Here is a 72,089-nt window from a genome sequence, read left to right as displayed (position 1 = left end):
ATAAAATATAACATATCATATTACAAGACTTTATGCAATATCTCATAACCTTTTAAAATATTATTTAACCAATTAAATAACAAGATAAAATATTCTCTCAAAATAAAATTATCCATATAATTTGTTAGTTTCTCAAGTGTAATTATTTAGAAAACCAATTTCTAAATATTGTAAGTGTTAATATTTATTTGTTTGATCATATCACAAATAAATAATATAAGTGTTTGTCTAGCTTGTTATTGGGTATGACTCGACTTGGATCATAACGTACTAGCCACATCAATTTATTATGTGTCTTGGGCATACAGAGTCCAACAATCTCCCACTTGCACAAGATACATAAAAGATTGGTGCAAGCATTAAATGACGCCTAACTACGGTTTACTACCCCCCCCCCCAATACGTATAACTATATTTGCCATTCAATAACATCATCCCTTTCAAGTCCCTTACTTGAACATGATTTAGATGAATCTATCATTTATCCTTTTGTTACAGATGTCATGTTAAATCCAGAGACATAGATTGATCACTCTCTGTTGATTTAACTTTAGCAGGCCTTAGACATCTTACTCTCAACGAATAAGAGGAACAAATCCCTTCTCGACTACATACGTCTCTCACAATCACCTTGTATCACACCTGAACTTAACCTTATGTACTGTCATATTACTGACAGCGAAGAAATAAGTCAAGACATAATATTTGGTGAATATCAAGACCCAATATGTATCTTAGGTCAGAGGATACTATGATATTCGCCTTTACTCAAAATTTACTTATGATCAATCACAAATGATTCCATGCAATAATATTTGAGAGCAAGCCAGTCCAATATTTGTGTGACATCTGTGCTTGTGATATCATTTTAAAACTCTGGACAATACAATATTAATAAAACAATGTGTTTTGATCCCAATGTTTGTCATTTATGTTTGGTTTTGTGCCCGTGTTGATTTTTGATCAATTTTGAACTCTATATCACTTTCTGGAGAGTTATACGCGAACTGATGCGTTAACACGATCAGTTTAACGCGACAAACACTCCGGAACATCATCATAAACTTAACATACCTTAAATAACCTTTACATAACTTAGAAATAAGTTTTGAAGGCTTTGGTATGGCAAAAACAAGTTTATTCGCTCTCAGGGACTATTTGCGTCAACTTACAAAAGTCTGCCGTTTCGTAAGGCAACGTACAGTCCAGAACTTGATCATAAGTTAAACATGCCATAAATAACCTAAACATGGCTTAGAAATAAGCTTTGATAGGTTCGGTGTGCGAAAACATGCTTACATGATCTTACAGGGACTAAAAGTGTCAAAAACGACGTAAGTTTGCATTTTCGCGCATATCTTACGTCCTGGACACATCTGGACATCCAAAATTTTTGTACACACTAAAATATTTTTATTTTAGTGATCGGCATGCAAAAATTCCATTCGTTTCGCAATTTGGATCATTTTCGCGCTCGTTACGATTTCCGTCGTAATTAGCCGAACAACGCAACCGTACGGCCAAATGAACCGACATCCGACATATTTTTGAGCATGTTTCATGTTCCCTATACTTTAGCTTCATTATTAAGCTTAAAAATGGGCTTGACGGGTGTTAGAAGTGCCAATACGCGTTGAAACAAGCTCAGGGGCCAAATCTGTCATTTTGGGAAACTTGCTGATCTGCAGCAAGGTCCTTACGGACCGTAAGGGTCCCCTTGCAGACCGTAAAGCATGCCCAGCGACCAAAAATGAGTTTTAGCAATCTGTTTGATCTTTAGGGGCAGTTATGGTTAATTCTTTGTGTGGTAACCAAGTTATCTCTTCTCCAAGGCATGCTAGCTGTCCCTAAACACATGTATGGCTAGGATTTAATGCTTAATGGCTAACCAAACCACTTGGATTGATCCTAGAGCCTCACCACAACTATAAATAGCCCATCCATTCACTTCATTCTTTGCTCATTCCTTCCTTTCTCTCATTCACATCTGCTTTGGAGCTCTCTCTCAAGCATTTGGGACTTTGTCTTCTTGTAGAAAAGATAGCAAGGACCCTTAGTGAGCATTCTTTCATTTCTTTTTATGGCTTTTTCCTTATGTAGTGCAGAAAGTCAAACGTTTGGCCAACAGTTTGACTTTCGGTTTTGACCATCAATTGGTCATGTCAAAGTTCAACTGAACTTTGAAACGTGATTGTAATCACGATAGTTGATAGTTATAATCCTTCGTGATTATAGCCGCTGATTACCACGTTAGCTAGTTGTAGTGTCGAGTCAAAGTTTCCATCAAAATGCATTTTAGCACGCATTTTGCCTCGGAACTACTTTAGGGTATCAAAACACTTTGTTTTGATACAAATCAGTAGGTTAGACATGTTTTGACATGTCTAACTCGACACTATTAGTTTGTGCTTGTTTAGGGTCGTAAGGTAAGCGGTCTAAACAATCGCTTATACTTCCGAACCCGACCCGTTTGGTCGATCTTTAGGATCCGACCAAGCTTAGTTAGTGATCATAGTCTCATAGGGAATAACCACTGAGGTTATAACCTTATGATCACATAGGATTGGTTAGTCATATGCTTGTTAGCTTGTATGCCCATAGGAAATGACCAAAATGCCCTTTTGAAGCATAAATCCGTATTTTGACTATGTGAACATAATTTTGACATGTAATCTGATTTAACAACATATTTAGGGATACTTGGGCATGTAAGACTTGGCATAGCACATAGTTAACCATCCGAGCATAGTTTTACGCTAACGACGCATTATAGTGACTTATGTCACCGTAATGGGTCAAAACGGGTCAAAAGCACTTAGGTAGGCTTTCCAATCAGAATGTAGGGTCTATTAAATCATACCATATGGGTTCAATTACTCAATTGATTTATAGAACCTCATTCTATCCTATCTCCCGATTTAGGAGCCGATTATTAACATAGTTACCTATACTAGGTGCCGGTTGATTCCGTGATACTTGGAGCTTAAATTGGTCCTATTCTCAAGACTAATTAGCAATCCCAAGTGAGTACATAGTTCCCCTCTTTTACCGTTTTCAAATGTTTTGGGGTGATACACATGTACATACATGTTACTTTCGTGCATTTCATGCTTTTATGACATAAACATGCTACTTTCACCTAGTACATATATAGTACATGCTTTCCATTGTGTTTTGCTATGTATGTTAAGCATGCTAGCACATTGATTTGTTACACATTTGTTGCATATGTTTACTTAGCATATGTAACACATTGTTTTACATGACGTTTCTGCTATGTATGTTTACTGAGCATGCTAGCACATTGTTTTTACATGAACATTTCTACTAGGCATGTTTACTTAGCATTCCTAGTACATGGTTTTCACATGCTACATTGGTTATGACATTTGGTATGTTCAATCGGGACAATAATACATTCATTAACATTGATCACGCCGCTCGGACTTATGTAATGGTACCATAGGAATTGACAACTCCCGTTTCCGACTTCCTGGGTTTGTTTGGAAGTTGGGGATGACAGAATCCGACTACATAACTTTAGATGAACCTTTAATTCGTTTAAGGGTTTGTCGCCACAGTCTCAAGGCTTGAATGTATGCGATTAACATTACTGCATAAATGTTTGTAATCATAAAGCATTGTTTTTCTGCAAAGCATAACATTTGATTTAAACTTAGGTTTATTCAAAAACATGTTTTGTACATTTTCTATGGGGTTGAGTAACTTCTAGTTATTCACCATACATGACATTTGTTTTCACATTAGACATCATTACATAGTTAAGTAGATGATTTCCTACTTGCTATGCATTTCATTGGTTATACATGATACACATGACATTATACATGGTTTATACATGAACATTTTGACTTTGAACATGACATTTTGGTTGGTTTTTGATAAGTGACTTATGTAACGGGGCTATGTGTTGTATGATAAAAGCATGGTGGATACGCCGCTGGTACTTCCTATATATAAGTGCTTTTATCGTATTATACATCATTGCGTTATATAAACCACTTGGGCAAGACATGAACATTTCATACATAAACATGACATTGTTTTACAAATTACATATTTTATCCAAATTCACTTTCACTTGGTTATTTATTAAACCATGCATTATCATTTCATCATCATTTGATTTTCATTGATTTTTCACATGGTTTTACAAAGGAAAAACATTTTATAAGATTCATGACTACACTTTATTAAACACTTCTTTCAAATACAAGTCATGAATCTGCATAAACAAAACCTATGTATCTCACAGGCATTTTTATGCTGACGTACCTATTTTTACATGTGTTTTAGGCGCTAATGCATAAGGGTGTTTGTGCTTCACTTAGGCGGACTCGGGCCTTAGTGACTTAAAAGACAGTTATTATGTAGTTTTAGTTGAACTCAAAGACAATGTAACTTTAAATTTTAATAATACATAACTTTAATTGCCATGGTTGTTGAAACAATAATTCTGTCGCCACTCACCTCCCCGGCGTTTCCGCCGCGGTTTGTTGTTTTACGCGGCCGGGGTGTGACAATTTGTATCCCACAAATATCTATGAACTTTGGCAGCAACACTTTGCTCTATATTCATTCTAAATGAATATCCACCAATCGAAGTTCATAATAGTCTTACATTCATGTTTGTTCCCACAATTATGATCGACTACGGACATTTAGAATAACTAACTTATTCACGGATTTAAACATGCTAATATGAAACGTAACTCAAAATACCATAAATGAGTTAAAATAACAATTGTTTCAATATCCAAATACAAAATTAGATCAAATCCAATCACTAGAATATCGAAGTCCTAAGGAACATGTGTGACCCTCATGTTTTTCTCTGTCAAGGAGCTTCGTGAATGGATCCGCAATGTTTTGATCGGTGTGAACTTGGCGGATACATATCTTTCCTTTTTCAACTTCATCCCTTATGTAGTTGAATCTCCGCTCGATATGTCTAGTCTTTTGGTGCGCACGAGGTTCCTTGATTTGAGCAATCGCACCCTCGTTATCACAAAAGATCTCTAGGGGATCTTGAATGGTAGGGACCACCCCTAGGTCGGCTATAAATTTCTTCAGCCATGTAGCTTCCTGGGCTTCCAATGAAGCGGCGATGTATTTTGATTCTGTAGTGGACAAAAATAATCTTGAAAAACAAAGGGATAACCATATTAAAATTTTCAGCCATGGGGTTTTATTCAAAACCTCTCTTAGAGTTCTCCATTTGGAACCTATTCAAGACTTTGTCAATGTATGCACTTTGGTTTAAACCTATCAAGCACCTTGATCTATCCCTATAGACCTTTATTCCCAGAATGTAGGCTACTTCACCAAGATCCTTAATGGAAAAACAACTTCCAAGCCAAGCTTTTACACCTTCCATGGTTGGAATGTCATTTCCAAATAGTAGAATGTCATCGACATACAGTACTAAAAAAGTGATGATGCTCCCACTAGCCTTCTTATACACACAAGCTTCATCGCCGTTCTTGATGAATCCAAAATTCTTAATTTCTTCATCAAAACGGTGATTCCAACTTCTAGATGCTTGTTTCAATCCATAGATTGATTTCTTTAACTTGCATACTTTGTTAGGATGTTTTGGATCGACAAAACCTTCAGGCTGAACCATATAGACATCTTCATCAAGATATCCATTAAGAAAATCCGTTTTGACATCCAATTATCAGATCTCATAGTCATAATATGCAGCTATGGCAAATAATATCCTGATTGACTTTAGCATCGCCATAGGCGAGAAGGTCTCATCATAATCAATCCCTTGAGTTTGAGTGAAACCTTTTGCTACAAGTCTTGCTTTATAAGCATCCAAGTTACCATGCATATCTGTTTTCTTCTTGAAAACCCACTTACTTCCAACTACTTTAGAGTTAAGTGGTGGCACAACCAATTCCCAAACTTGGTTGTCATACATGGATTGCATCTCTATGTTCATGGCTTCAAGCCATTTGTCACAATCAGATTTTGACATTGCATCATGGTATGTGGTTGGTTCATCTGAATCCACCACGTAGCATCCATCCATGAAAAATCCATATCTTTCAGGTGGACCACTAATTCTACCAGATCTGCGAACATTTTGTGCGTACTAATCAACCTCTTGATCATTTTCAACAATCTCTTGTTGACCGCTAGTATCAACCAAACGTGTATCGTCTTGTGGTTCTTGATCCTCCTCAAGTTCCACTGTTCTACCACTAGTTCCTTCCATAAGGAACTTAGCTTCCAAGAACTTACCCTTTCGAGCAACAAATACCTTTTGCTCGGTTGGGTTGTAGAAATAATATCCTATATCATCTTTAGGATATCCTACAAAGATACACTTAGTAGATCGGACTTCCAATTTATTTGGAGTGTATTGCTTAACATAAGCTTCACAACCCCAAACCCTTAAGAATGATAATGATGGAGGGTTTCCATGCTATATTTCAAAAGGTGTCTTTTCCACTTTCTTGGTTGGGGCCATATTTAATATACGGACTGCGGAGAGCAAAGCGTAACCCCAAAATGATAGAGGCAATGTGCTTCTAGCCATCATAGATCGAACCATATCTAATAGAGTTCGATTTCTCTTTTCGGACACACCATTGTGTTGTGGTGTTCCAGGTGGAGTAAGTTGTGAGATAATCCCACAACTCCTAAGATGATCTTGAAAAGCACCACTTAGGTATTCACCTCCTCTATCGGTGCGAAGGACTTTGATTGTTTTCTTGAGTTGATTTTCTACTTCACTTTTGAAGTCTTTGAACATTTCAAATGCTTCATCCTTGTGTTTTTGTTAATACACATAACCATAATGACTATAGTCGTCGGTAAAGGTAATGAAGTATCTTTCACCAGTCCTAGTCATCGGCTTAAAAGGACCACATACATCTGAATGTATGATACCTAGTAAGTCTTTAGCCCTTTCAAATGTTCCACTAAAGGGTGTCTTGGTCATTTTGCCTTGTAAACAAGATTCGCATACATCAAATGAATTATCTTCATTTGTATTCAAAAGACCATTTTTCTGAAGTGTATGCATGCGATTCTTGCTTATATGTCCAAGGCGACAATGCCAAAGATAGGAATCACTCAAATCCATTTTGAGTTTCTTGTTGGTTACTTGGTACATTAAGCTACCATATGATGCCGAAGTGCTGCCGAAGAGTCGTCATCTTGTAAAAAGTCATTATATCAATCAAATCGACAGTTTAAAGTGATTTGTGTGCTGAATTGACCTCAGTTTGTCTGTTTTCGCCGTTCAAACTGAGTAAAACTCTTCTGATCGACTCGTTCAGGTCTGAAAACGATCCTACAAGAGGTATCAGAGCTTAGGAGGAAGAGTTCATACCAATTCAGTTGCATTCTCTGTTTTCTACACCTTCTTTTTCAAATTGAAAAATTTTTCACGGTTAAAATCGGTTCAGATTCTCACATATCACGCGTAATCATGTTTTAACAAACCCTGGAAAATTTCAGAATTAAAATCGATCTAAAACTCAACCCTTTCGTTATTCCGCTTGAAATTCTGATCGAAATGATGATGTCATCGTGATTCCGCTTGGAATTAGTCCTGATTTCGCTTGAAAACGACATTCCGCTTAAGTGATTCCGCTTGAATCAACCTGATTCCGCTTCAAAACTAATTCCGCTTAGATAGTTTTTGTGATTCCGCTTCAAAGTGCTTATTTCGCTTCAAAGTTTGATTCTGCTTCAAAGGAGATTTCGCTTGAAATTGTATTGTCACACCCCGACCACGTAAAACAACAAAACGTGGCGGAAACGTCGGGGAGTGTTGTAACAGAATCATTGTTTCACGACCATGGATTAAACAAATTTCGTTTTATTGAATTAAATGAGTTACAATGTCTTAACAATAAAGAAACATAACAAAAATTAACTAGTCTTGCATCTTTTAATGTCACTAAGGTCTCCTCCAATCCTATGTGAGCATGCATCAATATCATCATCAAATATCATCAACTATTGTACCTGAAACACATGTGGAAATACGTCAGCATAAAAATGCCGGCGAGTACATAGGTTTTATGAAAAATAGGATCCATGACTTAGGTTTAAGAAAATGTTTAACCAAAAACTTGTCATGAATCCAGTTTAAGTGTTTGCTTTTATAAAACGTTTGAAAATCGATGATAGATATGTATAGTTAAAAGAATGATGTAAGGTTAAATGAATAACCAAGTAAAAATGAGTTTGTATAAAACAAACTGTTTTGTAAAACAATGTCTTGTGAAAAATATGTTATTTGTATAAAAATGTATAAATCCAAATGAATGATTTAAATAACGCTACGCCATGTAATATAATACAAGCACTTATATATAGGAAGTACCAGCGGCGTATCCACCATGCTTGTATCACATTACACACGTCTCGTTACTCAAATCACTTACCCACATAAACCACCAATGTAAATTGCCAATGTCTAAACCGTTGTCAAATGTCAATCAAGTATTGTGTAAACAAAATGTCATGTATGGCAAGTGAAATATGTAACAACCAAACCATAGGTAAGAATGCACAAACAATGTACTAAGTATGCGACGGATGGACATACATAGCATGATACCAAGTATAAGATGTCTTGTAAAACGATGTACTAAGTATGATGAACATACATAGCATGAAATGTTATGTAAAACGATGTACTAAGTATGCACACAATGGGCATACATAGCATGTGATGTAAAATGTACTAAGTATGATGAACATACATAGCATGAAATGTTATGTAAAACGATGTACTAAGTATGCACACAATGGGCATACATAGCAAAAACATAATGAAATCATGTACTAATAGTGTACTAATGAACATAGCAAGTATATGATATAAAAGCATGAAATCATGAAAGTAACAAGTAGGCACATGTGTTTCTCCCCCAAAATGTTTGAAAAACAGTAAAAGAGGGGTCTATGTACTCACTTGAGGGTGCTTAGAATTCTTAGGATAACCACCAAGCAAAGCTAGAAGATCACGGAATCAAACGGCACCTATATAGGTATCTACATTAATAAACGGACCTATCGGAGGATCGGGTAGTACAAGGGTTTGTAAACCAAATAAGTATGGGAACTTATGTAATATGGTTTAACAAAGCCTACGTACTAAAACGAAACCTATCCTAAGTGCTTTTGACCCATTACGACCCGTTTAGGTAGCTTACGCCACTTTAACGCGTCATTTGCGTAAAACGCGTTTGGAATGCCTAACTAGTCCTATGACAAGCAAGATATGCCTTAACATGTTTAATATTGTTGTTAAATCAGTTTAGATGTCAAAAATTTCGTTACATAGACTTAAAATGAATTTATGCTTAAAAAGGGCATTTTGGTAATTTACCTAAGGCATATAAACTACCTATCATATAACTAACTAAACGTCGTGACCATAAGGTATAACCTCGGAAGGTTATTCCCTATACAACTATGGTCACCTAATGTGTTTGGTCGGATCCTAAAGATCGACCAATGGGTCGGGTTCGTAAGCATAAGCAATTGATTAGATCGCTTACCTTTACGACCCTAAACAAGCACAAATCTAAAAGCGACGAGCTAAACATGCTAGAACATGTTTAGTAAAGTTAGAAAACAGGTTTGGTATTAAAACAAACGGTTTTAATACCCTAGAGTAGTTTGGTTACAAAATACGCGAGAAAACGCATTTTGGCCGAAACTACGACTCGTCACTGAGCCTAGATAACGTGGTAATCAGTAGGTATAGTTACTAGGGACTATAACCATCGTGATTATGCTCACGTTATGAAGTTCAAACGAACTTCGCATTGACCATAAACTGGTTAATGCAGAAAGTCAAACGCAGTTTGACTTTAACGCTAAAACGAATGAAAAACGCGAAAGAATACTTACAGAAGGTCCCTGCAAGATTCGAACCTGATTCACTCTCAGGTAGGAAGCATATACTTCCAATTAGAGAGTGTAGAATCAGATTCAAATGTGAGGAAGAATGAAATGGGTGAGGGGTATTTATAGATTTCCTTGAACCGTTAAGATCGTTCGTCGAAAAACGTGATTTGATCTAGACCTTACATGTGGGCACATGGTTTTCAAAAAGCATGGGAGCCCCTAATGTGGACTATATTCATTGAATACCATCCCATGGTTTTGCAAAACCATGGGTGAAAACCATTAACACTTCAAAATGGACTAGGTTCATTGAATCTGCCAGAAATTTCAAAAATGGTCCCTACACTTGTAAAACTTGATTTTTTTGGCACTTTTAAACCCCTTTAACCTCATTTCAAGGCTCTAAAATGATATTAAAGTATAGGGAACTTAAAATATGCTCAAAGACATCACGGATGTCGGTTCGTTTGGTCGTACGGTTGCGTTATTCGCTTAATTACGACGGGAGTCGTAACGAACGCAAAAACGATCCAAATTAAGCGACGAATGGAATTTATCATACCAAGCACTAAAATAAAATATTTTAATGCTTACATAAATTTTTGGAAGTCCGGAAGTATTCAGAACGTAAAGTATGCGCGGAAATGCAAACTTATGCACTTTTTGATGCTTTTAGTCCCTGAATGAGCATAAAGTTTATTTTTGCCTACCAAACACCTCAAAGCCTATTTCTAAGCTATGTAAAGAATATTTAGGGCATACTTAACTTATGATCAAGTTCCGGAAGGTCTGTTACAGTACAAATTGACATACTTTCGCAGTTTGTCGAATTTAGTCCCTGTAAGCGAATAAACTTGATTTCGGCATACCAAACCATCCAAAACTTATTTCTAAGTTATGTAATGGTTATTTAAGGTATGTTAAGCCTATTTCACTGTTCCGGAGTGTTTGTTGCATTAAACTGGTTATATTTACGCATCAGATCGCGTATAACCTTCCAGAAAGCGATTTAAAGCCCGAAATCGAACAAGAATTGATACGTGCAAAAGATACACATATTTATACAGATCCCAAGTATGAAATACAATATTTCATTGGCTTGGTATTTGTTTGATGGTGGTGGTGACACAGGTGTCACAGTCTCCCCTACTTTAGGAAATTTCGTCCCGAAATTTATTCGTAGGAGTCTATTTGTGACTTTGTGTCAAAAAGCCACCAAAGATATGCAAGGCAATACCCTGTCATTTCCTTAACGGAGACTCTTCAGAAACGGAAATGAAGGAAAGATCAGGGATATTCATTTCCCTTCGAGGGAAAATTTTCAGAAACGAAAAATGCACAGAATGAGTCATTTTCCTTAATGGGTATCCTTTAGAAACGAAAATGCACGGAATGAGTCATTTTCCTTAATGGGTATCCTTTAGAAACGAAAATGCATGGAATGGGTCATTTTCCTTAATGGGTATCCTTTAGAAACGAAAATGCACGGAATGAGTCATTTTCCATAATGGGTATCCTTTAGAAACGAAAATGCACGGAATGAGTCATTTTCCTTAATGGGTATCCTTTAGAAATGAAAATGCACGGAATGAGTCATTTTCCTTAATGGGTATTCTTCAGAAACGAAAATGAACGGAATGAGTCATTTTCCATAATTTCTTCAGAAACGAAAATGAACGGAATGAGTCATTTTCTACGATTTCTTCAGAAACAAAAATGAACGGAATGAGTCATTTTCCATAATTTCTTCAGAAACGAAAATGAACGGAATGAGTCATTTTCTACAATTTCTTCAGATACGAAAATGAACAGAATGAGTCATTTTCACAATTTCTTCAGATACGAAAATGAACGGAATGAGTCATTTTCCACAATTTCTTCAGATACGAAAATGAACAGGGTTAACTCTAGATACACGACAAAACTTGCTGTGGTTTCTGTGCACTAAATTCCATAATTATGTATGCATCCATAATTACGTAATTCCTTGCACAGTCCGCACAGTTTGTTTTGTAATGTTTTGGGGAAGAATATCAAACTTGTGATGAGGGTGACTAGACTACCATAGGGTCCTTTTAATTAGATCGACAGATGATCTTTTTAACTAGGCCACCAAGGAGTCCTTTCAGCTATATCATCACATGATATTCATAACTAGATTTTTGGATCAATCTGTTTAACTAGACCACTCAAGGGGTCTAATTATGGAATAGTACAATATAATCCAAGGGTCTTTACTATTACGTAAAAGCCCATTGAGGATTTAATATAGTACCTTTGGATATCCTACTATGAATCCCTTATACGAATGATATGGACGATTCTATGAGGATTTGGACAACAAAAACTTGGATTACACCAAAAGCATAAAAGGGAACACATAAGCACATAATCACATAGTTGCTTAACTCAGTTATTAATTTGTTATCTTTGGACGCGGATACTTAAAGTACACCAGGAATCCAATCCGTGGATTTCATTTGGCACTTTAATCATTTTCAAGAATCTATCTATGAAGATAGAAAAATCTTAATAGGAATTCGGCTTTGTCCTTATTGAATTGTAATGTACGTATTGAATCATACAGAGAATTTAATTAAGGACTCCGATGAATGTTACTCACCCACAAGGATCTAATTATGAGGATAGAAAGATCCTATATGGATTTTGGAGTTTGTGTAACGAGAGGTGTTCCGACACCCTGCACTAGGCGTGCTTACGTTGATACACAAGGTAGAAAGTTCATGAGGTTGAGGCGCTAGATATGCCAAGGCGACATATGAAGCAGAAATTGAAGGTTAAACAGTAGCAAGATTGTAACAGCTTTGCTTTGGATTGCAAAGCGGCACATGTTAACCAAATGTCCCCATCGTCCACTGTGGGTACACTTAAAACAGGGTATTTGATTCGGATGATGACGGTGGCATTGATTGCACCAAGGAGCAGTTCCCTTATACAGCTTCATCCCTGAGGCGAGTCATGGTGGTAGCTAAATCAACGGTCCTCTTGAGTACGACGCCTATTCGCTGGGTAATTGCAGCACCAGGTTTAGACATTTGAGTATTGTTGCGATGAAGAGGCATCTTGAAGACAATGGAAGGCATAGGAGGAAACAAGCAAAAGATAGTCAAAAGAGAATGACAACGCATGAAGATTGTGACCATTTGTTTGTTACCAAAGGCAAACAAATGAGATAGTGACTAATCAAAGTAAGCGGGTCAATATAATGTATCGCGAAGACATGCTCGCCTATAAGTGGACACTCACCCCAAGAGTTCCCAGGTAAGAGTGACTGGTCCGATACTGCGGATTTGTACGAACACTCTAGCCTTAGACAGAAAACTCAGGGTACAGGCACCCACTCTTCCAGTTTGCACGTGTTCACATTATTTAGACCCAAACTTTGACGAAATTTTGAAAACTTAAAGGGTTCGAAACCTTATAACAAAGGGTTCAAAACCTAGTAATCAATCATCCTAGAACAGATGATTAGTTTTCAAAGTAGATCAAATTTATGTTCTTGTTGTGGTTGTCACCTAAGGATAAGTGACGGTATTGTTTTATGACTAAACGCAAGTAAACTCGCATTAGGGTCCTAGGAAGGTTATAGTCTAGGTCAAAGCATTACTAATAACCTAATTCTCTATAACCATTGGCTCTGATACCAACTTTTCTGTCACACCCCGACTACGTAAAACAACAAAACGTGGCGGAAACGTCGGGGAGTGTTGTAACAGAATCATTGTTTCACGACCATGGATTAAACAAATTTCGTTTTATTGAATTAAATAAGTTACAATGTCTTAACAATAAAGAAACATAACAAAAATTAACTAGTCTTGCATCTTTTAATGTCACTAAGGTCTCCTCCAATCCTATGTGAGCATGCATCAATATCATCATCAAATATCATCAACTATTGTACCTGAAACACATGTGAAAACACATGTGAAAATACGTCAGCATAAAAATGCCGGCGAGTACATAGGTTTTATGAAAAATAGGATCCATGACTTAGGTTTAAGAAAATGTTTAACCAAAAACTTGTCATGAATCCAGTTTAAGTGTTTGCTTTTATAAAACGTTTGAAAATCGATGATAGATATGTATAGTTAAAAGAATGATGTAAGGTTAAATGAATAACCAAGTAAAAATGAGTTTGTATAAAACAAACTGTTTTGTAAAACAATGTCTTGTGAAAAATATGTTATTTGTATAAAAATGTATAAATCCAAATGAATGATTTAAATAACGCTACGCCATGTAATATAATACAAGCACTTATATATAGGAAGTACCAGCGGCGTATCCACCATGCTTGTATCACATTACACACGTCTCGTTACTCAAATCACTTACCCACATAAACCACCAATGTAAATTGCCCATGTCTAAACCGTTGTCAAATGTCAATCAAGTATTGTGTAAACAAAATGTCATGTATGGCAAGTGAAATATGTAACAACCAAACCATAGGTAAGAATGCACAAACAATGTACTAAGTATGCGACGGATGGACATACATAGCATGATACCAAGTATAAGATGTCTTGTAAAACGATGTACTAAGTATGATGAACATACATAGCATGAAATGTTATGTAAAACGATGTACTAAGTATGCACACAATGGGCATACATAGCATGTGATGTAAAATGTACTAAGTATGATGAACATACATAGCATGAAATGTTATGTAAAACGATGTACTAAGTATGCACACAATGAGCATACATAGCAAAAACATAATGAAATCATGTACTAATAGTGTACTAATGAACATAGCAAGTATATGATATAAAAGCATGAAATCATGAAAGTAACAAGTAGGCACATGTGTTTCTCCCCAAAATGTTTGAAAAACAGTAAACGAGGGGTCTATGTACTCACTTGAGGGTGCTTAGAAGTCTTAGGACAACCACCAAGCAAAGCTAGAAGATCACGGAATCAAACGGCACCTATATAGGTATCTACATTAATAAACGGACCTATCGGAGTATCGGGTAGTACAAGGGTTCGTAAACCAAATAAGTATGGGAACTTATGTAATATGGTTTAACAAAGCCTACGTACTAAAACGAAACCTATCCTAAGTGCTTTTGACCCATTACGACCCGTTTAGGTAGCTTACGCCACTTTAACGCGTCGTTTGCGTAAAACGCGTTTGGAATGCCTAACTAGTCCTATGACAAGCAAGATATGCCTTAACATGTTTAATATTGTTGTTAAATCAGTTTATATGTCAAAAATTTCGTTACATAGACTTAAAATGAATTTATGCGTAAAAAGGGCATTTTGGTAATTTACCTAAGGCATATAAACTACCTATCATATAACTAACTAAACGTCGTGACCATAAGGTATAACCTCGGAAGGTTATTCCCTATACAACTATGGTCACCTAATGTGTTTTGTCGGATCCTAAAGATCGACCAATGGGTCGGGTTCGTAAGCATAAGCGATTGATTAGATCGCTTACCTTTACGACCCTAAACAAGCACAAATCTAAAAGCGACGAGCTAAACATGCTAGAACATGTTTAGTAAAGTTAGAAAACAAGTTTGGTATTAAAACAAACGGTTTTAATACCCTAGAGTAGTTTGGTTACAAAATACGCGAGAAAACGCATTTTGGCCGAAACTACGACTCGTCACTGAGCCTAGATAACGTGGTAATCAGTAGGTATAGTTACTAGGGACTATAACCATCGTGATTATGCTCACGTTATGAAGTTCAAACGAACTTCGCATTGACCATAAACTGGTTAATGCAGCAAGTCAAACGCAGTTTGACTTTAACGCAAAAACGAATGAAAAACGCGAAAGAATACTTACAGAAGGTCCCCGCAAGATTCGAACCCAATTCACTCTCAGGTAGGAAGCATATACTTCCACTTAGAGAGTGTAGAATCAGATTCAAATGTGAGGAAGAATGAAATGGGTGAGGGGTATTTATAGATTTCCTTGAACCGTTAAGATCGTTCGTCGAAAAACGTGATTTGATCTAGACCTTACATGTGGGCACATGGTTTTCAAAAACCATGGGAACCCCTAATGTGGACTATGTTCATTGAATACCATCCCATGGTTTTGCAAAACCATGGGTGAAAACCATTAACACTTCAAAATGGACTAGGTTCATTGAATCTGCCAGAAATTTTAAAAATGGTCCCTACACTTGTAAAACTTGATTTTTTGGCACTTTTAAACCCCTTTAACCTCATTTAAAGGCTCTAAAATGATATTAAAGTATAGGGAACTTAAAATATGCTCAAAGACATCACGGATGTTGGTTCGTTTGGTCGTACGGTTGCGTTATTCGCTTAATTACGACGGGAGTCGTAACGAACGCAAAAACGATCCAAATTAAGCGACGAATGGAATTTATCATACCAAACACTAAAATAAAATATTTTAATGCTTACGTAAATTTTTGGAAGTCCGGAAGTATTCAGAACGTAAAGTATGCGCGAAAATGCAAACTTATGCACTTTTTGACGCTTTTAGTCCCTGAATGAGCATAAAGTTTATTTTTGCCTACCAAACACCTCAAAGCCTATTTCTAAGCTATGTAAAGAATATTTAGGGCATACTTAACTTATGATGAAGTTCCGGAAGGTCTGTTACAGTACAAATTGACATACTTTCGCAGTTTGTCGAATTTAATCCCTGTAAGCGAACAAACTTGATTTCGGCATACCAAACCATCCAAAACTTATTTCTAAGTTATGTAATGGTTATTTAAGGTATGTTAAGCCTATTTCACTGTTCCGGAGTGTTTGTTGCATTAAACTGGTTATATTTACGCATCAGATCACGTATAACCTTCAAGAAAGCGATTTAAAGCCCGAAATCGAACAAGAATTGATACGTGCAAAAGATACACATATTTATACAGATCCCAAGTATTAAATACAATATTTCATTGTCTTGGTATTTGTTTGATGGTGGTGGGACACAGGTGTCACATGTATTGTTGCTGATTTCACTTGAAAATAGTATTTCGCTTGAAATTGGCAGTTTGTGAATTTGTGAAAACCGAAACATGGAGAACGAGTTTTATAATGCCTTTGCTGGTCCAATGAATATTACTCAAAGTACATTGCTTGAAAATGAGACGGGGACATCACAAAAACCGCCTAAGCTTTTGGATATTGATGATTATAATGGTTGGTCCGAATGTTTTGGTAACTGGGTTAAAGCTTATCATTTGGATGCTTGGGAACATACCGAGGTTCAATATAAAAGACCAACAAAGAACAATAATCAGATAATGCCAATTAGAGAAATGAGTGCTGATGAGAAAAAGAAGTATAGAGATGAGAAATTGATGGTTAGTCTGTTACAGCAAGCGATTAAAGAGGACATATTGGTTCTTCTTCAACATGATGGAAGTGCATATTCGATTTGGAATGAATTAGAAGCAAAATTTCTGGGAAGTGATGGTATGCTCAAGAACAAAATGTCACTTATGAAGAAAGAATTTGATCTATTCTGTGGTTTGAAAACAGAAAATACCAAGCAGATTATTGGAAGATATTGTAACTTGGTGAAAAATATGACAAAATTAGGCATCAAAAAGGATACAGATGAGTTGATTGAGAAACTAGCTGATGCGTTACCACATGATATTTGGGGAACGTATTTGATTATGTTAAGAAATAATAGAAAAGAATATAAAAAGTTAACACTGTGTGAGTTTATTAAACATCTTGAAGCTCAAGAGATGGAGCAAAGAAAGATTGCTAGGATGAAGAACTATGATGGAGAACAAGACATCGGATTGTATTTCAAAAGTGGTGTTAGTGATAAGATCAATTTTTCTCCAAAAATTGAAACTGCTTTTAATGCAAAAGGTTCTTCTGAAAGTTCATCTCAGGGATCAAGCAGCAAAACGGGATTTTCTTCGTTTCCAACTTTTGATCCACATTTTTCTACAACAAAGAGTGGTAAAGTTCTTCAATGCAACATTGCGTTAAATCTTGAAAATGATCAGAATTATACTGAGGAAGTTGCTAAAAGTCACATGTCTTTGTTGGTAACAGTGCTTGAATCCTATGGAGGTTTAGTTGCACGGAGGATCGGGAATCCAATGCTCACGAAAGAGGATTACGATCAAATTGATGCTGAGGAGATGGAATTGATGGATATAAAATGGTGTATGGCTAGTGTGTTGACACGTGCTGAAAAAGTTAAACAAATAACAGGCAGAGATGATTTTCGCAATGCATATGTTTCAAATTTAGGTTTTGATAAGTCTAAAGTCACTTGTTTTCGTTGCAGGGAAAAGGGGCATTTCAAGAGAGAGTGCACAAATCGCGAAGGAAGCGGAGCTCAAAATCCTTTCGGAAACAACGACTACTATAAAAAGGCGATTTATCATCAAGTTACACAACAGCCACATCAACAACAACAGGCAGAAACTGCACATGGTAGAAAAGAAATTGAAGAATCAAAGAGAGCATGTCTGGTTAATCAGGGCAAGGAAAGTGAATTCAGTTGTGATAAGTACATTCCAAAGGATAGTAAAGTATGTTTGGCAGATCAAGAAGATGAAAATTGCCAGAAGGTTTCAGTTGGGACAATTATTGCCCAGACAAATAATTCATGGCCAAAGAGATTTTAAACGCTAATGCTTCTGTTGCTAATGCTTCTGATGAATATTGGGCAGAAAAATACAGAAAAATTGCAAAAGCTGAAGAAGAGAAATGGAAGAAATATGAAGAAGAAGAAGAAGAAGAACAGGAACAAGCTGAAGCTGAGAAAAAGAAAAAGACTAAAGAAGAAGTTCCAGTAAGAAATGTCAAAGAAGTTCCAGAATTTGAAATCAAAACAGATGCTGAGGCAGTCAAAGTTCCTGAGAAGTGCATGAATTGTGATTCTCTGATCAAGCAAAACAACGAGTTGCTACATAACATAAAAAGGTTGAAAGAATCATATGATACATTGAACAGAGAAATGAATAAGTACAACGATTCAAGTAGTGAACAAGCTGTAGCAATGAATACACTCAAAGGAGCATACATGAGACAGCTTGACAATGTCAACTACTACACAGAGAAGTGTGCTGAGCTTGAATTGAAGTTCGCAACACAAAGAATTGAAACTGAAAGAGTTAACAATTTATTGAAAAGTTACTCATGTTCTACTTTTGTTGTTGACAGGATTTACCCAATTGTGGAAAGATTGAAGACGTTTGAGGAAGAGAAAACTTCGGAAGAGAAGAAATCCGAGACAAAAGAAGATGATGAAGTAAAAATTTCTGGTAAGAAACCAAGTGTTGTCTACAATAGATGTCCACCCCCGGTCGAAAATGGATATTCTCCTCAAAATCCAAATTCTGAAAGAGTCAAAAAGGCAACAAACTTACAGTGCGAGTCTGGGTCGTCAGATAATTTACCAGAAAATATTGATGTTACGTTCACATCATCCGACACTGATCATGAGTCCAAGTTGATAAAAAGTGTGGTCGATCAGGAGTTGGATAAAGATGACATAGAGGAGTCAAAAACGGAGTCCAAATACGAGTCAAAGTCTGAGTCTGACACATCAAAATCAACAATCAAAAAGGACAAACGGGTTTATGATAAAGAGTTTTTGTTATCAAAATCTAATTTGAATAACGAACCGGTCAAAGTAGCATATACTTTGAAAGATTCTGACAAATTATATTTTGATGAGATTTTTCCAATAAGAAGTGTTAAAATTGAAATGATTAAAAAGGTTTTCAAAATCACAGAAATTAATATTTCTGAAATAAAAGATTTAAATCTTTCTGAAAAACCTAAACAATACACTTCAAGAGATCAACAAAGAATAAACAAGAAAATGGGTTACAATTATGGTTTTAGTTTTCAAAAGAAATCAAACCATAATGGTAATTTCAAAAAGAAAGGTCTTGGATTTAATCAACCGAAAAATTATAAAAATGAAAAGATTTATAAACAAAAACCTGTGTTTGTTTCAGGAAAAACATCAGAGGCTGAAAAGGAGCAAGCCGTCAGAAAGCAGACAAACAAAGAATTCCTTGCAAAGAAGCAAGAGGACATGAAGAAAAGTGTTGCTCAGAAGAAGACAGAGATGAGAACCTGTTTTCAATGTAAAACAGTCGGTCATATTGCCAGAAATTGTCCAAAGGCAATACAGACAAAACAGGGAGTCTCTGGTAAACTAAAAGAAAAAGTTGTTGAAGAAACTGAACTTACAATCAGAAAATTTACAGGTTTTGAAAATTCAAAATTTTAGGTTGGTGAATGTTCAAGGAATGGTTTAAAAGGAAAAGAAAATCTGAAAAATCTGAAAAATCAGAAATGGGTGGTTAAGGGTTCAGGAAGTAGTTGTAGCAATGAATCTGATTTATCAAAATCAGAGAAGCTATCTACTTGCGATGAATCTGTCTCCACAAAGACAGAGGAGCCACATGTTGTTGTTAAAGATGAGAAGAAAGTTCCGCCAGTGGATGATGTAAATTTTCCACCACTGAAGGCTGAGAATTTAAGATCTAAAATCGGTAAAGTTGAAATTTCAAATCAATTTTATTCTGGAAAGAATAAATTTGATGTTGAAAAGGCTTTCAACGGAAATGTGAAACACATTTTTGGCAAAATGGTCAATGGTAAGGCCAAAGGTGCCAAAGAATTTTATGCTTCTAAAAAGAGTGTTCACAGGTTTGTTGAAAGTAACAGTGAAGAAGAGGTAGTTTCACCCAAGGATGGTCAGGCTTGGGTGGATATATTTTTTTCAAAGAGTAAAAACCTGACTTGCCGGAGCTCCCATGTTGGTAATCGTGGAGCATGAATCGGCATCATTCTTGAAAATGTTTTTTAAAAATTTTAAAATTGAGAAGTGTGAATTGCCGGAACTCCCAGGTTGGTAAGTGTGGAGTAGGAATCGGCATCTTGAGAATTCAACCAACAAGTGGTAATTGGTTGAAAAGCATTTTTTTCAAGTGATTAGTTTTTGATCTTACAAGTGGTTAATCAAGGTCATTAAGTTGAACTTGATTTAACTATCATTATTAAGAGGCAAGAAACAATGTGATGATATTACCCCATTTTCTACAATTGGTAAAATCAACAAAACTTATTTTCCGGAAAAACCATTTTGATTAAAACAAACTTAAGTGTTTTGAAATCATAATGGGAAAATAGTTTGTTGTAAGGGGGAGTTCTGATTGTTTATGCCAAGTGGATGGAGAATTGAGGCGATTCACATCATGTTGTCATGTTCTTGTACAGTTTGTTTTAAATTTTCTTTAAATGTGTTTGAATTTTAGGGGGAGTAAAAAGTTTAAAAAATTTCAGAAAATCCAAAAACATTAGAAATTTTGAAAAAACCAAAAACATGATAAAATGAAAAATGAGTTTTTGTTGCATAAAAGAGGAAATGATAGTACATCATTGGACTATCACAACACGCTAAAGAAATGAAAGGTCAAAAATGCGATAAACAATCTCAATGCGGACGTGCCAGTAGGTTTTTGCACATTTAGTAGATTGTGACGAGATATAAATATAAAATTCAAACTTGCTTATATCGTGGGGAACATTTCTTGAATATATGGGTAACCCCCGAAATCTTGTTTGAAAGGTCCCTCTTTCTGAGATATTAGGTCTTGATACACAGTGATATCTGGGGTATTATCCTGGGACTTCTGCTGAATGGAAATTCTGACCTAGTCCCCGCATAATACTTTCCGCATTGCTTGAAATATAGCATCGCCCTCAGCATAAAAAATGATAAAACATTGAAAAATGCTAATCATGTGCTGTTGTAAAAAAGATCCTCTAAAGGGGACACACCTAAAGTCGAGCCGTCATCTCTCTGCTGAACGGAAGTTCTGACCTGAGCTCTCACGATTTCGCATCTAACCCCTTACAGATATCATCTAGGTATACTCACCTGTAAGACTGAATATTGGGATCTGGATACGGGAGTATATTCAAGTGGTGGGACATGCGAATAAGTTTAAGTTCTTAAGACATTAATCTCGTATCTCGGAACAGTTGAAATTTGTGTGAAAATTTAAGTGCACCAGTATACTGACAATCTAAGTGAATTGTTTAGAACTTAAAATGAAATCAAGTTTAACGGTGTTAGTGACTTGTCTCAAAAACTGATATGATCCTCTTGCACATACTCACAAAAATATTGTCTGTAAATATTTCTTTAGTGCATCTTTAAATTCAGAAATCCAAAAAGATTTTCGAAGTGTTTTAGCATAAACTTTTGAAAAATACAAAAAGATTTTCGACAACTGATGTAGAAAAGCTGATTTTCAAAATTCCGAGTGCTAAACTTGATGAACTGGTTTGAGAGAGAGTGTATGAAGAAATTATGTTTACAAGTGGTTTTCAGAGAATAAATCATTTTTTGAAATGTTTCTTGCAAATGGTTTCTAAATTTTAAATCTTTAAAAATGTTTCTTGCAAATGGTTTCTAAATTTTAAATCTTTAAAAAACTTATGTGTTTAGTAGAGTTTGTACAAGAAATTGACAAGTTCCAATACCTGAAGATAGTGATTTCCAGACTACGATCCCAGCAAATTGAGAGGGGGAGTCTGAAGACATCGAGAGAGAGTGTAAAAGTGCAGAAAGCCAGATTGAGTTTCTGGAAGAAAAGATAAAGATTGAGTAAGGATGTTTACAATGGAGAATACTTCGAAGAGAAGCCCAAAGACTGATAAAGACTAAAGGTTTGACAACCGAAGACTCGACACTGAAGACTCCGTCAACATCCGAGGGGGAGTTTGTTGGTGCATCCGTCTATCGACTTCATCTTGTATCGAGTCTTGTATAGAACTAGTTAGATCAGGGCACGTAAATCAAGATAGTGGAATTTAGTGGTGATTCTGCTTGAAATGACATCAGGTCATTTCAAGCGAAATCTAAATGATTCTTATTCCGCTCGAAGTAGTCCTGATGATTTCGCTTGAAATATTGTTTCTAATTCCGCTTGAAATGAACATGTCATGTTGAAGCGGAATCTCATCAACTATATATAGGTGTCTTCAAGCGAAATCAGATATAGTTTTCCGGTTCGAGCAACGAAGTGCTGCCGAAGTGTCGTCATCCTGTAAAAAATCATTATATCAATCAAATCGACAGTTTAAAGTGATTTGTGTGCTGAATTGACCTTAGTTTGTCTGTTTCCGCCGTTCAAACTGAGTAAAACTCTTCTGATCGACTCGTTCGGGTCTGAAAACGATCCTACAATTTTCTTCAAACTTATAAGTCATGAATCCTAAATCAATAAAACCTATGTATCTCACAGGCATTTTTATGCTGACGTACATGTTTTCACATGTGTTTCAGGAAATGATGCATAGGATTGATCAAGATACACTTAGGTGGACTTGGGCCTTAGTGACATTAAAAGATGCAAGACTAGTTAATTATGTTATGTTTCTTTGTTGTTAAGACATTGTAACTCTTTTAATCAATAAAGCAAAATTTCAAATCTCCATGTGTTATGAAACAATGATTCTATTACAACACTCCACGACGTTTCCGCCACGATTTGTTGTTTTACGTGGTCGGGGTGTGATAGTTCAGGTGATACTCGAAAACATCGAGATTCGTAAGGATTTAGAGAGGAGTGAAAAGATCACGTTCGAGTAGGAGACAATCACTGCTATGACTCCTATAGATTGTTGTGTTTCACATTGATCAATTAACGGGACAGAACCCCTTTTTCACTTGTTAAGCCTCACTAGGACTGACATGCACCCCACATTATTATTATGCGTGCACCCACAATAATACTGCGATTTGCATGCTCATGTCTGTTTCTCTTAACTCATGTCAAATGGTTCCTCCAACTCGAGTAGCAAACAAAGAGCATCACGAAACGTGAGTCATGAATGTTTAGGGAAATACCACCCTATCAGTCACATAACACATGCAAGTAATACATGAATTCATACTGTTGTGCTAAACGTACAATCACATGCAATATCATATGTAAGTGTTCACTAGTTATGCAGTACAATGGGTATACGAGAGACGAACCTTGCAGTCTGGAGCTGAGTGTCATGGTCGATTTCGGATCTGTTCGGTTATAGTCTGGTTTTATAAAAACGTTTTAAAACCAAGTTCACTATAACCAGTGGCTCTGATACCAAACTGTCACACCCCCAAAATACCACCTAGGGAACGTCCCTGCTAGGTGTGTGACGATCTAACAATGTGCCACTAATTACATTGAACCCATACAAGTTTATAAATAAAATCCTCAAATATTAATGAAAACACCATCATCAAGTTTAAATGAAAACCAACATGTTCAGCGGAAGCAAATAATCAACAAAGTTAAACTATTTCAAAACCAATGTATAATGTCATGAATTCAATCACGAGAATCTCTCCAGTCGACCCATGACCACTCCTGCTACTCCAGACAGCATGTTCCCAAATCCAAGATACCTAATGACCTGCGAGCATGCAACAAGTGTATCAGACAATGCTAGTGAGTTCATAGTTTTACGAAAACGTTGGTTACCAAGTGTTTAGTTAATCCATTGAACTTAATGTTGATAATACCCCAAATACAAGACGGCTCCTTATTTACATTGCCCTTTCTCCAATGCTCATATCAAAGCATTGGTCATGACCAGGTCATTAGTTCAACACCCGTCCTCCCAGGTACGGGGTGAGGTTGCCAAACCTAAGTAGCGCTACCAACTAATACCATGTTACCTCTCAGGTAACCAAACAACACGGAGGGACTTTAAAGGTGATAGGATGAGTATATTATCCAACATTACCGATTTACAACAAGACGTATTCCTCTCAAGAATACCCAAACAAGTTACCCAAAACCTATCCCTCCCAGGAATACCCAAAGACTGTCCCAACCACCGGGACGCATGCTCAAGAGAGATGAACTCACCTTAGATTTGCTCGGTAAGATTAATTACTCGTTTAATAGAAATGATCAATCAAATCCTATGATAGTTGTACATAACAATCAGTTCGCATACAAGCGTAGTGCGTATTGTTTCACATGTATTTATCAGACAGTGCACTAGCATTAAACAGGTTGTGCAAGTTGTATCAGTCAATCAACAGTTCCCATGTCTCACAAAAGCATTTATCAATTCATGTCACTTAAACTATTACATGCATTAAATCACGAGCATTACTCAACATATTGCAAATATTCACATAATAAATCATACATACACAAGTTCCTGGTCTGGGTACCCGCTACACAATACAACGGCCCATTGAAATGTTCTCCAACCGAGTGTGTGTGCATGTGCGGCACATGTCACCTAATCTAACAAGAAAGTATGCAGTCCAATAGCATGAAAACCCAATATCACTTAACAGCTCATTGCAGTTCTCGTAATAGTGCACAGCGGCCCAAAACAGGTTTGTGTGTGACGGGCTACACCCAGGCCCAAACAAAGCAAGCCCAATATGAGTTAGAGTGAATGTGGCCCAACCGGTGGATCTTTTGTTCACAGAATTGGTTTTTATTCCAAAAATACACAAACAGGTCATCCCTTACCTAAATCCAATTATTAACATGATTGGTAATCGGTTAGACCCAGCCCATGATTATTTTGTTACACCCTTATCATATACATGGCTTTGTGCATCAGTCAGATACTTCACAGCTTATGAAAAAGTCCCTTAACCCTCATATAATCACCACCCATTACACTTATTGATAAACATGAGTCTTAAACAATTTGGTAGTTCACATACGTAAAATCAGATAAAGCATCTTGACAATAAATCTCTTAATCATAAGCACATTAATTAAATAACAACTCCTCATAATCGATCTATGCATATTAACAGTTTCATGTTATCAATTTTGTTAGTGGACCCAACATCATTAAGATATGCACATGGTTTGCTTAGAAAGACTACAAACATACACACATGGGCCGCCAATTTATACAAGGTTATCCTCTTTATCCAACTCTAACATGCAAGGCTATTGGACCGATCTGCTACTATTACATCACCATTAATTACGAATCACATATCAATTACATATTACTATATCATGTTGACTCAAATTTACCATCTAAATATTGCAAGAAATCCTAATTCGTTCCTATGTCTAGATCATTCTGAGCATCAAAAAAAACTAACAGAACACAATCCATATTCATAGTATTTCTTGATTTGATCTACCAAAAAGAATAATAAGGTGTTTATTATTATCACACATAATCAATCTTGACATGAATTCTAATTCATCTAGCCATCACCATTCATTAACATCCAAATCAAGTTAATTCCTCGGTTAGCACAATAGACCATAACGATCCACACATGATCAAGAACAACTAGCAAAACTCATAGTTACATATTCCTCAGCGTTACATAACACATATATCATGGCATTACTGCAACTATAATCACAAAATAAACAAGGATTGCAAGCAACCATAAATATACTAACCGGTGAACTAGTGTTTCGAAAGGGGGGGGGGCTGCTACTGCCGTTATGCGTCCAAGGAGAGTCTAGGGTTTGTATATGTGTGTTGTTATGTTACGTGATCTCCTATCTATATAAACTAGCATCCGCAGAATACTAGAACCCATAGTCGGCCCCCAAACAATCATGCACTTGGGCTTTACCAAGCCCAATCATAATCCAGTGTATAAGGTGTTCAGTTTGTGTGCTTCGGTTATAGACTGGACTCATGTAATTCAGCCTAGGATATCCGGTGCGTATGGGCCGAAGGGGTTTGCAACAAACGCGACCCAATGATAGATTAAGTGTGTGTGTCAAGACGCGGCCTAATATCGGTGGCCTAAACAAACAACCATTTTGTTTATAGTTAACAAATTTATAACAAAACAAAGCGTTTAACAAGTTTAATCCTAAAAGAACGTAACTGAGGAAAGATGGGAAGAAAACAGGACTGCGAGACTAAAAGATACTAACCTCAAAAGTTCGGGTTGTCACAGTTATCTTAACAACTTATGTGCTATGTGTTATTTGATTGTATTAAGTTATAAGTATGAAAACTAGAAACTTGAATACAATGGTACAAATAAACACAAGACACATTACAACTAAAGTCTTACAAGACTACATATAAATACACCTTAAAAACAAGTTACGGACGATCCGAGCATTCGAACACAACTTATGGACTAATCGGACTTGCGGACAAATAAACGAACTATATAAGTATTACGGACTATAATACACAATATATCAGCGACTTGGCAAACTACGTTTTCTAAAACGAATAAGTAACCATATATTTTCTACAATATACAAAATATATTACTATGGTTTATATTAAAAAGGTATTGTTTTTGGAAATATATAAACATACATATACATTTCTTAACATCTAAAACATATTATTTTAGTGAAAGACTAAAATTATATTTTGAGAACTAGTCTTAAAAATAGATTATTTTTAAGATATTTTCTATACCTTTTACCAAGTATAACATATATACATATGAAATATATCTTAGAATATATAATTATATATTCTAAGGATGCAAGATCACATAATGAAAAACGCGGACATACGTTTTCCTATACGTACAACGATAAACACATTCACATCACCTAACACTTGGTGAACACACATTTATAAAACTACGATACAACTCACGAGATACAAGAATATATATTTGGCGAAATATATACACTAAACAGCTATCAGTTAATACATCTAAGACACAGCTCAATGAATATACAAGTCTTAACACAAATTCAAGATAAAAGACTTGTACACGAGTCATTACAAAGACCGAAGTGTCTAAGAAATCTAGGACCTTTGTAGGTCGTCATACAATTCAAGACAACAGCCAGTGAGGTTACAGTTATATATAGTTTACGGAACACAATTCTGTGAGTTCATGTCCCCTATTCATTTAAATGTTTTACAACTTTACAACTATCGGGAAAATACATGTTCAAGTGTATGTTAAGTCATGGAATGAAACACCTTAGATCATGTGCGAATAGGGTTATACAACTAAGCACCATTAATCCAGTTTGGACCTAGGTACAAGGGGTTAGATCTAATGGGTTTTGGCGAGCCCCACTCTTGGTCGTGGACCCATACAGAAGAGTGCGTTTGTGTCCCAGTCGATAGTAGTCGACACAAAATTGTCTAGGTTTGGATTGCTTCCTATTTCGTCACACATATTAATTTACTCGCGAAACATTAATGATCAACGATTTCATTGACACTTTACATACTACATCTTTACATACTGGCTTTCATCTTATAAAACTCACATTTACAGATACATTTTATACAACTCACATTTTAAAAGATACATCTTATACAACTAAACTGCATGAACTTGCCAACTTTTGTTGATGTTTTCAACTTAACATGTATTTCAGGGAATTAGTGGACCATGCAAATATTTCAGACAAGAAAGCAATTATCAAGACTCCATGCCACCATTTGAAGGGTTTGCCCGTTATATACTGCCTCTTTGTGGTGATATAGTGGTTAAAGCCTTAACACTTTAGACCTTATATTTTGATGTATGAAGCTATAACACTTTACTTTTCATGTTAATGGTTTGTAACCGATACACTTAACTCTTGTGTGTTCTTTTGAAACAACTATGTAATGGTGATGTGTGTAAAATGCAGCATATAAATTACATCAAATGAGGCATAAAACTAACCTCATTTAGTACTAATGTTGGAAAAAGTGTGCTTTTGTCTTCCTTTTGTATTTTCAGGATTAAATGAGCGCAAATGAACAAAGGAAGCAAAAATATAACTAAATCTAACATAAATACAAGAAGAAGAATAAACGTGGCATGCCCGACCCCTCGACGACATCTTCCCAAGCAAAAACAAGAGATCAGAAGGCTAAACACGCCCTGTGCCCAGTGGACACGGGGACGTGCCCAAGTGTCTGTAGATAAGACAAAGTTGTAGAAGATTCTATTTCCCAACACGGGGGCGTGCCCAGCTCAACACGGCCGTGGCCAACGCTAAGATTCGCAGAATCCAAGCAAATCTTGATAGTACAGATACGCTTCTGCACACGGGGCCGTGCCCAGCGGACACGGGGGCGTGGTCAACTAATGCAGACAAACTGCAATTAATGAAGAAAGAGAAAGCAGATGGACACGGGGCCGTGCCCAATGGACACGGGACCGTGTCCGGGCTTCTTTGCAGGCTATAAATAGAGGTGCTTCGTTCACTTCAAAGGCATCTCTTGGCAAACCACCTCTCTCCCACTTCACCCACACTCCACCACCATCACAACACCTACATCCATCACCATCATCCATCATCCATCATAAAGTGTGTGTAGTGGTCTCTGGATCCAAGATTGATAGTAAGAGTTCTTGACAATCAAAGGCCATGTTTGCCTAAGTCTCTTACATCACTTGGTGAAGACAAGCATTTAGTGTAATACTTTTGTTTTTTAATCTTTTCGCACATTTTTGTTTGGTTTTGTATTAATGACTTTAATAACTAGTTTCTTATGTTGAAGGTGAAACTTCCTTATCATTTGTCCGTGGTGTCTTGGCATTATTTTACTGTCTATATAAAATAAAAGATTTACACCATTCATATCTCTACGGTCTATATAGAGATATGTTGGCTACCTGGTCGGGGGTTAAGGGTATGGTTTGGTAAGGTTCTTGCCTTGTTCAGTGTATAGATCCTGCAAGGACCTGGGTCAAGCTTACTAGGACCTCCTTCAATACCCACTGGTATTGGATGGCGGGGGTGCGAATAGCTTGATCCCCTCATATGTAAACTACTATTAATACATTAACCCGGCTACTTGGGATTGTATCCCTGCTGACTCAAACAACTTAGCCGAGGGTAACGTCACCTTCGAAAGAGGGGCATACCATATTACGCATTAATAACTTAATTTATTATCTTTCAATAATCCAACCCTTTAGGATTGTATCCTTGCTGACTCAAACTACTGGGTTGAGGGTAACGTCACCTTCAAAAGAGGGCCCTACTATTATAACTAAGATAATCTCTTAAAAAGTGCAAAAGTGCGAAAAACATCAAAGGTTACACTAAAGGCGAGTTGGATCCAAGTGCTTCATCTTGTCTATCTGTTTTTATTTTCAACATTTTTAGTTTTTATTTTCATGTTTAAAACCTTTTTCCAAAATTTTGATTTGATTAGACGTTGAGGATAAACCGGTATTAAAAGCTCTTGTGTCCTTGGACGAACTCGGTATCTTACCAACACTATACTACGCTCACGATGAGTGCACTTGCACATATGTGCGTTTAGTGTTAGTAGAATATCGTGTTTTATAAATTTAAAACTTGACTAAAGTGTTAAAAAGGGCTAAAAATATACATAAAAATATATCACACTCGACACGCATCAAGTTTGTGGCGCCGTTGCCGGGAACATAAGGATTTTTAAGAAAGTTAGGAATTAACGGCCAAATCGTTTTTCTTATTTTTCTATTTTTTTCAGGATTTTTTTTTAAATTTTCAGCTTCTGCAGACTGCAGCACGGGGCCGTGCCTGGTCGGACACGGGTCGTGCCCAGCATTGTTACTGACAGTTTTTATTTTCCGAGTTACAGATAGCTGAGCACGGGGCCGTGTTGGTGCAGCACGGGGCCGTGTCAAGCTCTCTAGTAACAGGGATCCGGAAAACAATCATTGTAAACTCTGACCACAGGCAGTGTTCATCTGAGCACGGGGCCGTGGTGAAACTTCTGACCAACGTTCTTTTTGTTTTTATTGCAGGACTTGGAACCCAGGCGCCGCACCTGAACTTTCTACACAGTGTATGAGCTCCAGTTCCAGTAGAGACATAAAAGAACCTCTAGACGAACCCGAATGCTTTCTAAGAAAAAGACTTAAAGCTAAAAACCAAGAGAAAGTTTCGGGGGACCTACTTCCAATGGCGGATCAACGTACCCTCATGGATTACCTACGGCCCATCATAGATAATCTTGGCACCGCTATCAATGCACCAAATGTCGAGGCCAACAACTTCGAACTTCGACCGCATTTGATACAAATGCTCCAAAACTCCGCAACCTTCCACGGACTTGCGGACGAAGATCCGCATTTACATATTACTAACTTCTTGGAAATATGTGATACTTTTCGGATCAATGGAGCATCAAATGACGCCATCCGCCTCCGAATGTTTCCATTTTCACTAAAAGACCGAGCTAAGGCTTGGCTTAATACCTTCCCAGTTGGTTCGGTAAACACCTGGGATAAACTAGCCCAAAAGTTTTTATATAAGTATTTCCCTCCTGCTAAAACGGCTAAATTAATTACTGAAATTAATACATATTCACAAGAGGACAGAGAATCCTTATATGAAACTTGGGAAAGGTTCAAGGAGCTACTAAGAAAGTGTCCTCATCATGATCTTGCGGTATGGCAACAAGTATCCACTTTCTATAATGGGTTGCTGCCATACACAAGACAAACACTTGACTCTAGCTCTGAGCGACTTTTAGGTAATCGTCGCCCAAATGAAATTTATAATCAAATTGAGAAAATTGCTCAAACCAATTTTCAGTGGCACACTCCCCGAGGCACAAAATATATTGCCCCGGGCGCCCATAAGGTTGACGAAAGCACCTCCTTGCAAGCCCAAATTAAGGCCCTTTCTTCAAAAATCAAAAAGTTAGAAATGGCAAAAACGGCCTCGGTTATGGCTTGTGAAGGGTGTGGTGGGCCACATGAAAATTGGAGTTGTATGAAAGAAATGGATAATCAAACAGAAATGGTAAACTACATTGATAATAGACCTAGGCCGTCGGGTCCTCCAACGGGTACCTATAACCAAGGATGGCGTAACCACCCTAACCTTGGTTGGAGAGAACCCGGCAATAGTAGTAACCAACAAAATCTAAACCAATGGACAAACTTTCAACAACCAAGGAACGGGTCACAAAATTTCTCTCAACAACAATAAGGGGGACGAGAGAGGCTTGAGGATACCGTCTCTCGCCTCAACTCCGATACCGAAAAGAAAAACTCGGATCGATTTCAACAACTGGAATCGAACTTTAGAAATCAACAAGCTAGTTTCAAAACATTGAAAAACAACTAAATCAACTAGCTCAAAATTTCTCCGAGAGACCACAAGGCGCGTTACCCAGCAATACCGAAACCAACCCAAAGGCGCAAGTGCATCTCATCACATTGAGAAACCGTACCGTAGGTCCCGAGGTGGCTCCGGTTCCTCCAACTAAAAAGAGCCGATCTTGCCAAACCGCAACTTCGCCGACACCCCAACAAGAGACGGCTCCTCCACCAAATCAAGAGCCTACCAAGAATCCTCCGGTACCATACCCCGGTCGGTTACTTCGCCAAAAGACCGATGAGCAGTTCACAAAATTCATAAATTTACTAAAACAATTGCATGTTAATATTCCATTTGTCGAAGTCCTAACTCAAATGCCTAAATATTCAAATTATACGAGGGACCTCCTCACTCACAAAAGGAAAATCGAATCATTGCAATTAGTTAATTTAAGCGAACAATGCTCCGCCTTGCTACTCAACAAACTCCCGCAAAAGAAGATCGATCCCGGAAGCTTCACCATCCCTTGTTCAATTGGGGAATCACCCATTCGCAATGCACTAGCCGCCTCGGGGCTAGTATCAACCTCATGCCCGCATCAATGTTCGACCGACTCGGACTAGAGAAAACAAGCCCTACAAAAATGAGCATACAACTCGTCGATAGGTCCATAAAATAGCCACAAGGTGTCGCTGAAAATCTATTGGTTAAAGTCGGAGACTTTGTCTTCCCGGTCGGCTTTGTCATACTAGATATGGAGGAAGATACCGAAATACCACTCATCTTAGGGAGGCCATTCCTAGCTACGGCCCACGCCGTGGTAGATATGAATGGTGGGACACTAACATTGAGGGTTGGGGACAAGGAGATTAAGTTTGGGGTTGGTAAGAGAGTAGAAGACGACGACCCGGTCAATTGCATGAAAGTCATAGAATCGAGTTTGGATTATGCTCTCTGACGATGCAACATGGGATGCAAAACATCCCACTTGGGTAATATATGACTGACTTTGGGTCTAGCCAAGGACCCTTATAAACGTGGCGCACCACAGAAGCATTCCGCGGAACTATCCTTAGTTTTAGTTTAGATTAACTTTTATGCTTTCTAGTTTAGTTTTAATTTTCAGGAATAAAACACACTCAGAGAGGTGAAGGATACTAAGGGAGACTTGAACCAACACCCCATGCACAAAAACAAAGCCTCCCGACATTTTTTTCTTCATTACAGCAAGTTTAGCACGGGCCGTGCTCAGCCAACACGCCCCGTGCTCAAGGGTCTGCAGAAAAACGCCCAGTTCAGGTAACTAGACACGGGGCGTGTTCACTAAACACGCCCCCGTGCCCAGCCTTCTGTTACTTTCTGTTACTGGCAATCTGAACACGAGGTTGTGCCCGGTCAGCACGGCCCGTGTCCAGATGCCCAATAACATAAATTTTTGTTTTAACACACCTTTTTACACATTCAATTAACCTAAAAACTTATTTTTGTGACACATTGAGGACAATGTGTAATTTAAGTGTGGGGGGGGATGCTAAAACCTTGAATTTTGCAAGTCCTAATTACAAGCCTTACACAAAACTCTATTGGAACCGCTAAACACCCAATTTTTTTTTCAAAAACTTTTCATTTTTTTACTTGTCTTGGTTTAAATTGGGAATAACAAGTTCTAAAAAGGTTATATTTTCACGAATTTACAACCGATAGCGTCGTGATAAAAAGAACCAACATAAGAAAATTATGAAACGGCATGACAAATCTAGTTAAAATTTGATTATATATACTTGATCACATTAAAAACCCATTCCCACAAAAAGTGAGTTTTGAGCCTTTAATTGAGCATATAAATACACATCTATGGGCTCGATGTGTAAGGCTAGGATTGAATCTCGGATTACGAGGAACGATCCTAACGGCTCTACCAAGTCTATAAATACCCTTCATTCTCTTGTGCAATACCCACTTGAATTCGAGATATTCTCTAAGTTGAAGTGTAAAACACTTCATACCTAAGAAATACTTGGAATATCAATCTTGCGGGGACCTTCTGTAAGTATTCTTTCGTGCTTTTCGTTTGTTTTAGCGTTAAAGTCAAACTGTGTTTGACTTTCTGCATTGACCAGTTTATGGTCAACGCGAAGTTCGTTTGAACTTCATAACGTGAGCGTAATCACGATGGTTATAGTCCCTAGTGCCTATACCTACTGATTACCACGTTATCTAGGCTCAGTGACGAGTCGTAGTTTCGGCCAAAATGCGTTTTCTCGCGTATTTTGTAACCAAACTACTCTAGGGTATTAAAACCGTTTGTTTTAATACCAAACCTGTTTTCTAACTTTTCTAAACATGTTCTAGCATGTTTAGCTCGTCGCTTTTAGTTTTATGCTTGTCTAGGGTCGTAAGGGTAAGCGATCTAAACAATCGCTTATGCTTTCGAACCCGACCCATTTGGTCGATCTTTAGGATCCGACCAAACATATTAGGTGACCATAGTTGTATAGGGAATAACCTTCCGAGGTTATACCTTATGGTCACATCGTTTAAGTAGTTGTATGATAGGTAACATATGTGCCTTAGGTAAATTACCAAAATACCCTTTTTGCACTAAAATTCATTTTAAGCCTATGTAATGAAATTTTTGACATCTAAACTGATTTAACCAACAAGATTAAACATGTTAAGGCATATCTTGCTTGTCATAGGGCTAGTTAGGCATTCCGAACGCGTTTTACATGAATGACGCGTTAACGTAGCATAAGCTACCTTAACGGGTCAAAAGCACTTAGGATAAGTTTCGTTTTAGTATGTAGGCTTTGTCAAACCATATTACATAAGTTCCCACACTTATTTGGTTTAAAAACCTTCGTACTACCCGATCCTCCGATAGGTCCGTTTGTTAATGTAGATACCTATATTAGGTGACGTTTGAATCCGTGATCTTCTAGCTTTGCTTGGTGGATATCTAAAGTCTATTGAGCAATCTCAAGTGAGTACATAGTACCCCTCTTTTTCTGATTTTCAAACATTTTGGGGTGAAACACATGTGCCCACTTGTTACTTTCGTGCTTTCTTGTTTTCACATCATATACTTGCTATGTTCATTAGTACATTATTAGTACATGTTTTCATTATGTTTTTGCTATGTATGTCCATTGTGTGCATACTTAGTACATCGTTTTACATGACATTTCATGCTATGTATGTCCATTTAGTGCATACCTAGTGCATTGTTTTACACTACCTTTTCATGCTATGTATGTTCATCATACTTAGTACATTTGTTTTACATCACATGCTATGTATGTTCATCATGCTTAGTACATTTTCATCACATGCTTACATTTTGGGTATGACATTTGGTTTGTTTAAATGGGACCATTGTCACACCCCGACCACGTAAAACATCAAATCGTGGTGGAAACGTCGGGGAGTGTTGTAACAGAATTATTGTTCCACAACCAAGGTAATTAAAATAATATTTTATTCATAACCAAAGGTGGAATTTCATTGTCTCAAAACAAGAACCAAAGAGTTATGTTGTCATAAAATAAAAGAAACAAGAGTTCATAATTAAATTAAGTCTATCTTCATTTTATGTCACTAAGGCCCAAGTCAACCCTAGCGTGTCACGATCATCATCCTAAGCAACAGCTCCTGAAAACACATGTGAAAATAGGTACGTCAGCATAAAAATGCCTGTGAGTAACATAGGTTTTGTAAAAATAGGATTCATGACTTAGGTTTAAGAAAAGTGTTTAATAAAAGATTATCATGAACCTTGTAAAATGTTTTGTTTTGTAAATCGTTTGAAAAGCGATAAAAATGATATGTATAAATAAAGAGTAATGTAAGGTTAAATTAATAACCAAGTAAAAATAAGTTGTATAAACAAGTTGCTTTTATAAAACAAAGTCTTGTGAAAAAATATGTTATTTGCTTAAAATGTATAAGTCCAAACTAAATGATTTAAGTAACGCTATGACATGTAATATAATACAAGCACTTATATATAGGAAGTACCAGCAGCGTATCCACCATACTTGTATCATACTACACACATATCGTTACTTAAGTCACTTATACAAACCACCAATTTATAAAGTCCATGTTTAAACCAACCATCAAATGTTCTTGCCTAAACCATTGTCATATGTTTAAAAGTCCAAAATGTAGTCATGTATGTGTAACAAATGTTATGTATGTTAAGTAAAATGTGTTCACTTAAACCAAATGTATAAATGTATAAAACAAAGTATTTTGAGTATATCAAAAAGTTATGTTTTTCAAAGTAAAAGCATGTTTTAATGATACAAGCATTTATGTGGTAAGTTACCTTAACGGGTCAAAAGCACTTAGGATAAGTTTCGTTTTGGTATGTAGGCTTTGTCAAACCATATTACATAAGTTCCCACACTTATTTGGTTTACAAACCCTCGTACTACCTGATCCTCCGATAGGTCCGTTTGTTAATGTAGATACCTATATTAGGTGACGTTTGAATCCGTGATCTTCTAGCTTTGCTTGGTGGATATCTAAAGTCTATTGAGCAATCTCAAGTGAGTACATAGTACCCCTCTTTTTCTGATTTTCAAACATTTTGGGGTGAAACACATGTGCCTACTTGTTACTTTCGTGCTTTCTTGTTTTCACATCATATACTTGCTATGTTCATTAGTACATTATTAGTACATGTTTTCATTATGTTTTTGCTATGTATGTCCATTGTGTGCATACTTAGTACATCGTTTTACATGACATTTCACGCTATGTATGTCCATTTAGTGCATACCTAGTGCATTGTTTTACACTACCTTTTCATGCTATGTATGTTCATCATACTTAGTACATTTGTTTTACATCACATGCTATGTATGTTCATCATGCATAGTACATTTTCATCACATGCTTACATTTTGGGTATGACATTTGGTTTGTTTAAATGGGACCATTGTCACACCCCGACCACGTAAAACATCAAATCGTGGCGGAAACGTCGGGGAGTGTTGTAACAGAATTATTGTTCCACAACCAAGGTAATTAAAATAATATTTTATTCATAACCAAAGGTGGAATTTCATTATCTCAAAACAAGAACCAAAGAGTTATGTTGTCGTAAAATAAAAGAAACAAGAGTTCATAATTAAACTAAGTCTATCTTCATTTTATGTCACTAAGGCCCAAGTCAACCCTAGCGTGTCACGATCATCATCCTAAGCAACAGCTCCTGAAAACACATGTGAAAATAGGTACGTCAGCATAAAAATGCCTGTGAGTAACATAGGTTTTGTAAAAATAGGATTCATGACTTAGGTTTAAGAAAAGTGTTTAATAAAAGATTGTCATGAACCTTGTAAAATGTTTTGTTTTGTAAATCGTTTGAAAAGCGATAAAAATGATATGTATAAATAAAGAGTAATGTAAGGTTAAATTAATAACCAAGTAAAAATAAATTGTATAAACAAGTTTTTTATAAAACAAAGTCTTGTGAAAAAATATGTTATTTGCTTAAAATGTATAAGTCCAAACTAAATGATTTAAGTAACGCTACGACATGTAATATAATACAAGCACTTATATATAGGAAGTACCAGCGGCGTATCCACCATACTTGTATCATACTACACACATATCGTTACTTAAGTCACTTATACAAACCACCAATTTATAAAGTCCATGTTTATACCAACCATCAAATGTTCTTGCCTAAACCATTGTCATATGTTTAAAAGTCCAAAATGTAGTCATGTATGTGTAACAAATGTTATGTATGTTAAGTAAAATGTGTTCACTTAAACCAAATGTATAAATGTACAAAACAAAGTATTTTGAGTATATCAAAAAGTTATGTTTTGCAAAGTAAAAGCATGTTTTAATGATACAAGCATTTATGTGGTAAGTTAACGCATACATTCAAGCCTTGAGACAGACGGATAACCCTAAGTAAAGGTTATCAAAAGAAATGTTTTCGGGTTCAGTCATTCCTTTCATCCAAATAAACCTAGGATGTCAGGAATGGGATTTGTCAAGTCCTATGGTACCATTACTTACTACCGAGCGGCGTAGCTAATGTTAATGAATGAATATAAGTCCCGTTTATGCAAACCAAATGTTATACCAAATGTAAACATGTTATATGAAAACAATGTACTAAGTATGCTAAGTTAACATACAAAGCAGAAACAATGTAATGAAATCATGTACTATAAGTGTACTAAAGAACATAGCAAGCACACGATGTGAAAACAGGAAAGCACGAAAGTAACAAGTAGGCACATGTGTTTCACCCCAAAATGTTTGAAAAATAGTAAAAGAGGGTACTATGTACTCACTTGAGATTGCTCAATAGACTTTAGATATCCACCAAGCAAGCTAGAAGATCACGGATTCAAACGGCACCTAATATAGGTATCTACATTAATAAATGGACCTATCGGAGGATCGGGTAGTACGAGGGTTTGTAAACCAAATAAGTGTGGGAACTTATGTAATACAGTTTGACAAAGCCTACATACTAAAACTAAACTTATCCTAAGTGCTTTTGACCCGTTACGACCCGTTTAGGTAGCTTATGCTACTTTAACGCGTCGTTCGTGCAAAACGCGTTCGGAACGCCTAACTAGTCTTATGACAAGTAAAATATGCCTTAACATGTTTAATATTGTTGCCAAATCAGTTTATATGTCAAAAATTATGTTACATAGGCTTTAAATGAATTTTGGCGCAAAAAGGGTATTTTGGTAATTTTCCTAAGGCATAAGAACTACTTATCATACAACTACTTAAACGACGTGACCATAAGGTATAACCTCGGAAGGTTATTCCCTATACAACTATGGTCACCTAAAGTGTTTGGTCGAATCCTAAAGAGCGACCAAATGGGTCGGGTTCGAAAGTATAAGCGATTGTTTAGATCGCTTATCTTTACGACCCTAGACAAGCACAATTCTAAAAGCGACGAGCTAAACATGCTAGAACATGTTTAGTTTAGTTAGAAAACAGGTTTGGTATTAAAACAAATGGTTTTAATACCCTAGAGTAGTTTGGTTACAAAATACGCGAGAAAACGTATTTTGGGCGAAACTACGACTCGTCACTGAGCCTAGATAACGTGGTAATCAGTAGGTATAGTTACTAGGGACTATAACCATCGTGATTACGCTCACGTTATGAAGTTCAAACGAACTTTGCGTTGACCATAAACTGGTCAATGCAGAAAGTCAAACACAGTTTGACTTTAACGCTAAAACGAACGAAAAACGCGAAAGAATACTTACAGAAGGTCCCCGCAAGATTTGACCCGATTCGCTCTCAGGTAGGAAGCATATACTTCCACTTAGAAAGCTTTGAATCAGATCAAATGTGAGGGATGAATGAAATGGGTTGGGGGTATTTATAGGGAATGGACTACCGTTAGGATCATTCTTCGAATAACGTGCCTCGATCTCAACCGTCCATGTGTGCCCCTTGTTTTGGGAAACCTTGGGCACCCATAGATTCAGTCCATGGTTTGAGAAAAACCATTTACAATGGGTTTTGGAGTGATTAACAGCTGTAAACAGCAGTTTTCAACAATATTGCACATCTGGGGAGGCCTCGCGGCCCGCGTAAGGCATAATCAATCCTTACGCGCCCCGCCTGGGTGCACAGATCAGCAAACAGCTTTAAAAAATGACAGTTTCAGTCCCTGTATGCTTTTAAGGCCATTTTCGACATGTTTAAGGCCCGTCAAGCCAACTTTAAGGCCCTAAAATGATGCCTAAACATTGTGGACATGAAACATGCTCAAAAATATGCCGGATGTCGGTTTGTTTGGTCGTACGATCGCGATGTTTGCTTAATTACGACGGAATGCGCATAAGCGCGAAAAACGATCCAAATTGCGCGACGAATGGATTTTCTCATGCCAAACACTAAAATAAAATATTTTAGTGCTTACATAAATTTTTGGATGTCCGGATGTATTCAGAACGTAAGTTATGCGCGAAAACGCAAACTTTTGCAATTTTTGACACTTTTAGTCCCTGAATGAGCATAAAGTTTATTTTAGCACACTGAACCCCTCAAAGCCTATTTCTAAGCTATGTAAAGGATATTTAATGTGTGTTTAACTTATGGCCCTGTTCCGGAATGTTCGTTACAGTTCAGATTGGCATACTTTCGTAGTTTGTCAATTTTAGTCCCTGTAAGCGAATAAACTTGATTTTGCCATACCAAAGCCTTCAAAACTTATTTCTATGTTATGTAAAGGTTATTTAAGATATGTTAAGCATAAATTGATGTTCCGGAGTATTTGTCGCGTTTAACTGATTATGTTCACGCACCAGTTTGCGTATAATTCTCTAGAAAGCGATATAGAGTTTGAAATTGAATAAAAACCAAAACATGAAAAACATCAAACATAAACAAACAAACATTGGGATCAAATAACTTTATTTCATTGATAACTGAATTGTTCACAATGATTACAAGCACAAATGTCACAGTCTCCCCTACTTGTGGAAATTTCGTCCCGAAATTTGTTTAGAGGAAACTCGTGAGAATAGATGCGGATACTTCACCTTCATTTGATCTTCGCGTTCCCAAGTAACTCAGGTCCACGTTTAGATTCCCAGCGAACTTTAACCAACGGAATGCGCTTGCATTTAAGCCATTAGACTTCACGATCCATGATTTCCACAGGTTTCTCAACAAAATGTAGTGTTTTATCAACACGAATTTCGTCAAGTGGTATGTGGAGGTTCTCATCAGCTAAAAACTTCTTGAGATTGGATACGTGGAAGGTTGGATGAACATTACCAAGTTCAGGAGGTAATTCATACCAAGCTTGAATGGTCCAACATATCTAGGTGCAAGTTTTCCTTTCTTTCCAAATCTGATCACACCTTTCCAAGGTGAGACCTTAAGTAATACACGATCACCGACTTGAAATTCCAAGGGCTTGCGTCGTCGGTCCGCGTAACTCTTTTAACGGCTTCGAGCTGTCTGTAGGTTATCACGAACTTTCTTAACCTTATCAGTTGTCTCTAGAATGAGGTCAGGTCCAGTAAGCTGAGCCTCACCTATTTCATTCCAGCAGACTGGTGAACGACATTTTCGACCATAGAGAGCCTCGAAAGGAGCCATGTTGATGCTGGAGTGATAACTATTGTTGTAGGAGAATTCAATCAATGGAAGATGTGAATCCCAACTACCACCAAAGTCGATCACACAAGCTCTAAGCATATCCTCCAAAGTCTGGATTGTTCTTTCAGTTTGGCCATCTATTTGTGAATGATAAGTTGTGCTCAGATTAAGTTGGGTCCCCATAGCAGATTGCATTGTTCTCCAAAAACGAGACGAGAAGCGAGCATCTCTATCAGAAATAATGTTCATAGGAACACCATGTCGAGATACAATTTCATCCACATAGATTTTAGCCACCCTTTCAGCAGAAAAATCATCACGGATTGGCAAGAAATGCGCTGACTTAGTAAGACGATCAATGACTACCCAGATGGCATCATGACCTTTCTTAGTGCGCGGAAGTTTAGTAATGCGATCCATAGCAATGTTTTCCCATTTCCAAACTGGAATCTCTGGTTGCTCCAAAAGACCAGAAGGATGTTGGTGTTCAGCCTTAACCTTGAGACAAGTAAGGCACTTTGAAACGTACAAGGCAATGTCTTTCTTCATACCAGGCCACCAATACCGAGCACGAAGATCCTTATACATCTTGTCTGAGCCAGGATGAATAGAATAACGAGACTTATGGGCCTCATCCATAAGCAAAGTGCAAAGATCATCTTGGCTCGGGACCCACAAACGGTCCATGAAATAATACGATCCATCTTCTTTCAGCACAAGATCAGGCTTAATGTGATAGGGTAATTCCTTACCCATCAAACCTTGTGAAACACAAGCATGTTGAGCCTGAGAAATGCGTGCTTGAATATCGGATCGAGCTTGCATATCAGATTGAACACGAACACAATGAAGCTTAGTACGTTCCTTATGACTCAATGCGTCAGCCACAACATTCGCTTTACCTGGGTGGTAGCGAATTTCGCAATCATAGTCGTTTAGGAGTTCGACCCAACGTCTCTGCCTCATGTTGAGTTCTTTCTGATTGAAGATATGCTGAAGACTCTTGTGGTCCGTGAAAACCACACATTTTGTGCCATACAAATAATGTCTCCAGATTTTTATAGCGAAGACAACTACACCCAACTTAAGATCATGAGTGGTGTAGTTTCTCTCATGCACCTTCAATTGCCTTGATGCGTAGGCTATGACTTTGTTCCTTTGCATTAGAACACAACCAAGACCCAATTTTGATGCATCACAATAAATGACAAAATCATCATTAACCTCGGGCAAAGTCAGAATAGGTGCATCACAAAGCTTCTGCTTCAAGGTCTGAAACGCTTCTTCTTGCTTAGAACCCCATTCAAAGGGTTTGTTCTTCTGAGTTAGAGCAGTTAGAGGAACTGCAATCTTCGAGAAGTTCTCAATGAAGCGGCGGTAATAACCCGCAGGCCCAAGAAAAGAACGAACCTCAGTAGGAGTAGTAGGCGTGTCCCAATCCTTAATCGCACTAATCTTGGAGGGATCTACATGAATACCTTGTTCGTTGACAATATGCCCTAAAAATTGAACTTCCTTACTTGGTGAATTTGGCAAAAAGTTGTTCTTTCTTTAGGAGTTCCAGAGTAAGACGAAGATGTTGCTCGTGATCAGCTTGCGTCTTAGAATAAATCAAGATGTCATCAATAAAAACGATGATGAACTTATCTAAATAAGGCTTGCAGACCCTATTCATCAAGTCCATGAAAACAGCAGGAGCATTGGTCAAACCGAATGGCATGACTATGAACTCATAATGCCCATATCTTTCTTGGGAATATCCTCCTCATGCACAGAAGCTGATGATACTCAGAACGAAGGTCGATCTTCGAAAAGCAAGTAGCACCCTGTAACTGGTCAAAGAGATCATCAATGCGAGGTAGGGGATATCGATTCTTGATGGTAAGCTTATTCAGCTCACGATAATCGATGCACATTCTGAAGGATCCATCCTTCTTCTTGACAAAAAGAACGGGAGCACCCCAAGGTGAAAAGCTAGGACGAATGAAACCTTTGTCAGAAAGATCCTGAAGCTGCTTAGATAGCTCTTGCATCTCGGACGGTGCAAGACGATATGGAGCTCTGGCAATGGGATTTGCACCAGGTACAAGATCAATACGGAACTCGACTTGGCGTGTTGGAGGTAGACAAGGTAACTCTTCAGGAAACAGCTCCGGATAATCCCGAACAACTGGGATATCTTGAATAGACTTACCTTGGCCCTTATCTGCTGTAACATGTGCCAAGAAGGCCACATAGTTTTTTCGCAGATACTTCCGAGCTTGAAAACAAGACATAAGCTTTAGGCTACTAGCAGGTTTCTCACCACGAACCTGTAGTACCTCGTCTGACGAAAGCGGCACACGAACGATCTTCTCAAAACAAACTACCTATGCGCGATGCTTGGCTAACCAATCCATACCCACAATAATGTCGAAGCTTCCAAGTTGCATAGGCATGAGGTCAATGGGAAAGAGATGGTCGCTAAGGTTCAACTGGCAGTTGCGAAGAACAGAATCAAGAACAACGGGTTCACCATTCGCAACTTCGGCTGCCAAAGGCTTACCTAGTTTCGTTCTAGACACGCGAAGCAAGGGCTCAAAAGACAACGACACAAAACTCTTATCGGTCCCTGAATCAAAAAGAACAGACGCAGGTTGATTATTAACAAAGAACGTACCGTTCACCACATCATTGTCCGCTTGCGCCTCTTGTGAATTCATGTTGAAAGCTCGTCCACGAGCCTGAGCCTGAACTGGATTTGCATTCACCAATCTTGGACACTGGTTACGGTAGTGGGTCAAATCCCCACAGTTGTAACAAGAACCTGGTGGGAAGTGAGGTCGTGCTGCTTGACCTTGTTGCTAAGCAAGAGGCTGAGCAACTTGTTGAGCCGGGTTCTGAGCTGCCCGATTCTGGTTGACCGGTATACGGCAGGTGGCAGCAAGATGACCAGGTCTGCCACAGTTGGTGCATTGACGACATTAGAGGTGTGGCTGATGATGACCGTTACACCTGTTGCACAAAGGTGCATTGCCAAGATAAGGCCTCTTGGCAGGTTGTTGCGCAGGCTGATTTTGCACAGCTTGAGCCTGTGCAGTAACGACATAGTTTTGGGAAGCCTTTCGCTTCCTAGAACCCTTTGAAGAACCCGCATCATTTCCCTTCTTGTTTTTACCTTTCTTGCTATCCTTCTTGTCAGACTCCTGCTTCTTACCCTTCTTGTCGCCCTTTCTGTGCAACTTACCTTTTCGAATCTGCGACTCAGTCAACGTCGCAGATAACTCGTTTGCCTGACGGACGGTGGTAGGATTACTACCAGTAACGATGTCTTGTACGGAGTCAAGTAGACCATCGATGTACCTCTCGATAGCCTTATCGAGTGGGGAAACCATTGTTGGGCATAGCAAGCTTAATTCCTCATACCTATCAGTATACGCCCTGTGCTCACCACTTTCCTGTTTCAAATCATCAAACTCCCTCTCCAACGCTCGCAGCTCATGACGAGGACAAAACTCCCCCATCATAAGAGTTCTAAGTTCAGCCCATGTTTGTGCCAAAGCAACTTCAGCACCACGGTCTCTCATAAGCCCGTTCCACCATGTAAGCGCCCTTTTCTGAAACACGCTTGAAGCAAACTCGACCTTTCGATTCTCAGGACACAGAACGTGGCGGAATGTACTCTCAATGCTCTCGAACCATTGAAGGAGCTCAGTTTCCCCTTCGGTACCACTGAACTTGAGTGGTTTAGCCGAATTGAAACTCTTGAAGTTACAAGGAGCATTTTGATTGTTATTGGCTTGGTTCACCTGAGCGATAATGTTTGGGAGTGCGGTAGCCATGTGCTGTGCCAGAATATCTGCCATTTCGGCATTGGTTAACGGGTTTTCACGACGAGGAGGCATGCTAAAAAGAGGAAAACATGAGAGGAAACGAGTGAGATGATTAGATGAAAAGAATGAGAGGAAACAAAATCAACAAAGGCAAAGATGGTGGTCATTCGTCTGTATCACAAAGCAAACAAACGACACACAGTGACTAATCAAAGTAAATGGGTCGAAAAATAATGCTTAGCGAAGACATGCTCGCCTATAAGTGAACACTCACCCCAGGAGTTCCCAGGTAAAAGTGACTGGTCCGATTATGTGGATTTGTACGAACACTCTAGCCTTAGACAGAAAACCCAGGGTACAGGCATTCACCCTTCCAGTTTGCACGTGTTCACACTATTTAGAACCCAAAACTTTGACGAGATTTTGAAAACTTGGAAGGCACAAGGCCAAAAGAATCATTCAAAAACAAATGATAAAATTTCAAAATCAATTTGAAAAAATCAAAAACGGTTCAAAACCATATAATAAATCATTTAAAAACAGAAGATTGTTTTTCAAAAATCGTTTTAAAGAAATTTGGGTTCTCGTTTTGGTGATCACCTAAGGATAGGTGAAGTGCATGTTTTAAGATCTAAACACAAGACAACTTGTGTTGGGGTCCTAGAAAGGTTATAGTCTAGGTCAAAGCATTACTAATAACCTAATTCCCTATAACCATTGGCTCTGATACCAACTCTTATGTCACACCCCGACCACGTAAAACATCAAATCGTGGCGGAAACGTCGGGGAGTGTTGTAACAGAATTATTGTTCCACAAACAAGGTAATTAAAATAATATTTTATTCATAACCAAAGGTGGAATTTCATTGTCTCAAAACAAGAATCAAAGAGTTATGTTGTCTTAAAATAAAAGAAACAAGAGTTCATAATTAAACTAAGTCTATCTTCATTTTATGTCACTAAGGCCCAAGTCAACCCTAGCGTGTCACTATCATCATCCTAAGCAACAGCTCAATTATGATACATATAATGCATTTCGAATTTGTTAAGTTTTTTTTTTGGTAATTAATATGATATTAATATACCATAATGGAATTTTAACAAAAAAAAAAAACTATTCATTTTTTCAGCATCATAAGATTACCGGGGAAAACCCGTTTGGCTCAAGGATCGAACCCGAGTCGTCCACCACCAATTACGGGGAAAACCCGGTAACCCACCCGCCCGTAAGCACGACGGTAAAATTACCGGTAAATACATTTTTTCTTAAATATCGTGGTTTAGTGTGAAAAGAAAAGGCTAAAAAACCAAATTAAATTTCTTATGATGTTACCAATGACCTCTATTCCGAGGGTAACCCGAGTCATCCACCACCAATTCCGGGGAAAACCCAGTAACCCACCCGTCCGTAGGCACGACAGTAAAATTACCGGTAAAACCCGTTTGGCTCAAGGATCGAACCCAAGTTTCCCTAGGTCTCCTATCACTGCTCACCAGTGCCTCACTCCTTTTTTGCACCAAATGAGAATTGAACCTGAGTCTTCAAAGAATAACTCAAGTCCTCCTACCATTTGAGCTAGAGGACATTGGCAACATCATAAGAAATTTAATTTGGTTTCTTAGCTTTTTCTTTTAACACTAAACCACGATATTTAAGAAAAAATGTATTTACCGGTAATTTTAACGTCGTGCCTACGGGCGGGTGGGTTACCGGGTTTTCCCCGTAATTGGTGGTGGACGACTCGGGTTACCCTCGGAGTACTCCGTTTGTACAGTGGGTGCCCCGAGAGTGCTCGGGATTGATTTATTGGCCGTTAAAAAAAATCTTATGATGTTGAAAAAATGAATAGTCTTTTTTTGTTAAAATTTCATTATGGTGTATTAATATCATATTAATTACCAAAAAAAAACTTAATAAATTCGAAATGCATTATATGTATCATAATTAAAGTTTAAGATGACATAACGATAATACAATTACATGGAAAAAAATAACTAACAAATAAAAAATCACTTATTATATTTGAAGAAATTACTAGAACTTTTTTGTTATTGAAATTCACTAATGGTGTATTAATATCAAATTAAATATCAAAAACAGTTAAAAAAATCACTTTTTTCAAGAAAATTGCTAAATTCATCCTTGAGGTTTTACACAAATTGCTAGATCACTCCAAAATCAAGATTTGCTGCTAAAACAGTCCAAATCAAGATTTGTTGCTAAAACAGTCCAACTGCAATATTTAATGGCGTCTGTTTTTTGGACTGTATTTGCAAAACAAATCTTGATTTTGGATTGTTTTAGCAACAAATCTTGATTTTAGACTGATCTAGCAATTTGTGTAAAACCTCATAGACGAATTTAGCAATTAACTCTTAAAGGAACAAAAAGTCTTAAAAGATAAAAAAATAATAAAGAAAAAAAGAAAGAGCCACGAGAGAGTTATGAGTCACTGAGCAGAACCCATTGATTCGATCAGTCCCCATCATCCCCACTCTGTTCTCCAAACACAAACACAAACGCAAACACACACAGCACCCACCAAACCAATGCCCACTCACTAATCACAATTTGTATATTTTAACAATAAGATAAGCCAACCACACTTCCCCCCTACAATCTATACTGACTGCTCCGAAAAGGTCAACAAACATGACTTTGATAGTCTAAAAATGTGTTGTTAAGAGTCGCGTTTCTGTGCCAATGAGGTGGTGATAGAGTGGTAAGGAAGAAACTTGATGTTCTAAAAGACCCAAGTTCGATTCTTGCCCGCATCATTATTTTCTGCGACACCTGATGATGATGTGAGACTATGCGAATAGGTAGAGATCGCTAGTTCGATCCTTGAAATGAGCGAGTTTTACCTCACCACACTGTCATATCTTCGGACGAGTGTTCACGTGCTTCGACCCTAGGTAAGGGTTTTTCCTGGTTTGAAAATAATGTATCCCAATGTGAAGAATTCCATCAATCTAGTTAAATGATTCGTTGGCCGTAAAAAAAGAGTCGCGTTTCTCTATTCAACAATGATTACTTTCCTTCTTTTTTCTCTCCTTTCTGCTAATAAAGTTGTTAATATCGAGTGAAGGGTTGTTTTGAGATGTCTTAATCACAGCAGGTTCCACAATCTCTCTCGACTTTTCATTCTTTCTTTAATAATTATATTATCACCATATATATTATTATTATTCTTATTATCTCTCTAGCTTTCGCTTTCAACTTTAATCTTCCTCTCTTTCTTCAAACTTTATACCCTAACAGACAACCATATCTAATTCCCAGAAACCATTCTCAACTTAGGTTTAAAAACATGAAAACACACACAAACACCATTTAAGATTACTTGTTTAAACTAAACTAGTTCAGCAGTAATGTTGTGCAGTTATTTGATCTTGTTCAGTTTCTTTTTCAATCTTTCTTTAACAAAGTTGTAATCTTTTTCTTTAATAAGATGAGTGATAACAAAGATAACACCAAAAAACAGCATTCCACACCTTCTCCAGTTCAAGAAACCCTAGAAGAACCACCGGTGGTCGCCACCACCCCCACCTTTCTCTCACCGCCCCCACCACAACCACCGACGACCACCCGTTACAACCCACAAGAACCACTAAACACCAAAAGACCAAGATACACTAGCGTCACCGGCCAATGGAAGCTTCTACCATCACCACCACCAAAACAAAACCCTACCAACACAACAACCACCGACAAAACCCCTTCTCCATCCACAAACCACCCACAACCACCAGCACACGCCGCCGTCTCATCATCCGACACCACCTCATCCCCGTCGCAAGACACCAGCAAGCCGGAGATAGAAAACCAATACACACAACACCAAATGAGAAAAGGTAAATATGTAAGCCCAGTGTGGAAACCAAACGAAATGTTATGGCTAGCTAAAGCATGGAGAATCCAATACCAAGGTGTCGGGTTTTCAGATCACGCATCCGAAAACCCAATACCAGAAACAACAAAAACAATAACCACAACACAATCCAGAGGGAAAACAAGAGCCGCAAAAGATAAAGAAGTTGCAGACTTTTTGCAACGAAACGGGGTTAATCGTGACGCTAAAACCGCAGGGACTAAGTGGGATAACATGTTGGGTGAGTTTAGGAAAGTGTACGAGTGGGAGCGAGGTGGCGAGCGAGAGCAAATTGGTAAGAGTTACTTTCGGTTATCTCCTTATGAAAGGAAGTTGCATAGGTTGCCTGCTTCATTTGATGAAGAGGTGTTCGAAGAGTTGGCACAGTTTATGGGTTCTAGAATGAGAACACCACAAACTGGTGTTTGCAGAGGTGGCTCGCCGTTTCTTTTGACTGCCGGTAGTGGTGATCATGATTCTCGCTTGGCGGTTGCTGATGCTAAATCGTTTCCGGCTTCGGTTTTACGTGACGATGATGTCCCGTTCTCGTCTTCTGGTAACGAACTGTTGATGTTATTTTATGTACTTGGCTGTAAAATTGGATTTTGTTTACCTTTTTTATATTTAAAATCTATGGTTTTTTGTAGAAAAATACATAAGTGTGGAGGTTTTTAGAAGTTTTTTTGGTTGCTGGGGAGTTCGTCGCTTAAAATGATCTTTTATCTGATGTTCATGTGGCAAATGAATTTCTACAGTTTGTTAGAAGCCTTTTGGTTTACATGGAGTTCACTAGTAGTAGATTCTAAAATAATTTGACAACACATTTACATGTCAAGCGAATTTCTCGAATTCTCTATCATGGTAAAACTAAACAATTTAATAGCTGACTGTAATTTAGTATGCTCCTTTAGCTAGTAGCGTAATCTAAAAAAAGCTGCCACCATATATTTACGTGGCAAGTGAGCCTCTCGAAGTCGCTATCATTGCAAATCTATGACAATCAATCTTATACTCTCACCAGCGAACTAACTGAGTATATGCTCAGCGGACCTCTAAAACCAAAACAAGTTCTTTTAACTAGCGGACTTCTAGAAATGCTTTTCATTGATAGGTGTTTTAGAGAAATGATTAGTTTCTAGTGTATTGGCAAGCAAACTTTTCGAATTTGCTGTTAAGGCAAAATCAAACGAATGGGTCCGCTATTTGATTAGCTGCCTCTAATTGAGTTTGTTTTTTTGTTTTTGTTTTTTTTTTTTTTTTTGTTTAACTAGTATTGGACTTTAAAAAAATTGCCAAATATCTTCATCGAAGTGAGGTTAGACTACTTGGTAAAGCCACATGTTTTTTAGAGCGGAAATCTTTGGTTTAAACCTGGGCAAAGAAGTAATTTAGTATAATTGGCGTAAATTAGTACATAAATACCATTTGTCGTTAAAAAAAATTGCATGCCAAGTAAAATTCGGGAAGTCGCTTTCATGGCAAAACAAAAGAAATGAGTATGATGGTCATGGAAAAACAAATAAATGAGTATGATACTTTGACTAACGAACTATAATTGAATCTACTCATTTAACTAGCTAGCAGACTCCCTAGAAACAAAAAACAAGTTAAAAATTGCTTACCATTTTTCTAGACGACCTAGAAATTTAAAAATTTATTGAAATTGTATGTTTTTATTGTAGGGAGGGGTGGCAGGCATATGATGATGGCGGATAATCGTGGTGGTGAAGGGTATCTTCATGGTGTTAGAGGAAGCTTGTTAGGGATGGAGAGTTCATCAATGGAGGTTGAAGGAGGGGGTCAGTACGATGCTTCTTCCACGTCAGCATTGAAGGAGCTAAGAAGAATTGGTAAAGTGAGAATGGTGTGGGAAGAACTTGTCAGCTTATGGGCTGAAGATGGTGAGCATCATAGAGGTAGAATTAAGGTTCAAGGTACAAGCTTTTTAAACGCGGATGAACTCACTTACATGGATGATGCAATGGTTGCTTGTACCTTGGAAGCCTTTGAAGATGCAAATTCCCCTCTTAGAGGGTTTTCTGTTGATAGGTTTCTTCCTGGCCAACAAATCAAAGTATTTGGCAGAAGAATGGCAACCCATCTTTCTGGTATATATACATATGTTTAGAGATAAAGCTGACACACTATCTACACATCACTAACCATTCATATGTGTCATGCCGTATGTATTACTGTTTGCCAAAATTATACGGCACGTATGATATGCTTGGCTTAAACATAAATGGTGAACAAGAACACCACCGACAAAGTCATACGACCCCGCATGGTATTTTTTTGCTATGTTGTATAAAACCATAAGATCCGACATGCAGGGGCGGACGCACATAGAGTGGTTCGGGGTCACCGGACCCCAATGTTTTTTTAAAAATTAGTAGATTCGACATATTAAATTGTATAAGAACCCCTTAAATACAATTAGGTGGATACCATAAAAAGAAAAGGAAAGCTGCTTTAGTCGTAAACCCCCCTCTTTACCAACAAGAGGTCATAGTTTCAATCCTTGTATAGCCTGTTTTTCCTTATTTTTTTAAATCTATTTCAAACCTCGCTCTAACCCGACCCGAACGAGAACCTACCAAAAAATTTTAATGTATTGTTATAAAAATTTTGAACACCGAAAAATTGGACACAATTGGAAAAAAATTTTGGGTCCGCCACTACCGGTGTGCTGACTTGATTTTACATTATATGGCCCGCATAAAACCGTATGTATGACGTGACTGATGCCTTGATGTATAGAAATGGGATAGTGTGTCGATAGCATCACCCATGCATATATAGTTTCTGAAAATATAATATGATTTTAGTCAAAGCTTTAACTTTATTTTACGTCAACAGGTTTCATTAATGAGAGACCTCAAGGTCCTTTAGAACTCTCTAATAGATCATGTAAGTCAAGAACTGACCATAATGACTACTAATTTTGATTCTTAGATTAATGTTTTTCAGTTGTACAACCATAATATTTATTGACATTTTACTGGCTATGTTTGTTTTTTTAATTATACAGCTATAACATCCTGGGACTTTCAAGATCCAACAGAGTATTACTTGGGTAATCTTCATGTTCCACCACCATCTCTACCAAGTTTGATTGATCTTCCATGGTACTTACAAGAACCACCACAAGAACAGTTTCGATTCCCTGTTCGAAAAGATTTGTACCGAGATCTTCCTCAAGGAAAAGAAGTCTTCTTCACCACCTCTTCTGAACCGTTGGATTGTCGGTCCATCACATTTGAGATCTTAAGCCCAATTGTTCGATCAAACCCTACTCTCACCACAACCACAAGAGAATCCTTCATTGGCCTTTGGGATGATTGCATCAATCAGGTTGTTTCAAAGTTTATTAATCATGACATGGTGTTCATTCGAAAATCGTCTCATTTATCAAACAATGGCATACAAGATCAATGGCCTAATGTAACAGGTTTTGTGCGGAATTTTTGTTTATGGAGAGGGGAAGAAACTGATAGATTACGAGAAGATAATAATCTTGATCCATCATCTTTATTAGTACAAAAGTTGTTGTGGAGTTATGTGGATCTTCCTTACATTTTGGGTTATTATGCAGTTGGTTATATTGTCACCTTTTGTGCGTTAAGTCGAACAGATGATACCCTCATCCGAACCGATCTACACACAGTTGACTTATCGACACCTGGAGATCGAATCAAAGCTTTGGTTCCCTGTTGGAGGATCGCAGGCTTGTTGTCATTGTTGGCCGATCGTTGCGCCGACATCCAGCAGATCAACAAATCATTTCCATACAGCGATTTCGAAAGAATCGACTTGGGTAACAACAACGTTATCGAAGTAACACCAAATTACATGACTCGGATTTTTCCAACCAAGCGAAAATGGGTTACTGTAAAAGAAATCTATGATTTTCTAGATCATCGGATTCCGAATGCAGAATACATTTGCCAGTCATCGGAACACGATTTAAGTTTAAGTTTCAAACCAAGAGGATACAGGCTAAAGCTATCGAGCTACGAGCAGCTGGTCGAGGCTCTGAAACATGTAACGAAAGCGTTAGTTGTATTACACGATTTGTCATTCATGCACCGTGACTTAGGCTGGGATAAAGTGATGCGAAGAAACGACAGAGAAAATGAGTGGTTCGTCATAGGATTTGATGAAGCGGCCAGCGCGCCACAAATATACCCACCCCAACAAGATGGTGGGGTGGGGTCAAAAATTCCCCCGACCCCATCTCCAGTTTCTGTGTCAGGGAGACACGCTCCAGAGATGAAGGGTCGGGGGATGTATGGGGTAAAGGTTGATGTATGGGGGGTAGGCCACATGCTGAAGACATGTGGGCTTGTGGGGTTACCCAAGGCATTGAGAGAGTTGCAGAACAGGTGTTTGGATCTGAACCCAGAACAGCGGCCAACGGCTGCGGATTGCTATCACCACCTGCTGCAGCTATAGTCATCAATGTCAGGTGATTCCTAAAAATAAAAACTAAAATGGTTTGTATTCTTTTGCAAAATATATAATTCACAACACATGCATTTATGAATTCAATATCAAGTGATCATTGAGCCAGCAATAGGCCAAAAACAAGATTACAAAAGACCTGCATGGGGTTTGTAGGAGTGTAGTACATAGGCCAAATGATAGTTGTTAGCGTTTTCAAGGGCATTTTGGGGATTTTGTGAACTTTATTGATTTATAAAACTCTACTTGTACTCATTAATTTGAATATTTCTTATAAAGTTGATTGATATCTATTAATTTATAAAACTTTACTTGTACCCAAATTTTTTAAAACATGATTCTTTAACACTACCATTTAGTCATTTAATCTCTTCCTATATAGATATGATGTTCAATCACTTGAATTGACCTACTAAGTTTGATCACACTCATCTTGCCTCCATGTTGTGTTCCACAATGGTGCTCTCATGTCTACAATCCTACTGACTCGCATTGGTCGCATTCAATTGTGCATTGGTCATTGATTCCTACTCTCCTTGGTGTGTAGGGATTGATGATTATCGTTTAAAGGTTACTAAAATGAGGAACTAACACTTGTTTAAACAAAAAATTAAGGTTGTGGGAACGGTGGTTGAGACTATTGAGATAAAGAGACTACAAATTTTCAATGTTGAATTCTACGTTGGTACCAAATCAAAGAACTGGCATTAGTTTGAAGGAATCAAACTAATTCAACCTAATGCTTAAACAACATATTGATTTTTAATAGGGTTATTGGATTTTATCACTCTTAACTATTGGGTATTGGCCGCTGTCACTCCCAACTATCACTTTAACTCTCATCACTCTCAACATAACACTTTGTGTGTTGTGTCACTTCGCAGATGAACATTTAGTGTTTGACTAGTGTTATTAGTGATATTAGGCTAAAACTTTGTAAATTACTAATGACTACAAGTGAATCTACTTCTAAAAGACAAAAGGAAAGCCAAAAACCACTCAACCGGAGTGAAAGCACACAAAGTGTTAAGTTGGGAGTGATGTGAGTCAAAATTATAATTAGGAGTGGCAGCGGCCAATACCCAATAATTGTGAGCGATAAAATCCAATAACCTTTTTAATAAGCATGGGTCACAATGAACCAAGAACACACTAAGACTAATGCTTGAACAACATATTTATATAATATCAATTTGTAGTATACTTAGGCTTTAAGTGGTTGTAACTTTTGCATTAATGATGTTTCATGCTTAGTTTTGTTGTACCTTTATGTGTTGGGGTTATACACTTTTTTAAATTATATTATATTATATACTATAAATTTGTAATATTTGAAACATTTGTGTGCAAATTTGGTTGTAAGTTGTGCTTAAATACTTGTACCTTAATCAAATATAGGTTGTAAGTTGTGCTTAAGTGGTTGTACCTTAATCAAATAATAATGGTTTCATTACCTTATCAAATTCAATATGTTTTGTATGCATGTATGCTTGTAAATTGTTCTTAAGTGGTTGTACCCTAATCAAATAATGGTTTCATTATCTTACCATATTCAATCGGTTTGATCCATTCAAAGTTGTGTTGTTTTATTTATAAATTATTATTATCTATAATAATCTAATTAATTTAGACAAAATCTTGTATAAATATAATTTGCAACATATTGATGCAATGGTTGTTGTAATGTATGCATTATGGTTTGTATAGTGGTAATGATATATATTATATATAGATTACAATCAACCTGTCAAACGGGAAAAAATAGACGCGGGTTCATCATAACGTGCGAGTCCTAGATCAACTTAGTTATTTTATTCTATGTGTTACGTTTCGGTTTAATTTCTTCGCATTAACACCGCAACTTCAGTGTCGGTGGTCGCTGACAGCAGTGTGGCATTAGTGCTCGCCCTCACCGCAACGCGGGAGGGTGTTTAATACTAGTTTTTTAATAAGCATAGGTCACAATGAACGGAGAACACACCATGACTATTTACAGAAGCTATGAACACTCTCATGATGTTTACAATGTACGTATCCAATCATAATGATCTTTTACATTAACTGAAGTGCTTGAATTATTTAGTATTTGAATTATTTAGTATGCGTAGATGTTGGATCCTGTACAAAGTGGAACTTTTGTGAGAAGTGTGAGAAATAATTGGGGAATGACAAGTGTCCTTTATCCTAATTAATTCAAAAGGGTATATTAGTAATTTGACATTCTTATCATTTAATTGATTTCCAAGATAACTGCAAAAAAAAAAAAAAAAAAAAAAAAAAACTGGCGATGAGTTTTTATAGGGATTGATTCGAATTTTGAATTTTTTTTTTGCAAGATCCAATAAGATTATCATCTACGCATCATTCTTCATCAATTATAAATACATGAAATCGTCAGATACCTTCCCCAGATACAATACAGTTGTTTACTTTCTGCGCCCTTCTTTGATTTTGGTGTTTTAGAGCATTTACAGATGTATAGTGTTTTAACCCCAATCAATAGTGTTATATTCTGTACAGACATCTTAATTTCCTTTCATAGTGTTTTATCCCCAATTAATAGTTTTATATTCTGTGCAGGCATCTTAATTTTCTGGTTCATAGTGTTTTATTCCCAATCAATAGTGTTATATTCTGTACAGACATCTTAATTTTCTGGTTTATAGTGTTTTATCTCCAATCAATAGTGTTATATTCTGTACAGACATCTTGATTTTCTGGTTCATAGTGTTTTTCCCCAATGAATAGTGTTATATTCTGTACAGACATCTTAATTTTTCTGGTTCATAGTGTTATATCTTCATATAGTGTTTTATCAAGGGTTCATAGTGTTATATATTCATTTAGTGTAGGATACGGTTACCATTTTTGATTGGGGAAAGTCACTGATTTTTAGGAGAATAATGGGGGTTTTGGTTGTGTAGGATACGGTTACCATATTTGAAACATTTGAAAAGACACTATTGCCCATCAATTTTACATAAGGCCCTTCTAATTAAAACACAATTTACATTTTTATAACTTATTGATCTCAACCATTAGATCAAATATCCAATGGTTTAAAACACTTCTTACCCTTCTCACATTTTAAACACTTTTTACCATATTCCTACCCTTGGACCCAAACCGAACCATTGCACAATCAAACAAAAAATAGCGAGAACAATAAGAACGAATCTTAATTGAATTGATTGTAATAGTGTGAATGTGATAATTACAACTAAAATATATAAATCCTATTTATAGATATTCCATTGCACCTCTATTAGACACAACCCGTGGCCATGTGAATGGCGATGTCTCCTTATGTTTTGGCTCCCTTTTTGGAACGACGCGATGCATCTTATAAGATGAATCATCGCATCACAATTTGATGGTATTAGGTTTGTAGTCATAACACAATCCACCTTGGATTTTACATAGTTTACATATGCAACCTAAATGTACTATATACTATTATGTATTTAGGGGGTGTTTGGTGTTGCGTTTTCAAAATAGATTTTGCGTTTTCAAAACTGTGTTTTGAAAAAGCATGTAGGTACATGCTTCTCCAAAACTGCGTTTTGAAGGCAGATAATCACTTTTTCATCCAAACACTTTTTTAGATTATTCATGTTTTACAAACGCAATAATCAAATAATCACTTCAAAACGTAATCCCTAACACACTCTTACACTAAGACCCTTTAATATACTTTTTGAGTCCCTGTTACATGGGTTTTAACTAGTTGAGTCCAAAAGGAAAAAGTTTAACGACCTGAGTCCCCATAAGCATTTTCTTTAACCATTTGAGTCCAAATTTCTAACTCCATCCACCAAGTCTGTTAACTATGAGGGTAATTTGGTTATTTACACACAAAGTATAAGTCTTATATGCACATAAGTACAAGGAACAAGTCTTTGATACATAAAATTTTAATATATAATATATATAAACACAACCGCCCCACTGCCACCATCGTCGTCGCCCCACTGCCACCACCTCCGCCGCCCCACTGTCCCATTCAAGATCTTCATACCCAACAACAAATTTCAAACTAAATTTCTTGTATAAAAAATTGGGGATTTAATTCTCTTGATCAATTAAACTTCTACAAACTATAATTTTAACAAAATACCTTTCATCTTCTATTGAAGCTTATTTCCAACCACTTTTCTTCATCTACCAATGGCCACTACCCTGAGTCCCTGTAGTTAAAACCCCTAAAACACCCAATTCCATAAAATCAAAATTTTCTTCCTTCATACAATTCCATCTCGCCGGTAATCCATTTATCCTATACAATCAATCTACCAGTTGCTTCAATGGAGCTGGTGGAGAACAGCCTGGACTCAGGAGCCACCAGCATCGAGGTTTCGTAGAAAGAATACGGTGAAGAATCGTTTCAGGTTGTTGATAACGGTCTGAAGGATCAGGAACTCAACGCGTCGATGCGTGTAGCCGTTGAAGATGTTTCACGAACTCGATCTGTTCTCAAAATCCTAGGTGACTGTCCGGATCATGAGTTTGTTGATATCGCTAGATCTATACTTGCGGAGATTGAAGGACTTGCGGTGAATTGGAATCAGGAGGTTGCGGTGGAGGTGGAGATGGTGACGACGGTGCTGTCGGAGGTGGGGTTTTGATGGTGTCGAAGGTGGGGTTTTGATGGTGATGATGGTGTCGAAGGTGGGGCTTTGATGGTTGTCCGACGGTGCTCTGATGTGATGGTGGTGTATGGTTACAGGTGAGGAGGTGTATGATGGTTATGGTAGTGGTTGTTTTGAGAGAAAGAGACTTATAGTTAATATAGGGGTATTTATTTTTCTATTTTTTAATATAGGGGCATTTATTATTTTATTTTTTAACTATAAGGGTATTTTGGTCATTTAACAATACTTAACCAAAAAATTCTAACAGTGTTAGAAATTTGGACTCGGATGGTTAAAGAAAATGCTTATGGGGACTCAGGTTGTTAAACTTTTTGCTTTTGTACTCAACTAGTTAAAACCCATAAAACTGTGACAACCCTCACAATTACAGGTATTGTACATATTAATTAATTCCAATTATGTGCTTAATGACTGTTCTTGATTACAACTGACACTTTAAACTGCTTACTGATTTATGTTACATACATACATGTGCATCACTTTACATACAGTCGCTCCATTTATCTCATACAGACTCTTAGTGATAAACCTGATGCACAAAGCACAGTTGGCACAGTGAGCAGATAACTTAGACACATACTGACAATGCCAGCACATAGACAGACACTATACTGAGGCCAGTATGAGCCAGGGATAGAGTACTACACCAGTATGGAGTGTAGGGAAGTGAGGACCATAAGCCTATGTCACTAGGTGATAGTTTGAGTGCCGGAAAGTGCCTAAAACGCAACTTAATTACAGAATTCCGCATTTTTAGTAACAATTCAGCTTTTAACACACTCATATTATACAGAGTATTGACTAAATGGTCCTGGACACTTTCCTAAGTGTTGGAACTAATTTCGTTACAAAAAGATGCACAAAAGACGCTATACGGTACAATTAAACGCTTTAACGGAACGATACGAAACCGAACAACCAGACATTTCCCGAGACACGAAAATATTGTCAGAAATATTATTTTATCATTTATAATTTATTATGGTCACAAAAATCCCCATACACCATGTAAACATGACATACACCCACTATACTTGAAAATACCCTTAACCTTCTAACTTAATACCTATTAGTTAACAAAAACTTTCACTTTACCCCCCCCCCCCCAAACTGAAAATCTGCTATAATTATCAAAAATATTTTGTTTAGATTTCGTGTAAAGGTGATCTTTGTTCTATTGGCCAAAAATTATTGGGTATGATTACCCTAGATTCTAGAATGCATGTTTCCAAGGTAAAAATCATCATCACCATCAAACTCTTCACTCAACCCCTCCCCCTCCCCTTATTTTCGGTTCACCCCTTCCCCCATAACCGATTTCATCACCACCACCTCTCACATCCTCCATTTTCTTCACTACAAGCTCTCATTTCAAGTTTGAGGTTCCTCCATAGAAGTGCAAGATTGAAGGGTTTTCAAGGAAGCTTGATTCAAGCCTTTGTCACTAACATTTCACCATCATCTTTGTCCTAAGATTGTTACCCTAGCCTTGTGCTAGTAGTAAGTCCCTTCACACTCTTGTTCCATCTTGTTCTTGTTATGTTTTGTTTAAATGTTCATGACACACAAAAGCTAAAACACTAAAAAGTTGAACTTGAAATTCTGCATAAAAACCATAGATAAAAGGGGTGTATAAAGTTAAAATCTGGATGGTTTAGGGTTGGTTAAAGCATGATTGAGGTTTGAACATTTATTCATCGATAAACCATGATTAGGGTCTTTGTTTATGCGTTTTTAGTCACTTCTACAATGTAAACAGCTTGCTGAGTTGAATTTCCAGCCAACTTCAACAGGCTGTAACGGGACCATTTCAAATCGAAAAACTGATTTTCTGAAGCCTAAAATGTGTATTTTGGAATAACTAAACAAATGGCACTGAATCGTAATTTTTCGAGACCGTTTACTATTTTTAAAAGACTGTTTTTGGACAGCAGCTCAAGCTGCATTTCTACTGCAGAAAAAGTGTGTCATATTCGGAGTCATAACTTGAAACCTGAGTGAAACTGACTCATGGAATTTTTACAGTAGATGGTCACCGTTGTCAAGATGACCCTCCAACTGGAATTTCGTCAATCGGCCTTACGGTTAATTTTTAGTGAATTATTCCGTAAACTGCAATCAGAAAGTAACAAATCTGATTGCAGTCGGGAAAATGATTTTCTATAAAATATAGTTAACGAACTGGACTCTGATATTTTTACATAATAAATTTTGGAACATATAGAACCTTCTGTAAAAATTTGAGAATTTTTGAAAAAGGATAACTATTTTATAAAAATTCTCGAAAACAGTCCGGTTTCGAGTAATAAAGCTGAAATAAAGTATGTAACGTTTTGTATGTCTATATGTCGGTTTGGTTATTGAAAATGAACTATCGGATATATGTAAAAGAAAATGATATGCTATTAAGCATGGACACCTCTATTTACAAATGATACTATGGCAAAATTTTCCAAAAATCCTAACACTTAGCAAATATTTTCGGGACAAGCGTTACTAGTATATTCTAGACTATGTTTTTCAAGCATAAAACTCGCCATAATTTTTATAACGAAATACGGAATATCGGGGGTTGGTTTTATACAGGAATATGGTTGAATATGTATTCTCTAAAATGGGACTTAAAAATATAATCCCAATATGAACAGACACATGTAAAATATCCCATCCTTGGGAAGGAAATACGAATGCACAAGCATGAGAAGTATTATTACTAAAATATTAAAGACACTTTAAAATGTAACTCAAAGGCACTAATCAATACTAAGACAAGGCACGACCCGTTCGTCTAATAGACGTTAGACCATTGTAGGTAGTCGTGTTTGCTGAGGAGATTTGGGTTACGAGTATCGAAGACGCAATACTGTGAGTTCATGTCCCCCTTTTCTCTTAACTATTTTCAGTTTTATACTTCGGGGGTGAAATACATGTTACAATTTTTACAGACATTTACAGATTTTTACAGACAATTACAGACACTTTTATACATGGTATGATTAGCTAAGGAATTTACTGTTAGATCACGTGAATGGATAGGCTATTATCGTAAGACCATTAATCCTTGTATAAGGACCGAGAGGCATGAGTGATAGATCTATTGGGTGTTGCGAGCCCCACACATGGGCCAGCGTGTGGCTGCATGTGGTGACTATGTCGTTCCGCCGGAAGGACCGATATGAAGTACGCGTTACAGGTTTGAGTGCTTCCTAGGCCATATCACTTATTAATGTATTAGCTACACATTAATTGATCTGTTTTTTCCTTATTGCTACATACCAAGGACATACATTTATACAGACATATTTCACAATCTATACAGACACACATTAACGATTTATACAGACTCACATACACATGAACTCGCTCAACTTTTGTTGATGTTTTCCAAACTACATGTATTTCAGGAAATTAAGTATGGATCTGGCGGGCGTTGGAATTTCAAGTCATGTTAAGTATAAAGATGTCATCCATGGTTTTTGGGTTTGGCCAGTGTGTCTTAATCCTAAACGAGACACGTCTTCCAAACTTGGATTACAACTATTATCTTTGACGAGTCCTTAGCGAACTTTTACACAATTCATCTGGTTTGTAAAACTTAAATTTTGAAGTCTACGTTTTAGACAATGTTGTTATGTTTTAAACTCGTTTTATGGATGACGAATCTTTGGTATTATCATATAGATTGTTTGATATGGTTGAATGCAATGATAAAAAGTAAGTCACCCCATAATCACGCTTCCGCAAAAGTCAGGGTGTGACAAAAACAACAACAACAACAACAACAACAACAACAACAACAACAACAACAATAATAATAATAATAATAATAATAATTAGCAGCCCACATGGTGTATAAGGATTACATTTTCAACATTCCCCTTAATCCTTAAAACCATATCTTCAACTCTAATCTTCAATCTTCATGATCACCAACATCGTGGTTCCCTAATAGAACAAAGTCTTCGACTTCAACATCATACCAACCTTCTTGCATTTCTCCTTTAACTTGGTTATTACTTACACATATCCTAACCTGGCAAAAAAATCCCTTATAGCATTTACATCTCTTTTCTTCCACTTGGGTTCTCCTTCAAAGTCTTCTCATATTGAGAAACTCTATAGTATTCACTTGTAACCTCATCATCCTTCAACATCATTGACCTTAATGATTCTTCAAATATCTTCCATGCCTTATCCTTTCAACATCTTGAAGTCTTTTATTTTTTATTGTATGATGTAGTCCCAAGAAACATCTTTCATACGAGGTAAATGTCACCTTTGAGTATTACTTCATACCCTTTTTGTATCAATTTCTCCATACTTCAAATATTTTTGTTAACCTTTGGAACAACCTAATATATGGTATGTTTCTATATGTTCCACTTAGGAAGATCTTTGTTTCACCCACACCATGAACAAATCCACAACCATAATCCCGTGTCTCTACAGCGAAACGCTTTTATATACAAGTAAACAAACTTTTGTTGTTTGTGATATGTTGGTTGAAGGACATATTAAAAACCCGTATATCATTCCAGTTTCCAAACTCGGTACCCCTAACAATATAGTCGTTTTGATTTGATGCTTTAGACAAGGTTGAGTTTAGAAACTTACTTGGATACGAGAGAGGGTAATGACCCAAATCTTGACAACGATATGTAAGACCCGCACTTATAATATAGAAAATTTCGCAATTTCATTTAATGATTAACCCAAATTCATACATCACAAACGAAGATTTAAAAAATATAACTGAAAAGTTTGTTTATACATAACTAGACGTCATTTTTAAATTTCCAAAACACAAACAAAAGCGAAAGTTATTGAGCATTCAGGATTGTTTTGTTCTTCCTATACAAACGATTAGTGTTTAAGTTAAATGACCAAACACATCTCAAAACAAAAAAGAAAATATTTTTTTCAGGGTTCCCCCGCGCCATGTGGGGGAGCCTGCTCTCTCCCCCCATGTCATGGGGGTGGCACTTTTCCAGAATGTTACTATTGTTTTCCAACTTTCCCATACTAAGCCAATTTTCTATTTTTTCACAAGATTGTACCCAACTTGGTCCAATCCCAAATTATTTCGCTTAGGACAATTCCCTTCCATCTTTAAACCCGAAATCCACTACTTGGACCGAATTGTTTAATTTTCACTACCTTCATTCAGTTTGGTGTTTTTACCCAAACCAACCCGTTCGGAGGCATTAGACATTCTAATTCATGTCTCTTATATTCTTGGTAAGGTTTTCATCATTTTCTCCTAACCACAACTCCAATTATGGTTGGTTCCTTTGGTAAAACTTAGCATTCAAATAGCATATTCTGGTTCAGCGTTTACCTAAACCGACCTGTTACGAGGCTTTAAGCATTTTAGCTCAAGCCTACTACATTCCTTATCATGGTTTCCTCATTACATCCCAACCACAATCGAAATTATGGTTGGTGTCATGGGACAATACCTTGGCTTCTATGACCTCGCCGGGTTACCTATACTTGGGTTATACATGTCTGTTACTTTGTTTATGGCACTATATGTGACACCCGGCTATTTTAAGTCTGTATTGTACTAGTATGACGTGTGTTAGAATATATGAAGGCACTAAATTATTAAATATGATGTTAATATAAGGTATTGAAGTGTTGGTAAATCCAAAATTAGTTGAAAATAATAAGATAAACGCTTATCGCGTAACGAACGAAATGCGAAACAGACGTCGGTGACCGCCCAGATAATGTTAAAATCCTAAAAATATTCCGTTATGATTAAAATCCTATTTTTAATCATATTCGTGAAGAAAAATTAACTAAAACGCTTAAAATCCTTATTTTGCAAATTTAAGCGAGTGCTGCGCAATACCGCGCATATACTACAAAATACAAACAACACAACCAATCTAGGCAAACAAAATATTGTTCAGCAATATTATGGTGAGTTAATTTTTATAGAATGATAAAAATAATTTTAAACGCCTTAAAACGCAATTAAAACGCGAAAATAAAATACTCGGTAGTCAGTTAAATACCTGTTTTTGCATGAATATATGTATGTATAGATTTAAGAGAGAGAAAATGTGTGTGTGTGAGAGGAAGGTGGTAGCACCTTGTGTGTTCATCAATTTCCTTTGTTGCCATGTGTTGAGTTTTTAGGAGCCTAATGATTACAACCTTCTTACACATAACATAAAACAACTTCCCAAGATCAAAACCTTTTCATTTCTTTCCTTCTCTTTGCAACTCTAGGCCGAACAGACGTATAGCAAGATTGAATAAGAGATATGACATACGGGAATAGTATATGAAATCACAACGCACCAACACCCACTTCTTTTCAAGTTTCAAACATTTTCCTTGAAGATCAAAGCCATTTCAAGCTAGTTTCAAGATGTTTTGAAGATTCATGGCTGATTTCAAGGTGATTCCAAGAAGATGCAAGCTCCATATCATCAAACTTTGTTAAAAACCCACCAAAATCTTGAAGGTATAAATTTATTTTTGAAATCATGTTCTTCATCTTTGGTGATGATGATGATAGTGGAAGGTTTCTCTTGATCTTGGAATTATTCACAAACTTGAAACTAATAACAAATGAGTTTTTAAACAAAATAAAATGGAAGCATATGTGTGTATACACACAGCCGTAGGTATGTGTATGCATATGTTAGAGTTGTGTTTTGATTTTTGTTAAAATGATGATTCTTGTATGATGTGATTTATGGAAAATGATTGCATGTATGATCAAAAGGGTTTTTATAAAAGGTGTCATATAAAAGTCTTATGATTTGAAGTGAATATAAGAAAAGTGGTATCTTGGAAGTTTATGTGTGTATATATGTGTCGTATGTATGTATATATATATATATATATATATATATATGATCATGTGGGTTATTTTGTTAGTTAGTTTATAAATGAAAGAATGTTGATGTATTTAAGTCAAGATGATTAGATGATGAAGTCTTGGATTACATGGATTAAATGAATGTTGGAAGTATTTAAAGTTCATGTATGATGGTATGATAAACATGCAATAGATGTTTGTACATAAGCATGCATGATGATTTAATGATCATAAGAAGATGAAAATGTTATGGTATGATAAAAATATATACAATTCAGAATATAAGCTTGCAAAAATGATGTTATATGATGTGTTTTGATAGTATAAAAGTAATAACATTGGGTTATTAGCTTTGCATGTTGTACATATAGCTTAAACAGTAGTAAAATGGGTGAAATTGCATGATTTATGTATCTTACATGAGACCTGCACTATCATGAGTATAACCACCATTTTAATCAGTAAATAAAATGTGTTGTGTTAAAATATCAAGTCGTGATGATTTGGGATGGTTACAGTAAAGTTTGGTACAATACTATGCGTTAAAAGCGGTAAAAATCGGCTTTTAAAGTGATTTTTGCAAAACTATTTTAAATCAGATTATAAACTGATATTTTTATAATAAATATAAGTATTTTAACTTATATTAAGTATCTTTTGTGTTTAGTTAGTCATACGTGACTTCTGACGCTCGAAAACGTTAAAATACGCATATTTTGACGTACGCGAAAATGGACACGGGTAAACTTTATGTTTGAGAAAGTGCTATGTGAATATGAGTATTAATAATGTGATATGTTAAGTGAATACATGATGATATGATTTAATACTATGTTTATGCGTTTGTAAGATGAAAATGGTAAACTAGGTCAAAAGTCACGTTATGTGTGTAAATTGTGTTGAGCATGAAGATAATGCCTAGGTTAAGTTTATGAGTTATTTGGTGTTTAAGTGTTTGAGAATGTTAAAATGCATGAAATGATGTAATACATGTACAACAATATATGATAATATGTTCACGTTTATGCAAATATATTACGAATCGCAAATCTTAGATATATTGCTTATAAACGGGTGCGACAACGGATATAACATAATAAGGGTCACCAATAAAATCATTCAAATCACGAAAATGTTAATATATATACGTATGAACACGTATATATAAATATACCAACATAACCAAAACAAAGACTTTTTGAGAAAATTCTCAAAGTTATGTGAAAATTCTAAGCATTGGAGAAACTTAGTTGTTTGTAGAATAATTGGTTATTAAATCATTCCTATTTAAATTAGGATATGTAGATTCAATTTGAGGGATTGCGATAAAAGAAACGCACCCAAAGCTGAGTGTCACAAGAACCCGTAGGTTCTTTCACTTAGCCTCGTAGGCTAGTTCTTTAGATTTTCACCTTTTTACCTTTTTAAGGTGAGACCCCAACAGTTCGTTTCTTTCTATTTGTGACCCAATGGTCTTTTTGGTCCTGTAGACCTTAACACTACTTATAATCCCGAAGGTTATGATGATCTCGTAGATCATCTTTTACTCGAGTCTTTATTTAACTGGACATATATATATATATATATATATATATATATATATATACATATGGCGTCAAGGCACCTCTTTTTATGTTTAGAATCATTTATTTTCGCTTTTGGATTCTATCGACTTTGACCGTAGTCTAAAGCTACATTCGTTTTCGTTTTTTTTAGTGTAATCTTCCGACTTTATGACTACTTACGTCATTTACACGTCTGTTTATTCTACACTTACCGTTACCAGGTTCGCACTTATACTTCTTTACAACCCGTTACCCGGGTTCTTTTATCTTAATGTTTTTAACGCTCCCGTTGCTTGGTTTACGTTTTCCCTTTTATATCCTCTAATGACCCATTACATAGGTTTATTAACATTTTGCACTTAATTGCATTTTCAAGCGTTATTCTTTATTTAATCCGTTTGACTTGTCCGTGTGAATTTCATCACTTATGACAGTCAAACTTTTATCTGTATGCCTTAGCATTCTCATTAGTCGGTCCGTATTCTCATTTATCTTGATTCTTGTCCCTTCTCTCGGGCTCGTTATTCTAATGTATTACGCTTCCGTTACCCGGCTTGCGTTTACATTTATTATCAAATATTTTACTTATTTGATCCTTTTGGGTACCTTTTTAATTTGTCCCATTCACCCCGTCCTTATTACATCGGACGTAAATGCATCCATCATAAGAAGTTCATGGTATCATGTGTTCACTACTTACTTGGCCAGAGTAAGCGATCAACACATGGTACACATGACCTTTTATAATTTTCACATTGCACCCCATGTAAGTAACGCTTATTCAATTGGCAAAACTTTATTCAATTGCTAATTAACAATTATTAGTTTTACCCGTTTCATTCTTGAACGTATAAAATGTTTTCCTTTTTATCTAACTATTATATAATCACATTCATTAATGTGATCGCTACCCTTTCTCAATAATATTATTTTGAGAATTATTCACTTGGATAATCACTCCTGCCCAAGTTTCCACAGGAACTAATCCTGTTATTGCTTTGTTATTCATTATCGTGAATAACACATGTTTCTTATTTAATTTCTCTTGGAAACATCATCCTGAATAGGTATCCTTTTCCGATTTTCCAAGTTTTATCCTACGTATGCAACAGTCATTCTCTACGTGTTTGTTGCATATTACTATTTGTGCGATAAAATTTAAAACGTGCACCCGGTAATGCTTACCCTAACGGGCTTTCCTTGCCATTAACCGTGTGCGCGATTGTTACGCGATTTTTGTCATTGGCGAGCATGCTCTGCTTGTCATACTCGGACCGTTCCTCCGTCATATCCACAATTTCTTAGGTTCTCGCCATCTTCAGATGCGAGTGTCCTTCAATTAAACATTTACAAAGATTAGTAATGTCAACGTTAATAAACGTCCGTATTACAATACGAGGCTTTCTACTATACGTGTCAACGCACGTAATTTCGTTAACTATATCAATCATTTAATTAGGGTAACATGTATTACACGATAACCCTATGTGTTTTTATAACACTTTAATATGCTAAATCGTTTATATACATATAACTTATCGGATTTGCGATCAAGCCTCGAACCGAACACACTTCACTCTTTAACCATGAGCTCTGATACCAACTTGTAAGACCCTGACTATTAATTAACGGTTTTCGTATAGTTTATGAAAATAAACATGTAATTACGATTACATATACGTTGAAAAATACAGGTAAATTAAAAACTTTTACAATTTTAAAATAATACTACATAATGTAATTGAGTTTGTCGTTTTAAAATAACGACGAAGCAACATGCGGAAGCTTCTTTTTCATGTTTTCGGTTCTTGTACGTCACTTGATCTTCATCCGGGAACTCTTGACATTTACCTACGATCAAAACCAACTTAAAAGTTAGTTTTGATAGCTAAATAACAAGTTTAAACAAGTCCGAAATACAAAATAAACAAAATCAATAAAATTGCCAGCCCTGAAGCCTGTCGCGGGCCGCGACAGGTTTGGCCTTGGCCTTTTACGGGCCACCACAGTCCGTGGCGGGGCGCGAAAACTTTTGTCTTCTCCGTCGCAGGGCACGACAGTCACATTTCAACAGAAAGTTATTTTGTTGAGCTGCATTTACCCAGCTATACTTATTTACCAAAATTCTAACTTCAAAGTATCATAACTTTCAATCTACATGTCCGTTTTACACGATTCTTTTTCCTATGTGATCGTAATTTACTTCTCCATCATATGGAGTTATAACCCGACGTCTGTACTTGTAAAATATTAGATTTCAAGCCCTCGGCTTGAAATTAATTTATTAGGAATTTTGACCCGTTCAAGTTAAAAACTACCAACTTGTTTTTAAATAATCAAAATACATACACCAATGTATTTAACTCAAAATCTCTAGCTCGGGTTCAAAGTTTTTTTTTTTTTGTGAATTACGCAACTAGTACACAAGCTATGCACACAAATTAGTTTTGACCCATTTAGAGTATTTTTATGCATTCAAGCATCTAACTCGGTCTTTTCATTTCACATTTCGCATTCCCATATTTTAATAACTACTTATATTCCACCACCACTTTTTTTTTGTGGTGGATTTAACATATTGAACCCATTATCCTATGTTTTACCCTTTGGTTAGTCATTTTGCGCTAATGACCCATTTTTAGGCATTTGGCCTACGAAAGTTTATGCCTATAACTCTTATACGTATCTAAGGGTTACAAAATCATAATACAAGTTCCTAAACAACCTCTAAGGGTCGTTTACCAGGTTTACCCATCAAAGGCTTTTTGGTCAATTTTAGTCCCTCATTTTACGACGAAGGACTTTCACTAATTATTTGACCAAAATCGCATATATTTTTATCTATAAACTTATTTATGCGTACCTGGCTCGAGTCAACGTATAGACCCGTTTTATACCATACTTTATTCAGCCGCTACTTAATAGCTTCGCAATTGTCCACTTTTTGTTCACTCTTGTGAACATATGACTTGACAACCAAACATTACTCGATATTGCCAAATGGTATTATCATCACCATTTAACCCGTTTGACCTATATGACCAAACATTTACATTTATAACAAAACATGGTTTTAACTACCCATTCACATATCCGACCCATTTCGGATTTTTTTACCACAAGATCCTTTTTTTTCATTAACCATGGTTTTTGACCGTTTTTATTTGTTCCGACTCATATTGTTTCGTGTCGGAACCCATACTCGGATACAATCCGTTGTCATATTTATCACCTATAAAATAAATACGTACACTTAAATTGGGTGTAAGCTTCACTTACCTCGCGTCCGCGCAAACATTCTTCGCATCCATGATCCGTTTGACCCGTTCCTTTCCATGCTCCCACCTAGCTTGTTTAGAGTCAAACTATATCATAACATCCATAAGATGATTTGTTAGTGCATGCATCTGTCAACTTCGTCTTGTATCGAGTCTTGTACATAGAATGTTAGATCAGGGCACGTAGTTCGAGATAAAGGTAATTCCGCTTGTAAGTGGTAATTCCGCTTGAAAGTTTCAGCATGTAATTCCGCGCGAAATTAGATTTTGCTTGGAAATTTCGCTTGGAACACTTTCAAACGAAATTAAAGTACTATAAATACCCTACAAGCGAAATCATTTGTAAGGATTCCGGTTTCAGTGCCGAACTGCTGCCGAAGTGTCGTCTCGCTGTAATTCGTCATCAAATCAATCACAGGACAGTTTTAAGTGATATTCTTGCTGAATTAACCTCAGTACGACTGTTTCCACCTTTCGTATTGAGCATAAACTCTTTTGATTGACTCGTTTGGGTCCGCAAACGATCCTACAAGTGGTATCAGAGCTCAGGAGGAAGAGTTCATACCAATTCAGCTGCAAATTCTGATTTCTATACCTTCTTTTTCAAATTAAACTTGATTTTACGGTCAAAATGTCTTGAATTTTTCACATCTTGTGCGCATTGGTGTATTAACAAACCCTAGAAAGTTTCAGAACTAAAATCGGCCTATATCTTGATCAATTTGACAATTTTCAGTTCGAGATGATGATGTCAGCATAATTACGCACAAAATTAGGGGTTATTTCCACTTGAAAAGTTAATTCCGTTTGTATGTTCACACAGAATTAGCTAATTCCGCTTCAAAAACATAATTCCGTTTCAGTTGGTTCACGCGGAATTAGGAATTCCGCTTGGAAGATCTTATTCCGTTTGGTAATCTCGCACGGAATTGTAATTCCGTTTGAAAAGGTGTTGATCTCAAACGAAATTGGGATAATTTCGTTTCAAAAGTTAATTTCGTTTGGGTAATTTCGTTCGAAAGTGATAATCTCGCTTGAACTGTGTAATTCCGTTTGAAAGAAATTCCGTTTGAAAGATAATTTCGTTTGAACAGAACTGTTTTGTGAAATTTTAAATACCGAAACATGGAAGAGGAATTTTATAACGCCTTTGCTACCCCGATTACTGTTACTCAGCAGACAATGTTGGAAAATGAAACGGGGACGATGCAAAAACTGCCTAAGCTCGTGAACATTGAGGAGTATAAAGGTTGGGAAGGACGTTTTGAAAACTGGGTTCAGGCAAATTATTTGGATGCTTGGGAATGTGTCGAAACGAAATATGTTAGACCGACGAATGACGATGAAGAGGAGATTGCTATCAAAGATATGAGTGCTGATGATAAAAAGAAATATAAAAATGAAAAAATGATGTTAAGTCTTCTACAACAAGCTGTGAAAGAAGACATCTTGGTTTTATTACAACATAATGGTAGTGCTTATTCGATTTGGAAAGCTCTAAGATTAAAGTTTGTTGGAAGTCAAGAAATGATAAAGAACAAAAAATTGCTTCTGAAGAAAGAATTTGATTTATTTCGAGGTTTGAAAACTGAAAGCACAAAACAAATTATTCAAAGGTACTGCAATTTGTTGGTAAACATGAGGAGGGTGAGCATCAATAAGGATAATGAGGAGTTGATTGAGAAATTAACAGATGCGTTGCCACATGAAACTTGGGGCACATACCTCATGATGCTAAGGAACAAGAAAGGGTTTAGCAATCTGACACTGAGCAAGTTTATTGAAAAGATTGAGGCTCAAGAGATGGAACAGAGAAAGATCTCAAGAATGAAAGATTTTGATGGTGAACAAGACATTGGGCTTTATTACAAAGCAGGGTTGAATGACAAAACCACCAACTTGTCTCCAAAGGTTGAAACTGCTTTCAATGCAAAGAGTTCATTAGGAAGTTCTTCTAAAGGATCAAGTAGCAAAACAAGTTTTTCATCATATCCGTCATTTGATCCAAACATCTCAGCAACAAAGAATGGCAAGAAGTTACAATGCAACATTGTACTGAATCTGGAGAATGATCAGGATTATTCAGAAGAAGTTGCTAAGAGTCACATGTCATTGTTAGGAACCGTGTTGGAATCATATGGTAGTTTAATTGCAGGTCGGATCGGGAATCCAATGTTGACCAAAGAGGATTACGATCAGATTGACGCTGAGGAGATGGAATTGATGGATATAAAATGGTGTATGGCAAGTGTTTTGAGGAGAGCCGAGATATTTAGGCAGATCACAGGAAGAGATGACTTCCGTGATGCATGTGTTTCTAATTTGGGTTTTGATAAATCTAAAGTCACTTGTTTTCGTTGCAGGGAAAAAGGACACTTCAAGAGGGAGTGCACTAATCGCGAAGCAAGTGGAACTCAAAATCCTTTCAACAACAATGATTACTATAGGAAGGCCATTTATCATCAAGTTGCTCAACAACAACAAGAACCACAAGTGGCACATGGTAGAAAAGTGATTGAAGAATCGTCAAAGAGAGCATGTTTGGTGAATCAAGAAGATTTCAGTTGGGACAAGT

At 36.8% G+C, this 72,089-nt stretch overlaps 1 protein-coding gene and 1 non-coding gene across 2 annotated transcripts; one reads left to right on the top strand and one right to left on the bottom strand.

The window, feature by feature from the left end:
- Positions 1-31,144: 31,144 nt before the first annotated feature.
- Positions 31,145-31,251, bottom strand: LOC118492034. The gene has a single exon (XR_004892475.1). It is a non-coding gene; the product is annotated as a small nucleolar RNA R71 (small nucleolar RNA).
- Positions 31,252-48,135: 16,884 nt separating this feature from the next.
- On the top strand, positions 48,136-53,487 carry LOC110908428. Its single transcript, XM_022153366.2, has 4 exons — positions 48,136-49,273; positions 50,400-50,825; positions 51,577-51,627; positions 51,749-53,487. Exons 1-4 carry the CDS (start codon positions 48,298-48,300, stop codon positions 53,170-53,172), a joined length of 2,877 nt encoding a protein of 958 aa, XP_022009058.1. The 5' UTR covers positions 48,136-48,297; the 3' UTR covers positions 53,173-53,487.
- The last annotated feature ends 18,602 nt before the right edge of the window (positions 53,488-72,089 follow it).

Source organism: Helianthus annuus, chromosome 4 (assembly GCF_002127325.2).
Source record: "Helianthus annuus cultivar XRQ/B chromosome 4, HanXRQr2.0-SUNRISE, whole genome shotgun sequence".
In the NCBI taxonomy this organism is placed as follows: Eukaryota; Viridiplantae; Streptophyta; class Magnoliopsida; order Asterales; family Asteraceae; genus Helianthus; species Helianthus annuus.
The sequence above is the reverse complement of the archived record's forward strand: the minus strand, read 5'-3'. Positions and strand labels throughout refer to the sequence as shown.

Coding starts and splice junctions, on each gene's coding strand:
- LOC110908428 (XM_022153366.2), top strand. CDS start 48,298: ATGAGTGATAACAAAGATAACACCAAAAAACAGCATTCCACACCTTCT. Junction 50,826..51,576: donor AATGGCAACCCATCTTTCTG/GTATATATACAT, acceptor TTACGTCAACAG/GTTTCATTAATGAGAGACCT. Junction 51,628..51,748: donor AGAACTCTCTAATAGATCAT/GTAAGTCAAGAA, acceptor TTAATTATACAG/CTATAACATCCTGGGACTTT.